Source organism: Plectropomus leopardus, chromosome 21, assembly GCF_008729295.1.
Source record: "Plectropomus leopardus isolate mb chromosome 21, YSFRI_Pleo_2.0, whole genome shotgun sequence".
Lineage (NCBI taxonomy): Eukaryota > Metazoa > Chordata > Actinopteri > Perciformes > Serranidae > Plectropomus > Plectropomus leopardus.
In genome coordinates, this window is record NC_056483.1 from 13,172,831 (window position 1) to 13,244,919 (window position 72,089).

Here is a 72,089-nt window from a genome sequence, read left to right on the forward strand (position 1 = left end):
ACAGTGGGTTTAATCTTTATCTTGTTAGGTTCACTCTCATTGCTTTGATAAAGTCCTTTTCTGAAAAAGCCATCAGATTTCAGCAAAAAAATGGAAATAAAATAGCCAATGTTAAAAAAAATACTAGGCAATAACATAAAAAAGGAAAGACATGCTGGAAATAAAATAAGATAAGCTTTGATAGCAAGTTAGCTAAAGGCTCTTGTTCAAAATCTTTTCTTAGGTTCAGTTTACAGTGTACCTGGCCAAACTGTGCACGTCGCATTTCAAGCAGAATTGCTAATAAGACTTTAACCGAGGGGACAAAATATGCTGAAATTTCTGTTGATTTTGTCAAGAGTTTTTTTCCTCGTATCATTTTAATGTTTGCTGAAACAGCAACAGATTTGACACTTTGTCACCTGAAAGCTTCCCTTCAAAGACAAGCGAAGCACTCTGAGTAAGTAGGCAACATCCTGGGTACGAGGTGGCAAAGTGAGCCGGCTGCTTATCACAATGTTTGCAAATTCAAACCTGCTGAGATGCCGTGTCACGTCATGACAAGTTGCACTTTCCAAGCAAAAGTAAAATCTTTCGCACTAAATTCCAAGTATAAACAGTTTGAAAAGCTGCAAATTAAAAAAAAAATAACAGTGGAAGGCAAGAGATGAGTCCTTTTATGACGGAGGCATCTCCATATGACATGCGACCACCAGTGTGTGCCATGAATAAATCATCCTGAACCGGGCAGAGAGTAAACACTTGTGTATCTTCACCTCAGATGCCTGGAGAGGCCTGTCAGACACAGTAGTTAACAAAGCCTACCTCCTCATCATCATGCAGACCGTGTTTCTGCAGATCCAAGTCCAAACCTGACACCATTACCCCCCCACCCCCCCCCCCCCCCATCTTCTCCTCCCCCGTCTACAAAGCGGAAACTCACTCTGTTTCTCCAGAGTCGACTTAAAGTGAAGTTAAAGCGTGGATGGTAGCGGTGCTGCTAATCTTTCCCCTGAGTCTCCGCTTTGCTCGGTTGTATTTAAAGACCGCCTGGATTGTCTTTGTAAATTAGGCAACTGGAGCTCTGGGATTAGCTGCCAATTTGTACCCACTGTGGAGAGAAACTCATCGAGACCTCCATGATTTTATCTATTAACACAACGGCAAGCATGATCAGGCTCTTGTGGAGCGCATCACTGGCTGCAAACTTTGGCATGATTCAAACTCCGTATGCAAGGTGCTTAACCGACTCTAAATGTGAGCGATGATGGTAATTCTCCTTTCACATGAGAGCATACAAAGATTTTTTTTTTTTTTAGAATATAGTTTTTTTATTTATAATTTATAATTGGCAGATACAAAAAACTCTTGAACTGTATCCAAAGTGTGCAATAAATCACTGTTGATTTTTTCCAAAAGAAAAATACAAAAAGACCATCTACTTTGGAAAGTTGACAACCAATGTAAACTGGAGTGAACTGGTTTCTCTACAGAGGGTTTACTAATCGCTACTAATGCTCTTTTAACTGACTACAGTTGTTAACAAATTGCAAATCTGCTTTGCTCTCCCAAGATGATAACCAAAGTCATTATGTGTACATACATCTACATTGGTGACATTCTATTTCCCCGTTGTTAAATACAAGAAAGGCAATCATATCCATAAGCAGCACAAATGTGTATAACACATTAAAATGAAATAAATGAGTTTTTAAATTGTACCAAGTTCATGTGAGAGAGGGTGAACAAAAAAGGAAGGGAGGGGCTTTTTTTGAAACATAGTGTTGTAAACAATCACCTTCACTCACGGAGATGCACAAAAAAAATACGTTGGAGCTTGTTAAGTGCTAAACAGCTGTTATGAATTCAAAATGCTTCAGCAGTCTGAACAAGCATCAACCTCTGGAATCAAACATTGAAGGCAATAATGCTTAATAATAAACTAAGTAAGTATTTAGAAAAGTCACAGCAGCGAAACCATATGAAACTGGTTCCTGCTTGTCAAAATCTGATGACAAATTGCAAATTAAAATGGAAAATACCATTAAAAGAACATTGTATTAAAAAGACTAACATTTTACTTTCACATTTCAACTGAAACACATACACACACATCCCAAAAAAAAAAAAAAAAGTCGAATTTACATCCACGTTCTTGCCATGATCCCATTTCTTGAGCATTAGCAGAGGCTTTGATATGATGCTGGTGCCTTACCCTTTATATCCCACACATATGACAAAAACAAAATTTTAATCTAAACAGTTATATGAACACATAAAGACAAATGTGTGACTTTAATGCTTTTTCTAAAAAAAAAAAACGCCATCTGAAGGACAACTCTAGGCAGGAGAGGATCCAAGCATGTCAATGGAGAATATTCAAGTGCAAAAAATGTGACAATGTTGTTCTTTTTTTTTTTTATGATTCTCATGCTTTCTGAAACTGGTCTGCAGGCAGATAAAACGGATACCTCAAACAAGCGTACATTCCTTTTGTACAGCCCAATCCCCCAGATGGCAAATGTCACAAAAAAACTCACACAAGGATTCTAAAAAGAAAAATACATTTCTTGTACACAGAATGTCCAGCCAATGTTTGTGACAGAAAAACATCCCTCTACACAGCCAAACACACAGCCTAGATCCTTCATTCCTATACAACTCAAAGCTTTAAAATGCTAAGTCTTTAAACATGCAACACCATTCAAAGTTCCTATCTAATTTCTGCTGTGCTAGATTCATGGTAACTTCCTCAGACACTGACATTTCCCAGCTAACTAAAACTAGAACTATACTCTAACGACCTACTGAAGTTGTCCGAGAGACCATTTTCCAAATACTTTTAAGGACACTGATGTCAAAAAAGATGCTCATTCATAGTGTGAAAACACAATTCCCTGTCAAAGTATCCATATAAAGCACTTGCGTAGCATACTGTGTGCTCTTCCCTTTACTCTGGCACAAACAGCCAAGTAGAGACAATCTGTGGGGTAATGCAGCTCTGTGGGCAATATGTAAATAAGCAATGGCAAAAACTGGATGCTTCTTTTTTTTTATGTCCTTGAAACCCATATGACACTAGTGATGCCATGCAGCTGTGGTGGAACTTTTGTCGTACGCTGAAACCCTGGCATCACTCCAGGATGGCGAGGAGGACTTAACCCTGGCTTTCCCAAATCCTTTAACCTAAGCTTGCACCATTTCTGGGATTCTTTTGATCTGGGTCCAGCTCATCGCTGGCATTACGAGACTAAGAACCAGCCATCATCACTTACAGATTCAGGTCAATTGACTAGAGGTCTGTTTATCAGTTGTAGGCTAACTGAGGGCAGTTTTCTTTACTTATTAACAGCCTAAGGTAAATGCAATTGCATTAAACAGCTTTTTACTCAGAGTTGCGCTTAAACAACACAGCAAAGCTCTTTCACCTTTTTACCGTGACTTCCTCTCACATTTAGTGTAACTCTACAGTGCCCTTAATTAACTGTCATAAAGCCTTTACATGCAGATACAAGCATAGTGACAATGTTGTTAGGGCTGAGCTGCAGTGCAGTTTTGTAACATTCCTAATGCAGAAAGATTTCAATTTAATGCTAACATATTTGAAAAGGTTTATACATCAACTTGATGCCGTTTCTACAAACAGCATGTTAAAATCCAGCATTGTCAGTACCTTCAGGCTTGCAGATTATATATAATGGCTACATGCAGCCATACAATTTAAAGTTACCTCTCTGAGTGACCAAACTGTTTAGAGCTTCTCACAGACTGGCACATTTTGGACATCTTTTGCAACAAAATGTTACTGCTATGGACCTGGTAAACCGTTGTCATTTATACAATGTTGTGAGTTTTGCTATTGATATGATGCTATTGTTAGTGTTTGAACTTTTGTTTGGGTGATAGGTATCCACATCTATAAAAGGTTGAAAATGAACTTTTATGTTCCCTTGCCACCGTGGCTGGTGGATTTCAAATTCTACCACACACTCAACAGAATCCTATTGTTTTTTGGCTTGTGGGTGAAGCAAATGAAGCAGCCACTTGCACATTTTATCAGCATTAAGCTGGTGCTAATTTCCATCCCTGATTAAAATCTGAAAGTAGGAAGCATGAACCACAAAAATAAAGCCTGCACCAGTGTCAGTGCAGTGAAGCACAGATGTATTTGTAGCTGCAACATGCCATGATAATACCTGAGGAAGAAAACTGCATCCACCAGACAAGTTGTTTAATTGTAAATTAGCAAAAATCTGATTAACATGAAAATCACGAGTCGGCCATCATCAGTTGTTATACAATGACGCCTAGCCTTGCCATTTTTTATCTATTTGCATAGTATAGATGCAGCAAGTTCTACTTCTCAGTCTGGTCATGCTGAAAAAGATTGTAACACTGCACAATCTGACAGGTAATAAAATGCAAAAGATGATCAAAATTGGTCAGTCTGCAGGAAGGTTAACATTTGATTTAAAAGCTTCATCGTAGCAACACTTATCCATTTTTGACATGTACAATTTGGAGGATAAAAATTAAACGTTTTATAAAATTCAAAGTGGAATTTTATTTTTCTACAGACCCAACTTTTAAACCTGCTCTACTTGCACAGCTGGATGTTACATTTAACCATACAATACATCCCAAAACATGTCTAATGTCTGCACTTATTGCATGCAACTAAGACAACTTGGTTGAATACCTCTTCTACAATTTTTGCAATAGATTATGTGCTGGACTACGTTTCCGGAAGTAGAGCCTCCTAAAATGAGCAGAAAAACCCAGAACAGTGGAATGGAGGACTAAACGGTGACAGAGTCACCTGGACACAAATCAAGAGCCACCAGAACCGATCATCTCAAAACTGTGGTTGTCTGTAAACCTTGTTTTAAATCTCTTAACTGAACACAAAAGTGCAAATTGCTACCACTGTCCTATCTCTGTGTCCTCAGTAGTGCTTCTCCTGCAGATAATCTTTCATCTTGTTAGGTAAGGGCAGTTTCTGGATCAGGTCTATCCTTGTGTATTGTCTGATGACAAAGCGACAAAGATACTGCAGGGAGCGCACTTGCATAAACCGAGATACTGGGTTGGTTAGTCTGACGGGGTAGGTTGCAGACCCTGGTAAGCGAGACCTGGAATAGCAAAAAGCTCCATTCTCAGAGTCTTTGATAGAGTGTTCAATTAAGTCAACGATGGACGTGTGTCCCTCCACATCAGGCTGCTCATAGAAGCTGAAGCGTCCATTGGAGTGTTCGATGCGAGTGTGGAGAGTTTTGCCCTGTGACCTGAAACTCAGGCTGAGCAGGTACCTGTCGTCCGAGCTGTCTCTCACCAGGAATGAGCCATCGGCTAAATTGACCAGCTTTTCCTCGGCCTCCCAGCGTGTGATGGGGCCCCAGTACCAGCCCTGCCTCGCCAGCTTCTTCAGCTCCTCTGTCAGACTGGTGACAACCATGGGCCCGCTGCTCTGGACTGAGTCGTACACCCGACTGACCCCGGGAGCAGAATTCGGGTCAAAGTTGAGGTGGTGTCTTACCCTCTCAGCTACCTGGCTGTCCGTTGAGCTGAACCCTGAAAAAGTCCTTGGAATATGTCCGTTACTCATCATGGGCGGCAGGAGTGGAGAGAGTGGAGGTGGGACCTCTACTCGAGAGCTTTGGAGCATCACACCAGCGGAACCGATAAGAAGACTATTAACTGAGGTTTCCATGAAGAGATCCGGAGGCATCCCACTAACCAGTTCATGTTCCTCCTGACCCTGGTCTGCGTGGAGGGACCGACTGTCTGCTTCAGTCACCACCTCCATGGGAGAGGAGCTGTCCAGGCAGAAGGAGTGGGACCCTTCTGGGTACATTCCCTCATCTAAAGGCATTGTGTACTGGATGTAGTCCTGGGGAGTCAACCCCAGCACCACAGGCACGTCATTGTCATCAATATTTAGATGCAGCTCCCCGTTTTGTGGCTGCTGGAGATTCTTTAAGGATTCTGCTTGGTCCTGAAAGAGCCCTTCCATTTGGAAATCATGAAATTCTTTCCGGACGCCGTTTAAGTTTGGACTAGGGCTGGGAGAGTGAACCATGGCCTTAACTTTTACCTCCATCTTGATACACGCCTCGTCAGAGTTTACTGACCGCAGAGGCCATGGCGAGGGGCTATAATGGTGACTCCGCAGGGATGCAGATCTGAGGGGTCTCTGGGCTTTCACCTCATTGAAGCTGATGGGCACAGACGAGGATGAGAAGGTGTCATCATCATCCACAGAGCCGATGGCAGAGGAGCTGCCTTTCACTTTCGCCTTCTGCTTGGCAGACAGTCTCCTCTTTAGCGATCCCATCAGGCTCTCGCTCTTTGAGCGGCCCTTATTCTGGCCTCCTTTGTCCTCCTCACCACCAAGGTCACAGCCAGAGAGCTCTTTGGTGTAGCAGCCCCCAAAAAGTGACTCTTCCTTAGAAAACTCTGTAGTCACCGAGGGCTGCTGGAGCATGACAAAGTCACCCTCCTCTTTGCCCTTTATGCTGAGGGACTTGCGGATGGTCTTAAGGCTTATCTTCTTCATTCTGACAGGCCCTCCAATGTGGGGGCATGGGTTGGCTCTCCTGGTATCCTGATGAAAGTACTATCCACAGTGTCCTCCCATCAGGCTGCACGAAACAAGTCATGCATACAGTGGAGCCATCAAACCCTGCAAAAAGAAAAACACAAAACATTATAGATATTATATCTTAACAATGTTTAGTCCAAAAAATGCTTCGCATTATTGTACATTATGTTCATAGCATGACATACACACGTACAAGAACATAAAGCAAGATTTAGAGAGAAACACACATATCACAACACAATGAAAACATTTAACAACGGTACAGAAAAATAAATAAAAAAGGGCAAAATATAATTTCCTGCAGACCAATGTAATGTCATCCAATATCTCATCAACAGCAAAAAACCTATAAACAACTTAAACAAATCAGAGCGGGAAAAATCCTCACAGCTGAGAAGAAGAAATCTGAAAAAAAAAATATCTCTATTAAAAAAATTGATTGTTTATCTATAGACTTAATAATCATTTCAGCTCTAAAATCTGTACACAATGAAGCACAATGGATTTGAATAAAACAATCACTGTAAGTGCTGACTTTCAGGTTTGATGTGGTGGGTTTATGCATTCATACAGGGCGAACTGGGTACAAATTGAAGCCCATATGTACATTGTCTCCCATTTAAACATATAGTATGCAGGACTGCCAGTGACTGTTTATAAATGTGCTTGCCAGCAAAACTGAAATAAAAGCCAATCCCAGATTCACTCTCATTTGGCGTTTCGCCTCGCTTTATTCTTGTTTTTTTGGCGCTGTGTCTCTTGGATTCTTGCTGCTTGCGGTTTGGCACCTGCTTGCTATAATTTTATAAAACCCCGACCTCACCTGAGCGCTGTGGGGATACACACCTAAAAACTTCCCAAGAATAAAAAATAAGAAGAAAATACTAATACGGGCAGAGGGCAGAGTCTGCAGAAATATACACCACCTCACACTGTGAGTGGGTCAAATGTGATGATTGAGAGTAATTACTTCTGTACCAGTCTATATATATATATATCTTTGTTTTTGGGAAAATCCTACATATTAAATAATTAGTTGAATCAGTGAAATTACAGAAAAAGGAACAAATTAAGTTTAATATCTAGTTGTGAGAAACATTGTGTCATTGGCTGCTGGAAGTCTATAATACACATTAAAGATGCCTGGTGTTTTCCCTTGTCATACTCTGCTAGGCTCATGCTGCTGCCATGGTTTAGTCCTTAAAATGTCTTGGTTGTGTTGGCTCTGTGTTTAGGGTCACTGCCCCACCACATTGTTTAACAATGGACCATACAATATGGGCTTAAGCTTTCCTAATAGTTGTTAATAACTTCAATTAGCCTTAAAACTGACAGCCAGCACTTATATTTCACAGTCAATAATTCATTTTAAATCTAATGTGCAAAGATGCAATGCCAAAACATAGGAAATGTATCACTATCCAAATACTCACTGACCAAATTGCATTATGGTCAGGACTTTATGAAAAGCATAGCAATCTTTGCCTTGTCATCTGTCAAAAGAAGCCATGACAGCTCTGGCAAGCCAAGATTAAAGCATTATCTAGAGACATGTGCCACCGAAAGCACCTAAATAAAGCTGCTTGATAATCAAGGCGGCTGCAATCTGATTACTCACCATTATGTGCAGGAAAATGGTGACTCAGTTGGATGGGTCAAGTTCCACTTCCACCACCTTTCATTTGATGCTGCGAAAAACAAAAACAGCTTGTTTGAAAAGTTCTACACGGCTGATTTACACCCGATTTCATCAGAGAATAATAAGACGATACGTACCCACAAAATCACATAACATAAAACGGCGTGTATAAATAAAGTCAACGTTAGCAAGGTTTGTCCTGACCTGGCAGGGCCTACGGACATAACAGCATGCCTTTAGCTTAGCCTCGCTGGTTAGTTTTTTAATGTAACGGGAATAGTCTGAAACTGTCTGCTATAACTGTGATATAATTGATACACTTTAAAAGTTGAGACTGTAAAAAAAAAAGGGTAATTCGATCTAGCTTACCAAGTTAGCAGATATCGCCTTGCTTGTATGCTAACATTAAAGAGCTAACAACCACTTACTTTGTTAGCATGTGCACTTTCTAAATAAATAAACATTTAAAAGCATGTTCGCGTTATATTGTCTCTTACCGGTTCACTTTTGCTGGTCTCACTAGGCAAAATAACCCAGAGGTGTTGGCATTTGTCCTGAACAACACGCTCATGAGAGGTTCGCTCCTTCACGATTGTTGGCTAATGTTAGCTTTGCTAATGCTAGCTTCCTACCTAAGTCAATCAGCTAGCTTTGTTAACGTTTGCTGTCGAAAAACATCACCGTTACCTTCCCTTTAGTCGGCTTCTGCGCCAAAACGAAACTATAACGCGTTTATGTGGGCGAATTTGTTTCTTCCCTAAACGTGCGGGCTTACATTTCCGACCAGAAAGCCACAATAAGGTGACATCTCTCTGTCTGGGTTGGCTAACACTTTGTAGCTCACGGCCTCTTCCTTTCTTCCTTTGTTGCCTGTTGAATTGTGGGAGCAGATTCAGATGCAGCGAATGAGACGCACACAGCAGCCACTGCAAGTTTTCACATCACAGAGGCAAAGGCAATGTGCATCATTTTACAAAATAAGCAAAGAAAAAATGAAAACAAAGAAAACATTCAATTATAATTCTTTTCTCAACACGACAAGGTAATATCATGTAACACTGTTGTTTTTATATGCATACTGTGTAACATGCCTTGCAATTTTCTACTGTGCAATATTTTAACACTTACTGTGCAATACTTATAAGTTATATTTTTGCAGTAAATACACTACACGCCATGTGGTATTTGAGTTATCCTGTGCAACTATCAATCATGAACATACAGTATCTATATAAGTAAAAGGTGTGTATAGTATATATAGATTTTATATTATTTTTTTTCAGATTTTTATTTTATCTAATTTGTATTTTGAAATATTTTATCCTTTGTTTGCACTCAAAACACTTTTGGGGGGTATTTTTCTCTTGCTTCTGACTCTTGAGCTGTTGTATTTTGTGAATTTCTCCAGTGTAGGAATAATAAAGTCTTATCTTATCTTAATTTTTACCCAGTGTGCAAAATATGATACAACAAAATAGACAAATAAAAAGAAATTCTTCTGCGCCTGCAAATAAGTAAACTGATATTGTAATAAAACTTTTTATTAATGTTATTATTTGGAGATGTGTGTGGTTGTAATTTTTTTCATACCTAATAAATTAAGGTCTTAAAGGGCATTTGTAATCAGATCACTGCAGCACAATATTTTGCTTTAATGAAGTGATTCTCGCACTTCCCTGAATAACCCACCACTGAACACAATTTTTTCCATAACTACACTAATGTGGTGGCTGAGTTGCCAAAAGCAGAAGGAAGTGGTTCTTCAGGGCAGCTCCCAGGAATGGAGCAAGGTGTTGCAAAAGCCATGAATGCTCTGTAAAACATATATTCTGACTAAAAAGATACTGAGAAAAGAAATAAATGAGATATAAAGACAAATGTTCAGTGGCACTGTTACAGTATTAATTGTCTTTCTTAGGTGTCAGAGGATGTAAAGATGTCCTGCTGAATACCAATGTAAAATAATGACACAGTGGTGTTGAAACACGAGTCTGTTTGCACAATTAAAGGCTGCAAATTAAAAGCGTGCTTCAGTCCTTCCGTTTTCCTTGGATGTCCTCTGTCCTTGAGTTAAGAGGCACCTGATTTAGCTGCATGCTGCTGGAAGATGTGCGGGGAACCCAGTTTCATGGAAATTAATGTGTTGCACCACGAAAAAGAAAAAAAATAAAGACTGAACAAGAGAAAAAGCAAAACTTGGAACAGGGAGTAGTTACTGCAGAAAGTTGCAGCTTACTTATAATAGCAGAGAAATACAGCAAACCAGCTCCCAGTGCCTCCTGAAATTATTTGCTATGCAGCGCCTAAATTAATTTGCATGACTGAAGATTATTTTTATTAAGGTGCTGCTACACTCCCACAGATAGTGATTTTAAAAAAGCATAATGCAAGTATATTGGACCGTAGCATGGGGAGACTTAGTGTGACATGGGTTGAATGCAAAATAAAATGCCCATTTTTTTTAATTGTTTTTATCTCACACATATTTATTCTAGTCTCCCATCCAAAATGTAAGGTCTTGAATGCTTTTTGTGACACTGAATGTAACACAGTGTAACACTGAAACCACAGATTTCAATGCTCTGTTTATTTTGTTTGATAAGTTGTGTATAGCTTAGTTGTGTATAGTCTTTTATCTTGCAGTGGCAATGTATGTACAAAGCAGCTGCATAATTAACCTTTGAACCCTAAGCATATTGTTTTTTTTGCTCAAAAACATAAGGAAAAAACCAAATAAAAACAATTTATTCAGATTTATTACTACTATTATTATTATGTTTTATAAAAATGATTTAAAGATAATTTCCTATTTGTTGTTTTTTCTTCACTTGCTGCTGTTTTTTTTTGTTGATTTTCTTTTTTGTTCGTTTGTTTTTTGCTAATTTTCAGGTAATTTTCTTGTACTTTTTACTAATTTTTTTGTTCATTTACAGTGTAATTTCTTCTTAAATTCCCCATTGCCTCCCTCCTGTGTTTCTTAAAAATCAAACTAATTTGTCTAGGTTTTAAAGGGTCAAAGCTAATGAGTAAAACACTTTTTTTATTATAGATTTCTGTTGTGGCAAAGAATTCAAGGTTTTCTATTACACTGTGTTGTGCTTGTTTTCTTGCTATTACACTGCACAGTTTAAACACAGCATACAACTTTCCCCAGTACAATATTCAGGATTTCATTTTCCACTATCAGATAACTGTGAGAAATATCAACCACTACACTTTTCCCCCTGAAGCCGGCTGTGCTTAGCCTTTACGCAGGAAGGTCTTTCTAATTTGTATTCCAGAAACATCAAGTTGGCTCTCCAAGTATTTTCAAGTATTTGATACCGCAACTAAAACTTGAACTCTGAAATGATACATTGGTTGCCTAATTAGTGTCAGTATTGTTCTAAAGTAGATTGTGTTTACCACTGCCAGGCTAATTTGGTCTATATACTGAACATTACATTGTTTTTTCCACACTGTCAAGTGTATGGCAGTCCTTCCCCAACCTGCTTAGGCTAGCTGTGTGCAGACAGGCTCTATGCAAAGACTCTAATTACCAGGCCCTATTAGGGTTGATCAGACTGCCTTCACTTGATGTGTTGGCACAGGAGGGGAGGGCTGGCGTAGGGGGAGGAAGGAGGGCTGGCAGCTTTTAGATATAGCACCAAGGACATTGGGAAGCAAGGATGCAATGTTTCTACGAGCTAAATTAGACCTGACAAACAAACTTTAGTCTGGTTGATATTTGTTGCCAGACAGGAAAAAACAAGTATTTAGCTGTGGGTATAACCCAAGACTGTTTTGTTGGGATGGGATAAACAGATCAAATAGTTGCTAATAGCAGGCTGTTTAGATTATACATGCATTAAATCTGAATAGTTTGATAGGAGTTAAGTGTGTGCATGTAAGGGCCTCGCTCTCTCAAGATCAATATTTCCAAAAGAATATAAATTAACAGGACTGTACAAAGCTACATATATATATATATATATATATATATATATATATATATATATATATATATATATATATATATATATATATGTATGTATATAAATTCTGCAAATACAGCAAAGGTTAGTAAAGATCTTATATTGTTTGCCCAACAAGAGAGTTCAAGGCATGCTGTGGAAAGGGAAGTCAGAGTAGACCTATATCCTTGCAACTTTAGCCTGTTGAGGTTTTATTCTGTAACATTTCCATTTGTAATACTGTGTACATACTTCCTGTATGCTCTGTCTACTGAGAAATAAATATGTATGATCATTAGAACATTGATAAAATAACAGTTTAAGGTGGCATAAGACTTTTGCACACTAGGTATGCATAAGCACAACTCAAAATACTGAACATTGTACACAGTGAGTCGGCCGCACTGTTTAATGAGTTAACTCTGCATGTGGGAAAGCTCCTCGCATTTCATCTTGATTTCAAATGAACGCTGTATCAGCCATAAATTATTTGCACAATATGTCTGCACCGGCTTCAGTTCGACTCAGTCCTTTGACTTGACTCCTTTGCCGATGGGAGAGTGTCGGGGGGCCCCTCGGTGCCCACGCTCATATCCTCAACACTTGCAGTGGAGCGGAAGACGGGTACAGCAGGCATGTCAAACAGTGACAGGGCCAGTGGGACCATTTGGGTTTTGTATCGGGGATGACTGTGGAATAACACAGAAAGCTTGGAAAATACAGTCTGATCATTTACGGTAGGGATGATGTCCACACTGTTTCATTGTTTTGGTGTCTCACTGCGATTTCCGTGAATTCATTTATTAAATTTTCTTCTATTTGCTGCAGCAATATTCAAAAATCAATGAGTGCCCCCTGGCTGAATCAGTCCATCATCTCACTTTTCGCCTCAGGTAAAAGAGATCTTCAAATATAGTGCATTAATTACTGTTACACCAGCTGCATCCACATGCAATGTAATGACTCAGCTATAGAGATTTGAGCTCGGTTCATATGGCTGCCTGGTTAAAATAGTGAATTAACTGCATGTGCTTTCTTATGTTCTTCAGGTCTGTTATCACATTATTAATTCTCAAGGTAACTCCTTGTATTATGTCGACATATGGGGTGCTGAATTTTGGACATCTACAATAATGATATGATTAATTATCTGATTTGACCTTGTTTTATGCATGAAATGTTTAGAAGGGCAATCCTTGGGCCCAGCAGGCCTTGTGAAACACTTGATGAAAGACTCTCTGTACATGGCTTTCAGCTTCCTTACATTTCAGTTTATTTCAGCTATTTTTTCAGTCCTTGAATGTGCGGATTCAGAAAAGAAGGAGGGCTATGTATTTTTTTTTATAAAGGAGACTCAACTGTTTGAGGGCTTTTCCCTCCACAGTCAGCTAACTAATAGGGCAAATATGTCAGTTATGAGAAACACAGAATACTATTTTTTACAAATATGAGTGATCAGATTTTATTGTTGCTCCTTCCTTCACATTAGTCTGCATCATAACAAATTTGAAGAAGTTAAATGTGTTATAAAGTTGGTAAACACTGTAATATTAAAAGTCAACTTAAGCAATTTATTCAGTATCTTGAATATACATAATTGCTGAGTTTGCCATAAAGTTAGAAATTGCAAATTTTTCTACTGATGTAAATATCGAGAATTAATCTTTTTCCACTCTTATATTAAGGTTTAAATGATATTACCCAAACTTAAATGGTTTATAATTACATCTTCTGTAGTTCTTAATGTCCAGTATATAGGATTTAGGGGTATAGCTTGTCAGAAATTGAATATAATATTCATAACTATGTTTTCATCAATCACATTAAACTAAGAACTCTATAGGTTTTGTGACCTCGCATTTTTTAATAAACCGTGGATTTATAAAGAGACCTGAATACAGCAGTGGAGGCGGGTCTCCATTCCTATGAAAGCTGCTCAGTGGGCATGAAGCCAGAAAAGATCTATTTCCGCAGTATAACATTATACCTGCATTTTCAGCATTGCTGAGCCTATAGAGCAAGTACACTTGACACTTATATAGCCAAGCACAGCTGGGTGGCTAACTTCTGATTTAGTACTCCTCTAACTTGAATGGAGATAGTTATTTGATCATGTAACTCTTCTAGACTTTCAACGTGTTATCGGACCAAATGGACCAAATCTTGATTGTGAAACAAATCTTTTTGGGGAGTTATGTTTAAAAAATGTGTCCACTGATTTGCGTCTTTTTCGCAATGTAAGTCAATGGGAAAAAGTCTTTTTGGGCCACTTGGCATCACGTGACAGACCTGGGTGTTGTAATTCCACTTTTGGCCACAATGTAATTGGCTTCAAAGCTTGATGCTGGTCTTGACAAACATATTGAGTGGGTCCTCTCAACCCTAGCCCCTCATGTCATTTCTGCACTAGCCCAGAATGGACAAACTAAAAACTGGCTCTTGACAGAGACATTCGCATTTTTGTGTCAGCCACCATAGTTCTCTACATGCTTGGCCTAGACCTTTTGATAGTAAAACAGGTTATACTTGTGAAGAAGGTTACAAAGAAAATATTAATAATGCTAACAGTTGCTTTTTCAAAAAGTATCTGTGGAAGAACTATAAATGTATACTATTTTTTACACTATGTCATAAACATAGTGTAATCTCTACCAGTTATCTCCAAAATGAAACGCACATAAGCAGTACAGCACTACATGACTTCTGCCCAGGTTGGTCAATGTGGTCAGTTACAGCTGATCATGACTCATGATCAGCTTAAACCATGGTGTGGGTCCAGAGACTGAGATGCTGGGAGAGTAAATCTGGCTTCAAAGTATTTAAATTGGCATGATTTCCACTCAGAGATCAGGCCTACATTCATTAACAGCCAGAGGTGCTTTCTGGCATATGAGTAATATAGCCTCATGTAAAAAACAGATTTTGCAAATGATTAAAAATGATATGAATCCTTACATATATATAGATTAGAGTCACAAAAAGATTTGCATTGTATATAAATAAAGGAATAATTTCAGTTTTTAGGACATGTCAAAAATACAGGCCCCATGTTTTTATTTCATTATTTAAAGTGAAGATTTGCTTCCTGTCTGCAGCCTATGCTAACAAATGATCCAAGACACACAGCGGTTGTCAAACCAACATGATGGGATGTAGTGTTTGAAGCAGACTCCACAGCTATTGAGACCTCCTAGTCTGACCTAGGGCGATGTATTTTTCCACCAGGCAAAGAAGACCTCAGCTGTTTGGATGTCAGAAGTCTCACTCTGTATTCTCATTGTACAACTGTAGAATGTCAAAAAACATTCATAAAAACTGAGGCCTGTATACTGTATCAGAGCTTGGGCGAACTGGAATACATTTTTTAACTGCTTCAGGTCAATGGACCCTTTGGCAGGTCCATCAATATGACTCATGCTGTGCAGACAAGCTCTGTTCCAACCCACAAAACTTTGTTTTAAATTCTGGTCAAGGTGTAAAGATTTCCAAACATAGCAAATACCAGCCAAAATTACAAGGATGTGTGTTTAATATAATTTTCCATTCATACAAGCATCTTGGATTTCAATATTTGGCTCAGTGTGCAATAAATATATGAAGCTTTTGAATGAGAAAAGATATACAGTATGTGATGTGAAGTGAGTTACTTAATAATATGTTCTTTGTAAAATGTACCTATGTGCCAAAGTAAAGCAGTCATGAATTATGAAAACACAAATTATCAATTTTCCTTCTACCCCCTCAAACTCCTCTAGGTGACAGTAGAATATACTACAGTGTGCAGCCAAATTAATTACAGGCTTAAATCCCTCTGGAATTCTCGAAAGCTGTGCCATTATATTATTATCATAGCAAATTATCATTCGCTAAGTTTGTTAATTATCACCCTGTCGGCTGATCATATCCACATCACATCTCAAGTGTGAGATCTTGTGCAATTGGATCAACTTACACGCAGAGTATGAAAAGAATTTATGCCTGCACTCGTGTTAAGAGGCGATGCACACAAACTTTGATTTTTGAGAACATCAGTGTTTGAGAAGATTAATTTAATGACAGGATAATGTGGCGGCTGTCAAAACTTCTTTCAATATTTAAGCAATGCAGAAAGCTGTCAGTTATTTTGAAACATGCCGTGAAACACTGATGATCCTGGCAAGAAAAATTGCTTCAGCGTGTTTACAGAACATTTCAAAAGATCTGATGAGAGTTTGTGCAGCAGATTGGCACATGAGCTCAGTCAAGTCACAAACACTATTAGAGGAAACGCCCACCTACAGACAGGGTTTCTTCAGACATAATCTGATCAGTTGTGATCTACTGCACATGATAGAGGGTCCTTGCCAATAAGATATTAAATTACTGCACAACAAAAAATGTTTGAAATAACCAAAGTACAGCTGAAACAATCAGTCAATTAATCAATTAGCTGTCTGGCAAAATAAATAAATAAATAAAAGAATAAAAAACGCAACTATATTTGATAAACATTAATGCTGTTTTTAAATTATGTTGACAATTTTTTAGTTGTTGGAGTGTTTTTTTTTCTCTGGATTGAGTACTTTTTACTACTTTTAATAGGCTACTTTTAATACCTGCATGTAAATAAAGTTTTCTATCTATCTATCTATCTATCTATCTATCTATCTATCTATCTATCTATCTATCTATCTATCTATCTATCTATCTATCTAGAGCACACTTAAGTAACATATTAAATGCAGGACTTTTACTTGAGTATTTTTACAGATTTTAAAAGACTGGAATACTGCTTTCACCACTGTAAATAGAGTACAGTCCCTTACACAACTCTTACAGTATAACCCAGCCATATGCCCAGTGCCCCCCAAACACATGCATTTATGATAAAAGAAAAAACAATTTAGTATTTAAAACTGAACTGAAGGTGAAACTTATATGTGCTCTTTTCATAGCGGATACCCAGATTGTAGTTTGTCCAACACAGTTGCAGCTCTTGAACGCACCCTGGTCCTCTACAGGAAGTGGACTGACGCTGGCGCGTTTGTTGAAAACAGTCGTTGTTGACATGACACTGGTGGACAACCACACAGTAAACTAAAACTAACAAGCCTCGGTCGCCTTGATGAAGCCTTTTTAATCTGTTTTGACAGAGGGGGACGCAATACATTGAACATGGAGTTATCTCAACTTATAAAGAAAATAGGTAGGCTAACTAACGAGCTAAGCAAATGTTAACGTTAGCTTCGGAGGCTGACTTAATCTAAAGTGATGTTAAAACCCACTTAATATTAGCCGCTTGTTTGCTAACGTTAGCTAATATACAGTAGAAACTGTGTCTAGGTGTTTTTCTAACTGTAGGTTACTTTAACTGTATGCAGAGTTGTAATTAATGTTAACGCTAAAGTTAGCTTGGTAACCCAAGTTATTGAAACTTTGAACCTGCACACAAAGTTAGCTAGCTATTTACTAGCTTAAACACAACGTCGCTAACTGTGCTATAATGTCTCTTCTCGCCTTAATACTGTTTTTCTGCACACCTTAGGCCACTCTTTGGCGGAGATAAGAGTCCGAGCATTAAAGAACATCATGTGTAAGCTGGACCATTCCCTGATTTCCGTCTCTGATATCGTCCAAGAAAAGATGCTGTTTGTGTATCTCCTTGAATGGTTCAATTTCCCCGAGGTGCCGATGCAGGAGGAAGTTCTTGAGTTGCTCCTAACTTTATCAAAGGTAAGTACATTTCTGGTTAGATGATCGATACATTACCAGCTGAGTCCTCTGGTGCACAGTGGCTAGAGAGCAGCAGTCTGCAAACTGCCAAAATACAATGATGCACTTTAAATGTTATTGTGGCTTTGGATTTTGGATTTGATTAAGCTTCATGGCACCTCATGCATACATAGTGTACTTAGTGGTCCAAAATGCATGATTTAGGGGACAAATTTGTTTTAATATGATATAATATCATGTATTATCATCATATAATGTAATAAGTGTCATTTAGAACAGGGGTGTCCAAACCTTTTTCAATGGGGGGACGGTTTAGATAATATGAAAATACCCTGGGTATGAATGTGTATGAATGTCCTGCCATCATGAAGGGAATGAAAAGAAATACAAAGTATTACTTGCTTGATTAACCAGTTTTGGGTATCATGCAAGAAACTACATGTACATATTTTCTCATATTTTTGCTTATAACCAGGATTTGTTCTTATTTTATTAGTACCCTTTGATTTTTGGGATTCACCAATGTTTTCTAATTTAGCTTGTAAGAAAAAAAAGTTTGTGGTCCAGAGCACTCGTACCAGGATAGGAGAAAAACATCTTGCTTTCACATTTCACTAATTGTTGTCCAACATAAGGGAAAAAAATATGTTTTATATTTGAGAAACATTTAAAAAAATGCATTTATATTTACATTAACATTTAATGACATTTAGATGGGGTTTAAGGGGTATTATAATGACTGGAATATTACATTTCAGGGGTAAATGGATACTACTATATTTGGTCTATTGATTCCAATTACTGTAATTTCAGTGACTGTGTGTCCCTCTGCTGACCAGAGCTGAACTGTGATTAAGTACATTTACTCAAATGTAGTACTTAAGTACAAATCTGAGGTTCATTTTACATTACTTGATTATCGTAATCTCATTCCACTTTCCATTTCTACCTCACCACACTTCATAGGGAAATGCTGTACTTATTACTCCACTACTATTATTAGATAACTACTTCATAAATTAATATTTTTTAACGCAAACCAAAAATTAACAACAGCTGTGCAGCTGAAACAATGAGTCAGTTAATTAGAAAATTAATTGGCAACTATTTCTTTCGTGTTAGTCATTTTTCATGCAAAAAAACATTTTGTGGTTACAGATCTCATATATATTGTATGTATAAGGAATTGCTGCTGCTGCTGTTAATTATTTCAATTATTGCCATTTAAAATCAATCTGAGGGTCTTTGTGTCAGACACCATAGTTAACAGCTCTTTCAGGAAAACACTGATTTTTTTTAACGTGAAACTCCTTTTTTCTGTTTAACTGGTTTAAATCAAAGATTCTGTTTGTTTGTAGACCACTGCGTACAATTTTGTTCCCGATAAAAAAAAATCTCTTGAACATCTTAAGTTATCAGGGAAAAAAAGGTAAGCACACATCAGCAGGTGGTGGGCTAGCAACCTGTCTGCGACATGCCGAAAAAACTAGGAGAAATACTGATTTATAATGTGAAACTGCTTTATTCAGTGTTTTAATCAGTTGTGATCAGGTCTGTTTGTCCTGTGGAGTAAGAGAACTCTGCAGATTAATTTAGCTCCCTGTAAAAACCTCCTGAACAATGAACACTAACCAGTCCTAACTAGGAGAAGTTTCGGCTAGTTGCAATCTGCAGTCTTCACTGCTAGATACCACTAACCCCCCTTAAACTCACACACTGGACCTTTAAATATGAGCAGGGGTATAAATGCAGCAACCTTTTGAAAGCAACACTCAGTGTGCTGCACCTAACATTAAACTGAACAACAGATTTTTCACTTCATGCCTTTTTATTTTGTTATTTCGTCTTCCAAGCATCCAAGTGCAGCCCAGATGCTGAGAGACGTTGGGGCGGTGGACTTCCTCACTCAACTGTCTCCTAATGTGGAACCCAGACTGCGAGCTGTCATCGATGGAACCCTGGACCAGCTGTTCCAGCTACCGGAGCTACTCCCCAGTCATGTAATGGTCTACGCCCATGGACAGCATGCTACAGCTCCAACAGGTGGTGCAAGTTGAAGCCAAATGATTGTTTGTTTTGATTCTGTCTTCTGCAAATGTTTATAATGTTATGTCAGAGAGTGGTGGGAGAGGATGGTGTGGGTTATCAAGTAGTTGCAGTATGTGAAGGAATATTTTAACAGATCTGGTGTCTCTGCTGTAGCACTGACAGTTGTTCCACCTGAGGAGCATGCTCCTAAAATGGGCTTTTTCCACAAGAGCATGCCGAGCCATACAGATGTACCACCTCAGAAGATAGCAGGTACCAGTATTTTAAATCCTTAGATTTCTTAGTGTTGGGTATTATCTTGATTTTTGCTCATACTTTTGTCTAAAGCGCACACTACCTTTTTTTCTATAAATGACTCCTCTGACATGTTTTATCCCTCTGTCTTGTGCAGTACACGAGTCTGTGAGGTGTCTCAAGTTTTCTGTGTTTCCATGGCTTATTTTGACAAACACGGACAGGCACATACTTTCATCCAATGAGAGGTGAGAGACAATAAATGATCAAATAAATAATTTATGCCCAGTTGAAATGCAGTGTTAAATTAACAAAATAATGACTGAAAAATGAGATATTCTCTGCCAATTTTTGGTAATTGACAGTTTATGAGTCCCACAAAGAAACAGGATAGATTTTTTTTTCATTTAGCTGTTTTTTAAACTTCACAGCAATGCACAGTAATGTTACATTACTGAGTATCTAACAGTAAAATAACATATCTCCGCTTAACTTCTATAACAGTTCTCTAAGGAGCATTAACCCCAACTTGGTGCGGACCGCATGTGAACTTCTGTGTGATGTCATAATGCAAGACTTTCCAGCTGAGATCTTCCTGCAAAGGCCCAGCATTATAAAGGTATCATATATGTTCATATATGGATGGAATATATGTATAGTATTGTAAAAGAGCATTTGTTTATGCTTGCCTATGCTGGTATATTTTAGAAATATGAAAGAAAGAAAAGATCAAACCTAAGATTATATCATACAGAAGGCACAATGTTTGCAGCTCCCATTATTTGCAGTCACAGGTTTGATCCCACGCTATAACAGGTATTGTTAGAATGACTGACATTTCTTTTCATCTTCAGGCACAATGGGTTTCCTCTAAATGTTTTAACGTCAACTTTAAAGGGATACCTTGCTGATATTCATCCAGCTTTGTAACATAACAACATAGGCAATATGTGTAAATGAACTGTGGTAAACATACATCTAGCTTACCAGCTCCAAGATCTCACTGCTCAGCTCCCAGCTTGAATATGGGCTTAATTTTTTGCTGTCTCTGGGGGTGTTGCTTGAACAAGACATTACTCTTTTGCATTTTTGTACACTTGCCACCACAAACAGAAAGAGAGGAGAAAACAGATCGAGAGAGAAAGAGAGACCTGCCCCTCTTTCTCTATTAAACACAGATCGAACTCAAAACAAACTGTAAAACTAGGAAGTGCTGATCAAGTATGAACCAATATTCTGTCACTGTATTCACCTAAAATTTCTTCTGAAACATTTTATTGCACTGTTTGGCTGCACCGTGACAATTTGTGAACAGGAAGGGGGCACCATATTGTTTTCTGAATTGTGAAAATGGAGGCTGAAAATACCGAGACAACAGTAGAACTAGGCAGCGCTGATCAAATATGAACCAAGATTGTCTTTCTGCTGTTACTGTGATACTGTGTATTTCTCACCTCAAATATCTCAGAAACATATTTTAGCTTACTGTGTAACTCTAAATCGAAATTGCTTGTTATAAGCTGGCCACCATATTGTTTCCTGTGTCAAAACGGCCATGCTGGCATTGTATAATGTGGGAGTGTTTATCATCAGGTATGGCGCAGTGCATTCTGGTAGTTGCAGGTTTTCTACCTCTTTGACAAAAGCAAATGCCAACACCCTTTTATCATTTTTTTTCTGGTTATATAGTACCAATTTCAAAAGTTTGTGCATCTGTCTACTGCATATACAGCCTAGTCAAATGAAATAATCATCTCTCCAGCTATGAAATACTTCTTCAAGGGTACACTGAGCTCAAGTTAAGTATGTCGTTAAAAACAAATATGTCATTAAGTTGAGTTTTTAGTAGTTTCAGCGCCTTGAAGCAGGACATTAACTGTGGCTTTCAGTGCCATCATTTTAACTCAACAGGATGTATGAACTTAGTCAGTCTCAATGCTTGTGTGCAAGGCAAAATCCTGTATTTGATTAGCACTGTCTCGTTTTAAAAAAGGCTGGCTTGTTTCTGACTCTAAATTTTCTTAATGCTTGATTTAACTTGGGTGTCCAAGGAGACAAAATTAAAGATGCTACTGAAGAATTTCAATGCTTGTTTATTTTCTGCTGGTTCTCATCTTGCTCCTCATAATGTTTGGTATTGTTTATTCACATTAATTAGTTTATGGGTGTTGTTTTGAGTGGCCTCTGCGGCCAACAGAATGGAATTTACCACCATAATGGAATTTATGGGATGGTCACTCAAGCCACTGTCAAAATAATAACCTGTCAAATGGTGTCCTTGAACAAAACACCAATTTATAATTCTGTGTCCCTGATCTTGGAGGAGGTTGTGGAGGCCTCTGGAGGCGCACTTTGCTTGAGCAGGCACTAGATTGCTGTGAGGATATTGTTTGGTCATGATGTACCTCTTGAAGGGTTTGAAAGTCCTTGATGGGATGTTTTGCTTCTTTCCTCTGAAGGTCTCTTTGGATAGCAGAGATTCTGTAAAAGAGGTCTGCAGGTTCTCAGACTGGCCTCATCCTGGCCTTGTTTGCTTTGGAGGAATCTAAACTGTCCTATGAATTCATTTTGGGGCTGACTGATGCAAATCAACAGTGAACTCCATCTTTTTTTTTTACATTCAACAGATATGCTCTCCTTCCGTCTTTGTAAAAAATCCCCACATTTTTATTCATCTATTCGTATCGTGTCAGCAACAAAGTGCATCTGTTGTCTGAGCTCCTCATTTCATTGGCATAGACGAAGTGTTGGAGGAGACATCATTTTGCCCCAATGAGCCACTGTGAGCATTACTATTTTGTTAATAAAGTGGTGCATTATGTAACATTGGTCTCAAGGCAGTATTAGCATACTGTCACCCAGCAGTCTCATCATCAAAAAGAAATTATTATGGGAGAGCGCTTGTCTTCTTGTGGCTTTACTTGGCCCTCCTTTGAGTTACTAGAGCTATTAAGCTAAATTAAAAAGACTTGGATTTAGAGACATGACATCATTAGCAGCAGAGGGCAGGGAATGTGAACTTGGAACAAATTGTTGCTTCAATAATTCAATTCCACTTGCCCTTTTATTTGGTGAACTTTATTACAACTTTTCTATCACTGTCCTATTTTAGGCTCTGTTTTGACATGGTCTTTGTGCTTTGTTTGTCTCAGCTCGGGCTCTGTTTCTTTTCTGTTTGTAAAGAGAAGCATAAACCAATATATTTACACGATCACAATATTATCGTAATTGTTATTGGTCATTATGTATGCCTTCAGTGAACCTTTCTATATGTCAGCTTCATTGTTATACTAATTCTTTGATATCCCTTCTGTTTTCAGAACCTCTTGTCCCTCTTGAGGCTGGGTTCAGGCAAATGTGAGGCAAGCTACCTCCACTTGCAGGCTCTTTCCTGTCTGCGGCAGCTTTGTGTGGGGCTAAGGAGGAGACTACGCTTTCATCAAGATCCAAGCTTCTACTCTACAAAGCAAGGTAGCACGCCTTCTGAGTTGCAGATGGTGATTAGTATTTTTCCAATGCTTATTCTGTTAGTGTACATGTGTTCCCTCATTGTGAAGTACACTTTTAAACAAATGAAATTATTATTTGGATGCAACGACGCACTCAGATTGAAATCATAGACATGACGCAACCAATTCCTAAAGCATACCAAATAAGACCAACACTACTTTACACTCTTTCATTTCAAATCATTGTAATTAAAGTAGATGTAACAGCTACTGCTAACTAATCCCAGTGATTAACTTCTTGCAATAGTGAATTTGTAAACACCACTATCATAATGGAAAACCCCAGTAATGAGTCCTTAAACCTGCAAATGAATTAGCATTTTAGCACCTCCTGTTCCCTCCTCTCAAACTTATTGGGTTCTTTGAATGGATTTTTGGTTAGAAGCCTTAAATAAGATCTGTAGTTAACACAAGCTGAAGAGACTTTCACATTTTGTTCTACAACAAATTTTGGCAGTAACTACCCCATTTGTAAACTTTAAAGTTTTTATGTGTCTTAGAAAAGACCTAAAAAGTGGCCAACTGAGACTACAAGTTTAGTAGTTAGTGTTGTAGTTAGTTTTAACCTAATATTACGTTTTTACTTTTAGCGATTGCATTTAGGCTTCCAGAGTCCTCAAGTGGTGTTCATTTGTCAAGATTATCTATCTGAAGAAAAATGTGTAAATATCATAAATGTTTGTTTACCACAGAGCTTATTTACTGCAATGATCCAAAATCCAATGGAAAAATCCCACAGGCTTTTTGATGAGGTAACCAGAGCGACATTAGCTTCTGGGTTGGCCTACAGATAAAAGTCATCACTGGGACACTCTATATTCTTTTTGCTTTATCAAGCAGATTTATGTGTATCTAATATGCAAAGATGTCCTCTTTTTTTGTTTTTTTTGTCCAGATCCAGTTTCCCAGAACTCGTCCTTTTCCCACTCCCAGGAGGTGCGAGGCACCCAGCGCTCCCAGGCCTCATCTCCAGGAGCAGAGTGCTCTCCTCGTCCCTCTGTGGTGGGGCGCACAGGCCAGAGAGCCAGGGGAGATGGCCAAGATGGAGATGCAGCTTCCAGCAGGTATGTATATTGTGCATTTTTAACAAAAGTAGTAGTAGATTGTAGAAGACACTGCATCATTTTTGGTACATCAGTTCTTGCTGTTCTTACTGTCTGAGGTATTGTTTCTTTGCATGTCTCTAGTTATGTTGGCAGGGAGCGCTGAGATTCCCTCAGTTTGGCTTTTGTGGTATTATGTTAGACTGGCTGCTTTGCTTGTAGAAATATCTTTTTGATATGATGCAGTATCGTTGTCAATTCTGTTCATCAGACCTTACACTTAACAAGAGTCTTATACTTTTTAGGAATTTGTGCACAGTAGGATTTTTTGTGGCTTTGATAATGACAAAATTGCTGGTGACACCAGCAACCCGCACACCAAGATAAAACGATGTGTAAAAGACTGTGGAGGACTTTAATATTCCGTTTAAATATGAAAAACTCCAGGAGCCCTCTAGTGGCTGATCTACAGTGTTTAAAAATCACTTCTGATTCCCGTGATGGCAGTTTTTATGATCCATCCCTATACAGCTCATACGTCACTTCTTGTGTATGAGTGGTCCGAGTACAGATCATGAATTTACAGTTGTCTTCCTCTCCTTGTCTGTGATTCATCCAGTGGCAGCTCGCAGAGAGGTGGAGCAGCAGTCCAGGCCCCCAGGCAGACGGCCCAGTCACCTGCAGACGTGGCCCACTTGGAGCTTCCCGACTTGGGGGTGGAAGATGTCCTTGAGCTGCAGTTACAGCAGCTCACTTTGGCTCAGTTTATAGTTGCCACCATGGAACATGCCATACCTCTGCTTAAAACAGGTAGGCATCATTATGCTCTTTTATGTAAAGCAGGGGAGATTTTAATAAATTATCTAAATCAGTCGCCACTTTCATTTTTTTTCCGGAGTAAAGATCAAGTATTGCAAATATCCCCTCACCTGTTTCCCTACATTGACTGTATCCTCTCATTATTTGATCCCGTCGAAAAAAAAAATCTCCCTCGCTCTTGCTCAGTTTCTCTCCTCCTCTCTTCTTTCTCAGAGGGTTCGCATGTGTTCCATCGTGTTCTGGAGCTGCTGTGTGACGCCGTCCTCCTGCTCGGGGACAGTGTTTGTGAGCTGGTCTGGGACGATCGCAGCCTGGTGGGGATGGAGCTGGCAAGTCAAAACACAACTCATGACAGCCTCTTATGTAGATGAATGGATACACTTCACTGAAAGGGGGAACTGGGTTGGCCACCAGACAATTTGCCACAGACACACAGGCATACGGTGCTCGGCTGTCAAGGAGAACTGTAGGCATGTGATTGAGCTGAATGAATTATATACAGTTACAAAGGCTTACCACTGGTTACAAAGAGCTTCTCACACATACATGCACATGTCTTGTGTGTACCCCTGGGTTTATCCAAGAACAGAATTGTTGGGTCTGTAAATGTCTCCATTTACCATGTGTATTAAGTCCACACAATGGATTGCGATAAACTGGTGAGTTTTATTTCTTACCACGCCGAGTCATTTGTTATCCTCCCTGACTGTTTAAAGAGTATGTTCTTATGCAGGAGGACTTATACACTTGTCAAGCCCAGGCCCCTCTGGCCCTCTGCTGTTTAATACATGCCCTGAGCCGTGCAGCCTGAGAACTGTTTTGTCATCTTTATGTGGAGAGCAGCTTTTGTGTGCCAGACCTCTAGGTTTTTCCTATGGGAATGGGCTGAACTGTTCATGCCAGTCGCAGCAATGCACAGGGCATCTACTGCCCCCTGCTGGTTCAATTCTTCTATTGTTCAATTTCTCCTCCCCTAGAACAAAGTGGCTGAGAATAGATTGTTCCAATTTATTCATACTGAGATAGGGTGGATCTGTATCTCGTCCCAAAATAACCCTGAAATCTGATTACATTCAATTCCTAACCCCTGGAACGAGCAATTTTTCTCCTGGCCCCCAGCCAAGCCACACAGCGCGTCGGTGTGTGTCTGTGTCTGCGAACATGCACGTGATGTGAGTGCATGCACGTGTGTTGCTGTGTTTGTGCGGCATGTGCGCTTTTGTCTACATTTCTGTCTGCGTGTGTGTTTTTAGAAGGGAAAGCTGCAAGGCTGCATGGAACTGTTGGGGGACATCCTGAGCTACCATCAGAGCTTTTCAGCAGACGTTCCCCACAACTGTCAGGTTCATCACAGAATGGCCTACACTGGCACTGCTATATTTACCATTAAACTCCTACGGACCATCCTCCCTCCTGAGAAGGTGTGTGTGTGTGTGTGTGTGTGTGTGTTCTTGTGATAAATCACAATACTTTCTTCATATTTTTCTGTCATTATTTAACTTAGCTCCTCTTCGTTACCTCGCATAGGCTAGTGACAATCTCCCAGAAAACACGGCAACAGCTATTTTTCACCTGTGCTTGGACACATCATTGGGAAGTTTATTACCCAGCATGCAAGAGACAGCAGTGGCCTACTTGGAGCAGGTGAACTCAGACAGCCATGACCTCTACAGGAGGGTGACCCGCGCCGCCCTCTGGATGGAATCTACTTGCAACTTCCTCAAGGAAGCACAAGCTGAGGTATGAGCTGCATGTCACATATTTACAGTGAGCACAAGTAGCGTTGCAGGCTACAGAAGTAGGGCAGACATCTTTTACAAATAAACAACCTACAGTTCTTAAATTATGAAACACTTTGACAAAACTGTAGCTAGCTGATGCCCCTTTAGGTTAAAGCAAAACCTGTGTAGCCCGTCACTCATATCTGCATTTTTGTGGTCATTCATTGTTTATTATTCCTTAAAGGGGGAAAAGAACTGGTTGGAGTTACTGGAGCTGGCAGACCAAGCCATAGACGGCCTCCCATTTCACCATCACTTACCCATCATCAAGGAATGTGTTCACATCTGCTCTTACCTGTATGTTAAAAATCTATATCTATAAAAATCTATAAGTCTATCACTTTTTTCCTGCATTTAAATATTTTTCGCTGTGCTCAACTGGGACACTTGGGAGTACGAGAGGAATTAAGTATTTATCTGATATAATTATGCACAATAGGGTCCAATCTTTTAAGGAACTGCAGGAAAAATTCATATTGACAAACCAAGATTTTTTTTTTAGATATTTACAGCTAAGACACGGGATTACTAAACATTTTGATTTACACTATAATTTGACACCAGGACCCTTTGAGGATATTCTGTTTAATGACAGAAGTAAGAAAAAAAATCTAAACAGTACTTGTTGCAAAAGTAGTATGATAAATGGAATATAGATCTTTATCTTTAAGAAGCAAACTCAAAATGGTACAAGTGTTTAAATCTCACCTACAGCATTAAAACAAGTGAACATTTAGAGTTAATATAATACAAACTAATGATGAGAACTTATTATACTAGAGACAAAATTAATGTTTTTTTATGCTAAATTCTTTTGGTCATCCATCACTAGGTGGAAGTTCGACCAGCCCAGCCCCCTCCTCCAAACAGAGAGCCAGAAACTTCTCCTCAAGCTGCTGTCCCATCCCTTACTGCCTGTCAGGACGGAAACATACGAAAGCACTTTAAACCTGGTCAAGGTCAGAGCGAGCCATCTAATCCAGACACTCAGTGTTTAAGTCAGACTTTGTAGGTTCATGGCTAAAATTATGGCTACTAAAGCCATAATGTGCGTCTGTTTGGTGGGGGAGCCATATGTAAATAAGTAGTATGAAGATGGATGAATGACAGATCTTTGACAGCATGCTATAAAAAACCCCACTTGACATTTGAAATCAGACTTCCTTTTCATTTTACTAACTGTCGTCTAGAGTACATGGCTACATTTAATGTGAACTGGAAACTCTTATAAGCAAGTGAGAGGATAGCGATAATTTATGATGTGCTTTGGTGTGATTACATACACCCCTAGGACTGCCTTGGCATCCAGAATGTGTCACGACAGGAAGGAGCAGCCTGCGGTGGAGTCAACTTCCTTATCCACCACAGGGTGCTCTATGAAATAAGTGCTTTTGGACTCCAGGATTCTGCAGAGAAGGTAGGCATGTGTGTGCTTCCTGTATTTTTATAGAACCAATTTGACTTATTGTACTCATCTCATCTATCTATCTATACTGTATAGTAATATTGTAGTGTAATGCACATGTTTTTATATTTGTACATACTTCCTGTTTTCTATTTACTTATGATTCTCTTAGCTTATGTAGATAAAGCAACTTTAAGATATCCTGATTTCCCCCTGGGGTATTTCTGATCCTCATTCAGATTTTTACACCTTTGCAGTAAATTCATTTTGGCTACTTCTTTAAAGTGTTGTTTAGGTCAGGATTGAAATCAAAAAACGAGAAATGCATGATGTTGGATTTTTTGCCAATATCTGATATGTTGGTATATAACAACTTATTTGATACCAGTACCAATACTGAAATTTCCACATTTTTGGAAAATTATGCATCTTTCTTCCCTGAATGCCCTGACTCAATATACCCTTTTATCTGTATGATTATACCCTGGTTTGCATTAATTTTTATAGGTATTTCTATTTAGTGAATTATTTTTCATCATCTGTTGATCTGCCTGTTTAATTTTTGTCATTTAGATTCTTCTTACATACTTGTAAATCTTTCAGATATGTTGTTTTTTTCTCCTGTGCTGTATCAATCATATCTGATTTTTTCCCTACATATTCACAGTCAATTAAAAAAAGTCGCTTAATCATATTTTATTATGATATTTTTCATAATCAGAACATTGGCTGATTCCAATATTTCATTTTAAAGTAAACATCGGCCAATAGCGATGAAGTGCCGACATGATTGTGCATCACTTCAAACAATGTGATCAATCACAGGTACTGAAGAGAGGAAATGTACACAAATTTCTCTCATCTTTTTTGAAGTTATTGTACATTACTTAAAGGTCATGCTAACTTGTCAGGCTTCAACAGTGTAATGTAATTCAGATGTTTGAAAATCTGTCACTTACAGTACTTGCTAGTAAACATTTTGTCAGCGGTGCCTTTGTGAATTCAGCAGTTTACCTGTGATCTATAGGTGAACGTCGCTGCCAAGGATATCCTGCTATTCCTGCTCAAAGGACGATTGATGATGACAGCGTCCACCTGGGACAGATTCAATGAGGCACTTTACCCGGTCATGCCCATACTACAGGTGTTGTGCTCTCTACAGAGGCTGTGTTGTATTTGTACCGCAAAGCTCGTAAAGCGGCATCATCTTTGGAGCTTATTATATTACTTTCATGGAGCGGAGGGGAAGTGGTGTTACTCTATGTTCTCTACAATCAAAAACAACTATGATCAAAAGTTCAATTTTAGCGCTCTTGGACCACAAAGACTGCATATTGAGCTGCCAGTGAGAAAAAAAATGTAGTTATTCTCTCATTTACATATTCTGTGTTATACTGTTTCCTTTTCTGGGGAAAAAAACAAGCTTTTATTAATTGTTCAGTTTCAGGCAACAGAAAGCCTGGAAATTCTTCATGAATATACATGAGATTTTGACTAGGCTGTCAACAGTGATTTAATTCAAGGAGGCCATTTAGAGATGGGCCCCGCCATGTCAACAAGAGACGGAATGAAACCACCCATAATCAAAGCAATGCATATTTTATTTACTGTTGTGCTGCTTAGCTGGAATTCCCCATTGTCTGCTCCATTGTCTGCAGAGGCAGTCTGAGAATTGTGTGTGTGTTTGGGTTTCCGTGTGTGTGGCAGGGTTATGCCTGCACTGAAGATTCACTTGGAAACTGTGTCCTGCTGATAAGTGATGTGTCGGACGTGGCAAGAGACGATGCGTCTCCAATCACAACCAAGCTAAAAGCAGCGCTCCGACTCCTTTTCACCAAACAACCCACGTGAGTTTTGTCTTTGTCAATGTTTGTATTTGTTTCACTCTGTTTGTTTGGGTGTTACATGCCTGCCCAGATGTGTTTGCATATCAGCGATGAGTGTTTGTGTGATCGCATGTTTCTTCTGTGCCTTTGAGTCTGTCAAAGTCTTTGATTAGTTTGACGTTGGGTCTCAGGGTTTTTTGTGAAGCAGACAAACTCCTGAGGGTCTAAATATTCTGCTTTGCAGCACGTAATGTGATGGACATATTACCACTGTCTGTCCCTGTCAGCTGATGTTCTCATCAACTTGTCTGAGTGCTCTGTGAGGCCTGTGTAAAACAGCTATCCAGTCCCAGCCTATGAATATTGATAGAGATAGAAATTAACACCAGGCAGACACTGGGCAGGAGACAAGCTCTGGCAAATTTTGGCAACCGCTAATAAATTTGTCTGCCCTGCCAGCCATTTTTTTTAACAATCAATCACCATTTGGATGCCATCTAAAAAAACCTCCTCCAAAAACGCAAGTAACATTTTAAACCCTGTATTAGTATTTTAATGCAGACAGGAGGTGTGTTTTTCCTTGAATAGAGCTCTTTTATGGTGTTTTTAATCTGTACTTAAAACAGTGTGATTTTGAATTATTTAACTCCAAGTTTTGCATAAATTCTGCTCATTATTAACAGTGTGAGAGTAGCAGCAGTGCAACAAATCCTGCCCCACTTAACCAGCCATGATGATGCGAACACAGCCAGACCAGAGCTGGATCAACCAGTGATCTCTTCGCTTCCAAATCTCTTCTGCCTCAGACACCCTTTGGACATCACACTGGACACCAGCAGCAAGTCTGTCTTAAAGGTATACATTCACACACACTGAAAGAACAACACACTTGCATACAATTCTGAACAGGCAGATTTATGTGCTCTCTCAATATATTTAATGGTGGGTAGGCGGAGTCGGTTGAGAAGCTGTTTTGTATCCTGAACTCAGACACTGTTGACATCTCCCTGAGAAGATCAGCTGCAGAGCAGCTGTCTGTCGTGCTACAAGGTGAGCTGTCCTTAAAATACTAACTTTAATGTACAGTATTTCTCATAAACTCATCTATGATATTACTTTTATACATTTCCATGATGGATCTTGTCTCTGACAGGATAATACCTCTAAACCATCCCTAAGTCTACCTCTGTGCATTTTTCTGTAATAGCTGGGTCGTTTCAGATCGAAGTGTTCATGTAGAGGAATATTTTAACGAGAAAACACTGACTACTCATACTTTGGGCCCATTCTGTACCCTACAAGTACTTGCAACTCTGTAAAGCGGATAGTATTATTGCAAAGTATGCAAGCAGAATGTTGTCACTAACAATTCACATCCCCCTAACAGTTGATATGAGAATGATTTTGAGTTTGATATTCCAAAGTGAAGTATGGTGCCTGAATTTTCAACCACATTAAAAGAGGTTTTAAAGGCCTGAACAGGGTGCTAGATGCAATTTTATGGACTTGATAAAAATTTAAAAAAAAACAACTATAAAAGTTTGTGTGATACGTGAGAGGTCTTTCCTTGTGAAAACTACAATTTGCAATGAGTGCGGCAGAGTGTGTGCCCTCCCACCGCCATATGTTTTAGGCAAGCGGGAAAAGCAAATAGTTTATGATTATGCAAATGTTTATTGTCAGCACATTGAATTGTTCTCTTACTTCCCTGCAGACACAACAATGCACCCAGTGCTGAAGAATCTTGGAATAACAGACAAAGTCATTTCTTTCATTATGGGGAGTGTGAACGGCAACAAGGTAAAAAACAAACCTGTTTTGGTAAATTGATGAATGGATGTGTACTGAAGGAATTGCTGTTGAAGCCAAATAAAACAAACCCCCAATCTCATAAATGCAGTTCCATGCACTCTCGTTTGCGCACATGTCCTCGTTGATGTGTGCTCATGTGAGTACATGAGTCGCCAGCGGATGTGGAGGAAGCCCACCGAGGCGTGCATGATAGAAGGATGAAATGGCCTGTATTAATGGTGTCAGACAGGCCCTGGTCAGCAGTGATTTTTGCCCTCTAGTTACTGCAGTCTGCTGATCATTCCCAGGCCTTGAATCAGAAGCTGCTAACAGGGGTAATCGTCCAACATGTCCGGCTACATGGAGGTGAAGGGACAGGGCCACAGACTTGTCTCAGCTAACAAGTGTGTATAAGAGGGATGCCTGCAGGTTGTATTTGTCCCAACCGTCCACCGCCTGCAACCTGCGCAATCACAGAATTTGGGCTCAGCTTATTTGAAGAGACAGTAAAGAGACCCCGTGCATTTGTATGTGAGAGACACAAAGCAAGAGGAGACAGAAAGAGAATATGTGTGTTTGTTTGTGTTTTCGCTGCAATTAAACACTGCATGCGTATGTTGCTGTTCTCCCCAGAGCTTCGATTGCCTGCTGGAGCCTTGTGTATGTATCCTGAGGAAGCTGGTGTATGCTGATCCATCTCTGAGGCACAGTCTGGCACATCGCAACCTCCTGCTCCTCACACTGCTCAGGGGTACGTTCACAAGACAACTCATTAAGTAACAGCTCTACACGTCGCGTTGTGTAGCTCAGGGGCACATCCTCAAAAAAAGAACCCCAAAAAAGATGACAAGTCATCCATTGATGCATAGCTTTTAACCATGTTGTCACACTGCGGTAAGTGGCATATTAGTATGATGCAACTTGTCGTCATGGAGCTTATCTCAGCGTGATTTGGAGCTAAATTATCGCTCATTACGCATTAGGAGACATTTAATTAAAATTATAACATCTTGATTGTGACAACCTGAATATTTGTAGGTTGTTACTGCACAATGTCTGATTTAGACAGAAATAAATGTTATTGGGAGGTTTTATGCATAAAATATGTGCCAGGTGTTTGTTGTTTATTGTTTATGTTATGTATGCACAGCTCAGTTTAAATCACTCACTTGTTGCGTAAGACGCCAAATTTCAGTGTTATAAAGCTAATGTGCCGTGGAAGTCTAATTGAGGGTTTCCAAACTACACTTTTGAAATGAGTCTTTTAAGTGTTGAGGCTTCCCACAGTCATGAAATTCCTGGAAAAGTCTCATTTAGCCACTTGTTAGCAGCCATCTTTTTTAAGACACATAAAAGTTTCAAAGGTCAAAAGTGGGGTGGGCCTATTTCCTGACATATTTTATGTCGTAGAACAAAACGTGAAAGTCTCTGAAACTTGTGTTAACCACAGACCTAATTTAAGGCGTTTAACCAAAACCCTTTCAGAAAACCAGTTGACTTTGAGACAAGGCAAGTTTCATTATTGGACCCTGTAATCGCTGTATTATCCTAAAGTCTCAAAATTAAAACTACTTAAATAAAGTCATTGAAATGGGGTGGAATATTATGAAAAAGTTCATAAAACACATAGGAACCATAGGAACCTCTAATGGCAATTCAAAGTTTATCATATAGGTCTACTCATGAGGTTGAGTGATAAATTTAGGGTTTTGGTTGTTCTCTAAATTGTCCATGTTGTGTTTTCGTTATAGCATCCTTGATAGTGAAGGAGAACAGAGGCAATGGAAGTGAGATTGCTGTCCTGATGAGTTTACTGCTGTTTGATGAGACTGCCAGCATTGAAATATGGTGAGTTTATTTCTTCTCTTTGAGCTTCCCACGCCTCTAAAAAAAGGTGCATCTATTCAGCATTTTGTTGCACTCCCTGTATTTTTGTATCATATCAGGTCAGACAAATCCAACCTAGATGTGGCCCTCACACCTTTCTCCCTGCCGCTGACAGTAATACGCAGGTAAACGGAGCTGTAAAGCTGTAAAGTTCAACAGTTCAACAACCTAATTTGGGTCATGCTTTCTTTTAAAGGTCAACAGCACTTCATAAGCAATATAAGACTGTTTACTCCTCTCCAAATTTTCTACCAGGTTTAACATCCCATTTCAAGCAGCGATGCATCACGCTGTCAGCCCATATTGCTGTGTCCTGCCCCCTTCCTCTGACCTCCTGACCCTGGCTCCCGCCCGCCAAGCCCTGCAGGTGGCCTGGAATACTGCATGGCATTCTGGGATAGACAGCCTCCTTGAAGAGCTGCTTGATCAAGCACCCAAGGATCCTGAGTAAGAAGCTTAATGTTTGTCACTCTTATTCATGCAGTCAGGTTGTTAGCATGGTCTCTATCTCTAGAGTCTAATGCTGCGTTCCACTCAATGTTAGAGGTCAGAATATTCCAGTTAAAATTTACGACTCGCGACTTCCAAGTGTTCCAGCTGCACATAACCAAACATAAAGACAGAACATGACAGACAGTGATGAACCGGTGTTTGTGTGGCTAGTACATGGACAATTGCACCATCAGCAGGGCCGCCTCCTTATATTTTTATAATATATTAATACTTAATAGTGATATTATAAATAAATACTAATATTATAATACAAAATACTAATATTTTAACATCAATTAACATGCAGAGCAGGTTTTACCATATGACAGTGGATGTATTTTTTAAATCAAATACATGAACATATACTTTACGTTGCCTTTTAGTTGATTTTTTAACATTTACAATGTGTGTCCCGTGCGCCTCGGTGGCCTCTGTGGCCTCTGTGGATGCTGCCATTCTTGTGTGACGTCAGACTGCTGAAATTGGGGTACATGGTTTTGCCCTGAGTTCACAAGTAGGAACTCTGACTTTGAGTGACGTTACATTGTACTTTTTCCAGTAGGTCAGAATATCTCGACTTCCAACTTTGTATGGAATGCAGCATTAATTGTAGTTTGTCTGTGTAAAAAAAAAAAAAGTTATAGACCAAGTTTGACTCTGCAGTATTTTACCAGATAGGCCTTAGGGGGTAGAGTGGGGCTGGTTACGTCAGAGGTTTCATCACTATTTTGTTTTTATTATTGATTTAATTGACTCCACAAAGACATATGGAACATTGATTTACACTGAGAATATATATACTTTTCCAGATTTTTGTATTTAACTAAATTAATATCAGTCTTGTAGATTTAGGAGGAGAGTGTCCTCTCTGACAGCCAAGATGGGTTACAGTTTGTCTGTCTGTGCTTGTTGGGGGCTGCAGCTGCATCAGCAGGAAAGCTGCGAGTGATCTGTCCTGGACAAGCTTCCATCAGCAGAGGAGCTGCTAGCATCCTTACTGCTGTTGCCAGATTCCGTTTATGCGTTGCATCAAGAAATGCAACTATTTTGGATTGATTTTCACATTTGGAGCCATTTTTGTTTTAAGGGAACTTGCTTTTATTGCACGTTAATGACAGCAAAACACAGCAAAAACACTGAGCTTAAATGAAACAAGTGCACATACATTTGTCCAAACGGATATTAGGTGTTCATTTTGGAATTTGTAAAAAAATATATATTTTTTGTCCTGGTGGCCTGCAAAGCCTGCACAAAATGGAGACACTATTCTATCGAAGTTGTCTTTCACTGTTGAATGAGATAGGTTAACTACTTTTTGGATAAACTGAACAAAACAATAATTTCATAGCAGGATATTTTACTCAAAGAAAGTTGTGCTACCTATCACTACTGTACAATGTTCCACCTTGTGGAGATTTTAGCAAAGAATTCGTGTGAGAGGCTTAGCATCTTGTGTTTCATCTGTCTTCATTTACCTCTAATATGACCTAATGCAAAAAGATGAGAATGTCTCTCAAACAGTTTTAACCAGCTTGATTAAAGCAAGGATTTCTAAAGCACACTACGAATTTATCAATCCAGTCAGTTTCATAAAGTGTTATAATTGGGAGAAGAGAACTTGTTTGATATGTATTAGTCGGTGAAAATTGAGAGGTATCTTCCTTTTTGTGTAAAGTCCAACTTTGTGATTAAACACAATAGAGATAAGAACATGTGCACAGTTTTTCATCATTTTTTTACATCACTTTTTGTCAGTTTTCTTGCATATGTTGGTTTTGAGCTGATATGATGCATGTCTCTACAAAATTCAGTTACAAGTAATTCTCAGAAAACATCCTTTTGGATGTTCTCATAAATGTCTCATCCCTCCAGATTGGTGATCAAATATGTTTGTTAATGCAGTCATCAGTATGCCTCTGAGGGTGCTAGTTATTCAACCCCTTTTTTTCGCACATCAGTAGTCATGTAGTCTGATCTGGAATATATCTTCTTTTAACCATTTACATTTTGTTCCCCGCAGATTTCATCCTGACTTAAAGCTGTCAGACGCACAGGTTCTGTCTCTGCAGGCGGTGCACCTTCCCACTGCGCTGCAGGACTGCATCAAGGCCATCGTCACGGCAGCAGGACACAGCTCAGTGACCTCTGCCCTCTCAAGGCTCAGCCTGTATTTACTGATTGACCGACTGGCCCTCCCTCACAGCCCCACCCACAGCTGCAGAGACACCCTGCAGTCCCTCAGTTGGCAGGCAGCAGTCACCAGGTATACTGCAAACACATTCAGTTAAAGATTCATGTAATTAGCTTTACATGCCAATACCCAGTCAGTATGTCTTGTTAGGGTTTATGAAATGATGGGAGGTTTTATTTAATGACAACAACAGTATGTCACTATTATTACTGCTGCTGCTGCTGAGCAAAACAGTGCTTCTTGCTGCGAACTTAATGTTTTTCCATGGCTCAGTGAGCTCAGTATGGCTTTGTGTTTTTGTATTATTTTGAAGAATTAACATGAATTATTAACCTTAAATACCTTTTCTAAATACCCTTTCTTTCTTTCTTCCTTTCTGAGGTAGGTAAGGTAGGTTAGGTAAGGCATTAACATAGCAGTAAGCCACTTTGTGATGTAAAGAGTTGAGTAATTGTGTCCTTAAAATGAACTCACACTCTATCTTTGTTTTCTTGGAGCGTCTATGCCTGTTTTTGTGGTAGACGGTCCGGTCGTGCACACATGTTCGTACATGTCAGTCGCTGTGAATCACCACTGCCCTTCACTGCACTCATATGGCGGTTACCGCTGATATCGGGATGATGCTGTTGCTGCAGCATAGCGCTCACTTTCCGGTGTCCCCCTGGTTAACATTGTTTGCTCAGTCATGACTGTGTTAACCTTGTTAGCGCTGTTTATTGAATAAGCATCAGTAGCTGCTAACCTCTGGCTCAGAGGACTAAGTGCAGAGTATGCTACGCTAGACTCTGAGCCATTGATATGCAGTGAATGTCACATACAGCTCCTTTAAAGGTTCCCAGAGGAAATATAAAGAACGTGATGATATGTGTGAGAAATAGATTGAGCAAATTTAATTTTAGATCCTTGATAAGTGTGTACATATTGTTTTTTTGCCTCATCTTGGTATTACCCTTAAGTTTTTTTTTTCGCTAGACATTTTATTAATAATTATATTTCTGTTTTTCAAAACACTTTAATAAAATTCTCACAGGACAAATGTAATTATTTTAAAATTACACTATGCAGGATTTTCAGTTACTCTGTGTGAACATCGTCAGCAAAAGTGGAAATAAAAGCCAACCCCAGATCCAGAATTGGCAGTTCACCTTTTTTCATAGCTGTGTCTCTTAGGGGCGTGCTGCTTATGGTCTGACACCTGCTTGTTACTTGTATTTTAGTTTTTTATAAAGCCCTGACCTCAAAGCACTGTAGGGGTATACACCCATATACACCCATAAATGTCCCAAATACAAAAAAATAAGAAAATCAGGCAGAGACTCCGCAGAAAAAAATGCCACAAACTTCTGGCGGGTTTTAAGTGATAATTGTGAGGGGTTACTTCTGTATGAATCTATTCTTGTTTTTTGTTTGGTTTTTTTGCACATAGTATACATTTACACAAATGCACATAGTATACATTTAAATTACAATAATGGTTTTGAACCTCTTTTTTTAAAATTTCCTCTAACTTCTGTATTCCTAAAGCTATGCAAAAAGGAAAAATTATTAAAATGTCTGACATCAGTAATAATAAAGAAAACGAGAGAAAGCCTCCAATAAAGCACATTGAAGAAGGTCAATTATTTGACCTGATCCCATCAGTTAATCACCACCCCTCTGCCAAAGTCTAGGTTCCCATCTTTTGTAATAGCATAATGTGTGTGTAATACTTTTAATTTGTATATATTACGTTAATATTCCCACTGCACAGTGATTCACAACAGAATTAGAATAAGACAAAGAAGAAAGAGATGAATGGATAGAACTTTACTCATAAATAATCTAGACATATAATAAATATGAAGTTATTACAGAGTATTTTCCTTTCTGCCACGCTTGCTTCCTTTTGTCGTCACGGTCTCTGTTTCTTCCTCCCTACAGGTTTCTCCAGGTGCGTCCAGCTTGTGTTGAGGATGAGAGGTTGCTGGTGGGCATTGTTGCATTTCTGAATGCCTACTTCAAACAGATGCACACTGAGTCTGAATCTGACCCCGAAGACAAGGACCTGCGCTGGATACTGAAACTGCTTCTCAATCAGGTACAAATATTTTACACTTTATGCTCGTGCATGAAAGAAAAACCTCCCTACTGTAGTCCTGAATTTCTTTTTTTTAGGTTTTGGCTTAAAGGGTCCATTAAATCCAAATTGATATCTAAGCTATTGTGGTAAAGATAAAAATCTTGTGTTCTACTGTACTGTAGTTTGCCTTTGGTGTGTGTTTGTGCTTGTAAAATATGAGTGTGAGCATCTCTGTTAGCTAGTAATCTGGTTAGACTCTCTCCTCTCCAACACAGAGGGTATATACCTGTAATCAAAGCTTGAATAAATCACACGCCGTCAGACAAGCCAAACATATTACTCTTTACGACAGAAAAATAGTATCACAGCGTAGCACCTCAGACCTGCGGCAGAGATTTTTTCTTGAGCTCTTAAAACAAAGTTGGATTCATATTTTTTGCCCGAGGAGAAGAATCACCACCACACTGTTTTAGCAGTGAGAGCTACTTTTAGGATTTAATCAGTCTCACCTTGGCTTTCTCATTAATGTGTGTGTAAACAATAAGCCCTCCCCTGGCAACTAAAGCAGACTCAGATTGAATGCCTAGTAGGGGTGAGCAGCTCTGCTCTGCTCAGACTTTTCTGTAATTACTGAGCTGTTTCAGGAACATCTGTCGCTCTCTACACTTATAATAACTGTGTGCTGCATGTGCAACAAGAAATTCTGCATGTTTAGTGCTGCTAGAAATGGGTTTTGCAGGGAGAGATGGTTGCTCGTAAGAAGGAGGTGCTTGTTCAGATATTTATGCCTATTCTTCATCTTCCCTTCATGGGTCAGTTTGTTTGTATTTAGAAAGTTCAGCACATAAAATTCATTTTGCAATTAAAGGGACTAAAGAAATATGAGAAGGCATAAAAAAAAAGCAAAACAACCAACCTAACCAAAAACAAACCAATAAAAAATGTTGCTGTCAATACATCCATCAATCATCCAGGAGACCGCATCCCTTCTTAATCTGCTGCTTGGTGTGGAGACACAAACTTCAGCTCAGAGCCCAGGGGAGCTGGAGGAATTGAAGAACCATGTCAGCCAGCGACTGCAGAGAGAACTCACCAGCTTCTTTAACATCTTACTCCTCCGGCTTGCACACACCACTGACAGGTAGAGTGATTTTACCCATAAAATGTGTGACACAGCAGGAAGTCACAAGACGGGCAATACACACAGTTCTTTATTTCTTTCTGTCTTTTATACAATCTAAATATTAGTTGTAAATGTCATTTTACATTCATTATTTCATTTTTTTTCACATTATAATACTAGAATGTGCAGGGATTTGTTTTTATCTGCTCAATAAAGTAGTAAATTCTGTATGAACAGGAACAGCTCAGGGCCACAGAGGCACAGTTGATCTTCAAAGAGTATTTCTGCTCATTATATACCACAATATATTCTCGAAAAAGTGAAAACATAAATAGAGCTGTAATTGTGACTATGTTAGTGTAAGGGAAAGGTGAATTCACTCAGATGTAATGTTATTCACCCTTTCTGTGGGGTCAGAAAATTGATTAATATCATCAGGAGGAAAGAAGATAGTGGAGTGTTCTTTCACTGCAGGGGTAGGGCTTATTGAAGTTCATTTGCGATGGAAATCCAACTAGCTTAGTCATTTAGAACATGAAAATGAATGCCAAACACATAAAAAACCCAGAGGCTTACGAAAAAGAATTGGAATGCTAATTGTCAGCGTTATCTTGTCTTTCTTCCTTTCCCCTCTTGACTAGCCTCCTGTCTGTGTGTGGTTGCTTGTGTCTTGCTCTTTCTCACTCTGTCCTTCCCTGTGTGTGCAGGCTCTGTCTGGCATTAGCAGGGCCCTTCAAGAGCCAGCTGGCAGTCCGTTTGCTTCAGAGCCTGCGGGTGTCTGATGCCCCACGTTTCTATGGCCTTCCCAGCCTGGAGAGGACACTGCAGGGCATGGTCAGCCTGACTGCACAGCCTGGCTGGAGCTCCCACTGCTCCGACCTGGAGCCCATCTCGCTCTGCTCCAAGTATCTCAGTGGGCTATTAGAGGTGTGTGTGTGTGTGTGAGAGAGACGTGTGAAGTCCTGTGTCTTTATAGTATGTGTGCATATGTTCATGTGTTGCACGGGCATATGCAAACCTCCTACCCTCTCATCAGAGGTGAGACTGCCTACAGAAACCAATAAAAGGAAAAAGCACATTACTTTCTGAGGAATTAATTAAAATTAAGCAAAATGCAGTTACGGGACATGAATTGCAATAGGTAAAAAATCTCATTGATTAGATATGCCACACTGTGAAGATGCTGATGAGATTAATCAACCTTGCCTATTCCATCTGTTCGGTTGTTCAACAGCCCATAAAACAATAGCGTAACACGATGTAGACCAGCTTGCGCAGCAGTCCTCAGCACAGAGGTGTCCAAACTTTTATTTTTGATTGGGAATGAAGACCCCGATGGAATAGACTATTCTGTTTACACAGTACATCCTTGTTCATTTGGTTTGTTTTAATGGGCAGCTTTCATGGGCATAAATTAAGATTGCATGAAGATTGAAGGTTAATTTCCTTTTCAGTCAAGATCTCTGGTGGCTACTTTGATCTCAGTGATAACAATCAGATACCTGAGCATTTCACCCCTGTCCTCTCAACCCTCTGACCCACCTCTCACCTGATTCTCCTGGCACTCTTGGCCCCCTAAAGCTCAGCAGGCCTTGGGCTTCTCTTTCTTCATCTGCTCTTCAGTGCAGTCCCACATCCTGATGGCACATCAAAGCAAAATAATTAGTCTCAGCTGTATTTAGCTTTCCTTTGTATGCATGCAGCGGGGTGCATGACAAGCATACAGTAATCGCTTACTCAGAGACAAGTGCTTATTTAGTGCAGTCATCTTTGCCAGAAACAGGCAATCACCACAGACTGTATTAAAATGATGGTTGTAGCTGCAGTGACGTCACCCATTGATTTGAAGCCTTGAATTTGGCAATGCAGCTGTCACCATCTCAGGTTTTTGGTTTTTTTTTGAGCCAGACGTGAGTATTTGGACAAGAGGGTAGAACTGTGGAGCAAGGAGTGGATCTGACTCAGACACTGTCGTGTCGCTCGCAGACAGTTTTTACTCAGAGTGGCCTTCCCTTAAATATGCGTACCTTAAAGTGTTAATAATATGTAAATGGGTGATTTATAGAAAAATTCAACACACATACAGTGGGGATATCAGATAAATTAGGCTGTATACATGTATAATTCAGCTGTAAATTTGGGCATTTTAGCATTTAAATTTGTGGGGATTGATTAACTTCTGGAGCCAGCCTCAAGTGACCATTCAAAGAACTGCATCTTTTGGCTCTGCCTTGACTTTATTTATCAGCCTATGAAGTTTCCCTTTGGTGATAACGTATGAAGCTCTATCCTGCAACAAAGACAATGTTGTTTGTAAATGAAAATAATTAACGAACGAATGCATTTTGTTTTGCGAATACAAAACATGCTCATCAAACAAATACACAACATATTTCTATTTCCATCTTTTGAGAAATAAAAATTCTTTTTATCCAGAAAAAACAGTAGCCTTTAAATAAACCTAATACTGCCATATATATATATATGTGTGTATGTGTGTGTGTGTGTGTGTGTGTGTGTGTGTGTGTGTGTATATATATATATATATATACATATTTGTACTTGTAATGCATGTTGTGTTAGTCTCTGAAGCATGATCGGTACATTTTGTATTTGTGAAACATAATACATTAGTTTGTTAATTACATTTTTCATTTGCTAAATACATTTTGTTTGTTAGTAAATCGTAGGGCAAGTTTTGGCTTCATAATAATCCCACTTATTGTACCATATCCAAATAATGCGCAGTTCTGTCAGCTATGTCTTTGCAGAATAAGAGTGGATGTAAAACAATAAAACATGCACAATTGCGCTGCAGTTCTCTTTAATTCAGTATTCCAAATATGTCCTTTATACAGGTGATCTCCTCATTTTATGTTGAGTGGGGAGGCAACTCCATGTCTTTTATGGGGAAAGGTGTGACCAAGAATGCTGTCATCTGCTTGCTTCATCTGTCCCATGAGATGATGGTCGAAAACGAGGACAAGGCAAGTGTCAACAGTGTTATGGTGCTGTGAGGGCGCTGATTAAAAAGAAATGAAAAAAATAGATGTAAGCAGTGAAAGTCTGTGCCCCTGACAGCCAGAAACTAGACTACTTAGTATTAAAACATTTTGTAATGTGACTGAAACAATGTTTTTCTCTCTCTCTATTTTGTCTGCATCAGGACTTTATATCCCAGTGGTCTTTGGGGAATGAGGCAGCTGCAGAGGAGGCGAGTGCCTCTCAGCTTGGTTTAGCCTGGCTCATCCCGCTGTGGGTCGATCGTGATCAAGAGGTAAGGAAGTCATAATTGCATTTAACGTGTTTGTAAACTATATACAGTAACAGACACTCATATTTAGCTGTTCACTATTCATGCTTCAGCTCAAACTTCATAAACTCTTACTGTCATAGAATGAAGTTTCTAGATGCTTGACTTGTGGGACAAATGAAACCCATAAGAGTTGCACAAGAACTCACAGACAAAAAGAAACACATGACAGCTAGTCATACCAAATTCTCTGTCTGTCTCCGAAAATAAGTTCTCACACAAGTCGGTCTAAGAGGCTCCCTTGACAAGGTAGATTCTGTCTTTGCCATCATCAATTTAAATGCTAGTCTAGTGTTATGAATAGGCAGCACGGCCAAATTCACACTTAATATTGCTACACGTAGGTGTCCTATAACTTTAACACCATCCACATCTTTGTGGAGAGTCAGTCCATGGATGTACATACAATATCATATTTTTTCTTTTCCTCTTTCTTTGCTCAAATCCATTCAATTTGTGTCTCCCCTCTCATGTCAGGTGAGGTTTGCCAGTTTGGGTTTAGGCGCGGCTCTGTCCTCGGTGCCCAGCGGGTGTCAGGCTCTCTGTGCCAGCTGTCAAAACATCAGCGGAGGTCTGTGGGGCACGCTGCTCAACATCCTTCTGGATCAGCAGGAAAGCAGCATGGTCCGCAGAGAGGTATGATGCTGGAACTGCAACTCTTCTTTACTCTATGTGCAACCCCAAAACACTTTTTCCTTATTGATACATAAAAGAAATAAATAACTTTCTCTGAGGAGTCCTCAGCCAAAATATAAAACAGCAGAATATTAAAATATTTAGACATGATCGACAAAAGCTAACTCTATCTATTATAAATTATTTAAAACTCACCGACTGTTGTTGCTGTGTCCACATGCCTATCAAAATTAGTCAGGAAGAAGCTAATTTCACTTTTATTTGGTCTATGGTCAGAAAATGTGGCTGGACTTTTATGTATTACCAGCCAAATACAGGCAGATGGCACTGTTGCTGATGCAGTCTTACTTGACCCAGTGTGTGCACATATCTCTTTTTTTTTGTTTTGTGTGTCCAGGCTGCATTTATCCTGCATAACTTGCTGGTGATGCCCATGCCTGCCAACGCAGAGGAGGCCAAGGACTCCCACTGGCAGGTCAGCAGCTCTGCCAACCAGTTAAAAAGCTTTTATAGACCGTGAACTGTTTTTTTCTCTCCCTCTCTCTCTCTCTCTTTTTCGATCCCCTCTCTGTTCTTCCCTCCCATTCCTAACTCCCCCTCTTGTTGAGCCCTGCAGGGTTCAGGCTGAAGCTGTTGCTAGAATTGAAGCTCTTCTGGGGTGCAGGCCTCCAGCACTCATGTCCCAAATAATTAAGTTTAAATCTCTATCAAAACACTAACAACATCTTAATTTGGCACGTCATTACTCGTAAAGTGAGCTGCATATCAGAGGTGAAAGAACATCAACATTTGTTCTTATCTTTCAATTCCACGGCTTGTCTACAAAGTCTGATGAAGTTGCATTTGCCAGCAAGAGTTATTTAAGATACATATACAAAGTGCAGATCAGGCTCAAATTAAAACAAACTAAAATTGAAGGAATCTTTTTCTGTCTGTCTGTATTTCTGTTTATCTGATGGACTTCACACTAAGTGGGGGTATTTCTGAGGACACAAGGAAGTGCAGTATCCATGGGACATCTTAATTAGTGGTGCGTTTCTACCGCCAGAAGTACACATTGTGCAGTCTCAGAAATCCATTGGGTGAAGCAAGCGGATATCCAGGCCAAGGCTTCTTCTTCTGTATGCAAGCAATTTAGATTCATTTCTATAAACTGTTATCTGCAAATGAATACTGATAAATGAATAAAAAAGCTAAATTATCATTAGACAATAGCTGATGGGTTCCAAGATTGCATTTTGGCCAGTTTGTTCCACCTCTTTTGCTCTCCACGCAGACTGTTTACCTGCCACTCAGACATTGATTGGTCAATACTACTCTGACTACAAACGGAAACCTGAAAGTTTACGATTCCAAAATCTTGTGCTTAGATACTGTATCTGCTTGTGTTCACACACTGTGTATTAGAAGAGATCCCTGTTAACTGTTACACCACCGAACAGCCTGCTGGGAACAGCTCACTCTCTGCCGCTCACTGCAATGCATTCAACAACAGATGAAGAATGACAGTTTATTTATGCTACATTCTATCAAATTCAAACATTTCAAGCATAATCAACCTAAATTTAGGAATAAACACTTGTGTTCTGAGAGAGAGCCGAGTGACGACTTGTATACGCTAGCATTGCTAGGGGACACCACTATGACATGGCTGGGTTTTGCTCAGGACCCAAGGAGGTGCCATGTCAAGTCTGAGGTTGTTTGGATGAGTGGTTCTGCACTAGCACAAAAAAATTAAACTGTAGGACGTGTGATTTTCATGCAGGGGGCAAATAATGTTTATAATCACAGTCACAACTATAGTTGGCATAGTAGATTTCAGTTTTACAGTGGATGTTAAAAATATAGTCCTTTTTTTCCACTTCTGTTCCTTTTGCTGTGTTCTCATCAGTAAAATGTCATATAACAACTTGATGTGACCTAATTTCTTTGAATGTTCCCCTGTATTAAATCTATCCTCTTTCAGCATCCATGTGTCCATGACGAGGTGTCCGGTGTGTCTTTGGTGGGTCTTCCGGCGCTCCAGGCTCTGCTTTACCACTGTCAGTACTTTCAACACGTGGCTATCTCTGCCTCCAAATGTTACCAAGGCAGGTACACTTTCCATCTGCAACCTCCTGCTGGTGCTTACAGCGGGCCCAGTCCTCAGGAAAGCAATTCACTGGGTAGGTTTTGTTCTCATTTTCGTTATTTATCAACGGTTTTTCCAGTACAGGTCGATGTGTCACTGTCTGCGTATGCTTATCTAGATTCTGTGAACTCTCTGTGGTTTTGGAGATGCGATCCACCAGCACCCACTGTCGACTCCAGCAGACCTTCAAGCTCCCTCTCTACGTCCAGCACTGTGGTCAGCAATGCTCTTGTATCTTCAGACGTGCACACACACTGAAAGCCTTTTTTTATTTAGTTTTTAAATTTGTCATACAAAGAAACAAAAAAGGTAACCACCGAAACCTGAGTCCAATGTGTTGCTTTTATTCTCCTCATTGTGAAAATTCAGTGAAAAAAACAGACCCAGTGTGAAAAGGCCTTTACACATTGGAAATAAATAGCATTAAAGGAATACTTCAACCCCAAAATTACCTTTTTATAATACTCATCCTCTGTTATGATGGATTTGTGAAGAAAACTTTCATGATGACTTGAAGTTATGGGGTTATCTATTTAAAAAACTCTCACAACTCATGCAGTATAATCCAAGTCTCATTTATCCAGTTGTATGCTTAGTACTTCCCAAACAGACAGCCCTTTCTGACAGGGACATGAACAAAAAGTGAAAAAGTGAATGTCATTTTACCTCACTGGACATGAGAGCTGTTGGTCTCGCACTACCTTAACCAGGAGTTTGTTTGTGTTATTGCAAAACTGTGCTGAATCTTAACAAATAATTTGCAACACCAAATTCACAAAATACCACAAACAAACTAACTGATCATTGCAGCAGTAGACCAGTTGCTCCTATGTTCAGCCACGTAAAATTACTGTTTTGTCAGTGGAATCTGGCTTTAAGGAGAGAACCAATACATTTAGATGTCAGTTCAGTTGCCTGTGAGAAAGGACTATCTCTTTTTCTTCACAAACTCAAGGTAACATGGCGTGAGTATATGTAGTATACAAATGATCATTTGAAGGGTGGTTTATTCCTGTAAGCCAAGTGGATCATCACAACTTTATGTCATCTATTACAGGTTCGTGGCTCAGGGCCTCACACACCCAAGGGAACCTCTCCCTTGAACATGACAGAAGATACCCCTGCCAGCAGACTGATGGCTCAAGGTACTAAAGAGAGGGAGTGTGTCTGTGTGCACACGTGCATTCACAGCAACACGTCATGGTTCTTCACACTGTTTAATCCTTTAGATTATTTTCATTTAAAAGCAGTGAACCTCATTGTGGTCAGAGATGATGGTAAACAAAAACCCCACATTTGCGTATTTATGTTTCTTTCTTACATATACAATTTAAAAAGCAGAACGTCGCTCTCTGTATTTTCCCTCAGTTGGAGGTTTTTGATTGTGCAGTCACAGTATCTACAGTCACAGACAGAAGCAGTGTGTGGACCAATGGGGGAGCCGTCTCTATTAGCTGTCTATTGATGTGTCTCACAGGCCAGAGTGACACAGACACCAGCGACTCAGCGACCTCCCAAGACTCCCGACAGGGCGAGCCCCTGGCCACAGAACCAGTTGTCATGGTAACTCCTGACCTCATGACGGCCCACTGTGGCCTGCTGACTAACCTGCTGGCCATCCTGCCAGACTTCACCCTCACTGCCATCCGACACAACCAGCTCCTCCAAGCGCTGGCCAGGTAAGAGGCCACATGCTCAGACCACATGAACACACACTCCTCCAATGTGTTAATCATGAATATAACTCAGAATGGTTTTTCTGTAATCTCAGTATGAAAGTTGTACTTATTCTGTTTGGTACTGAAATATTTAGCGTTTAGCTGATTAATCGAATAGGTGATTGATGGAAAAGTTATTATTTGTAGTTTTGATTAGTTCTGGTTGCAGAGAGGTTTCTCAGTGTAAATAAAAGTTGTAAAATCAACACTGAGCTCTGGTAACATATTTTTGTCATTTCTTATAATGATTAAAGATGATATGAATAAATATGTGTATATTTTATTCAGTGGAGACTTCATGTTAGGTGTAGCCTTAATACCCTCCAGCTAGTTTTATACAAACACATTTTCCATCATCTTTCTCTTCCTCCTCAGTCTGGTGGATATTGGGCCCATTGAGAAATGTCTGACTGAGCTGAAGACACCCAGCATCCTACCAGGAGAGAGAGAAGATATCAAGATCCAGGTGAGGAACAGTGTGATAGACAGTTCTGAGGAGTTTCTCAACTTTTTTGTTATTATGACTTACCACAAAAAAACGTGGGTTGGTACAGTACAGTGCTTCAGTGCAGTACTAGGTTGTCTAAGGGCACCTGCAGATTTTGGTGTGGGTGGAATACTCAACAAGCTTAAATTCAAAGCGTACTATTGTTCTAGTAGCTTGGAAAATTAGCTTTCAGAATTGAATAACTTATTCTTAGTCTACATCAATTTTCATATTTTTTCTGTAACCGTAGCTGCTCAGTAAATTTGTGCAACGTGTTTGCTTGCATGTGTGCTTAATCAGTAAAAATATCCTTCCTGTGTATGTGCTTGTGCGTTTCTAGTTTGTCACACTACTGCAATTCCTGTCCAGCTTTTGCAAACTGCTGCAGTCATGTGTCACGGTGAGCTGGGAGCTGATTGGCCAGATGGACTTCCTGAAACAGCTGTTGACTACTCTGGTGGCAGTGCTCATGCTGGACACCAAAGGATTAGGTCAGAACCTTATGTTACGGGAACAGTGTGTAAAATGTAGGGGCTTAGTGGCATCAAGTGGTGAGGATTGCAGATTACAACCAGCTGAAACTTTTCCTGGTTATATTTCCGTCAGTGTTGATTGATCAGGAGGTTATTACCAAGAGCTAAATTATCCACAGAGGTCTCTTCCTCTCCAAAACAAATGGAGCAGGTGATTAAAATCATCAAAAACACTGAATAAAGCAGTTTTATGTTACAAATCAAGGTTTCTCCGACACTGTACCAGTGCCGCTACACCAGAACCTGATTATACACTAAAGAAGACATACTCACTTATTACATTCCATTTCTTTCAATATATCCCCCTAAATCCTACACACTGGGCCTTTAAATTAAAATCATGTCATCATTTTTAGTCCAAAAATAGTGGCCCAAAAACGTATCAAAATGTTTTCCATATTCTGTTGTCTATGTCTCTATTGTTGATTTGAAAAAAAAAACAACAACTGCCCTCTTAATGTGAGTCCTGTACTTTTATCCAACTCTCCCTGCAGTATGTTCCACAGTGTGATCTCTGTGTGTCTTTGTGGCTGTCCCGTGTCATAAAATTTGTGACTCACTCTTTCCCTCTTCAGATGCAGGTACCCGAGATGCGGTTTGCGTGTGCTGGGCAGACGTGTTTATGCTCCTGGCTACTCTGGTGAGGAGGGACAGCTCAGCAGCGTACCCATCTGTCTCTGCTGCGCTGGGGAGACGCTGGCGGACATTTGCAGGTACACAGACTCTCTTCTCTGTTTGTGTGTGTGTGGGTGTGTTACAGTGAAGCGAGTGAACGAGACAAAATTAATTATTCTTGTTTAGGCTGCAGAATTAGTTTATAATCATCTATTGTGGATCATTTCTCACAAATTATAATAAAAGATTATTGTCCATTTCGGAAATATTTCGGTGTTTGATTAAATTTGAACAGCCCACTGTGGTTTAAGAATCAAGATCTTGATACATGATGAAATCAGGCTGTAAAACAATTTTTCTCCTCAAATCACAAAGACTGATAATCATCATTAAGGTAATTATGCTGATTGCAGTAACTCACTAAATAACCAAGATTATCATTTTATGTATAATTGTGCAGCTTTATTTCTGCTACAAAAAAAATAAATAAATTCTATCATATTAACACATTGGTTGCACCATTACTGTGTGTATTAACTTCCCTGAGCAGATGCTGGGATGGGATAATTGCATCCTGTCCTTATAGTACCTCCACTCCTCCCACTCATCTTCCTCTGTGATTAATGGCGCAGCAGGGAAATGTGATGAGTCCAGTAAAAGATGAATGCTGAGCCTTTGTGCTTGTATTTATGCCTTTGTGTACTTGTTCATGGTATCTGGGTGTCTGCATACACATTCAAATGATTAGTGTGTTCTCCATCAGTGCATACTGCCGCAGTCATGGACAAATATCTGTCAGGGGATTTAAACAATGGGTTTGCCATTTTGTCTCTTGCTGTGATTCAGTATGTTTTGCTGTGTCATTCATTAAAAGAGCAGCTCTCTCTTTTTTTATTTTCCCCTGCAGGAACATTATCGGTGTGTGTGAATGCGACGTTTGCAGACCCTCATCTCCACACAGTGGCTCTGCAGTTTCTTTGTACAGTTTTCACAGAGGAGACAAAGGTTGCGGAGGTCACAACTTCAAATCCTAAACATGTTACTGCTTTAACTGACATAGTGAATGGTCCCTCAGCCAGCCAGCTGTGTGAACTGTTACTGCAGGTATGTGGAGGTGATGGGGAATCGTTATCTGTCTAGACCTCGGCACACAGTGGGAATTCGCATCAAATAAACTTGATTACTTTTTATTTCCAATAATGTATGTGCTCATGGCAAAGCTTGAAGAATTTAAAAAACTTTGATGCAATCTTTTGAGAGTCTGTAATTATTTTGAATGATCACTGTGTCTCTCCTTTTCTGTGTCTGCCAGAGTTTTGATAAGAGGACCGTTCAGGACCCTTTGAAGAAGCTGACAGCCAGAGCTCTGATGACACTGCTCGCCTGTAGTCCCATGGCTCAAAATCACGCAGCCAAAGGTAATTCCCCAAATGTCAGACTAGAGCTGGGTTGCCACCTGTTAGTTAGTTAGTTAGTTAGGTGGTTGCCCAAAAGACATATGTATGTGGTTTCGTCATGCTGTATCTATTTTACAAAACAACTACCGTTACGGTGATTACAGTGAACTGCTTTTATGACTGCACCCGACCACTGCCTAAAGAAGTTGGTTTCTGTATACCACTGTGGTTTATGTCTTTTTATTGGCTGTCGAAATCACGTACACCACTGTACATTGTATGCTGCTTTTAGATTGCCATCTTCATTTGTCCACATACATTCACGCCGGTTGGTTTATGTATAAATCTCTCCTTGGGCTGTGTAAATACATGTGTTAAAATCACTATGGCCTACACTCTCTCAATATTCTACAGATGTTGATCTCTAAGGTCAGAAAAGGACTAGCCACAAAAGCTTGTAAAGGCCAAGTGTGTAGAATTTAGGGTCATCTCAGAGTTTTCCACACATTCATTTATTTGTAGCGGGCTGCCACAACTAAATCATGCACCGCCACAAATAGATTTTTGGAGCTGGACTGGTTATTAGGGATGCTATTGGAATATACAGTTGGGCTATATATAGCACACTTGAGCAGAAACAGCACTGCATAATGATAGGCTCTCTGAAAGTGAAACTCAACCGTCCATTGTGCTAGGTTTAAAAGTTTACTTTCACTTACAAACTGCTCCTCCCTTGCATCCATGTGATCTGATCTGATCAATTATCCACCCGCAAGTGACAAACTGCTGCTGAGGAAAAAACAGAACTCATGAAGAGCTCCGCCTGCTGTGCTGCGTTCATGGACCCACAAAAACATATTAATTTACAAAGACATTATACAAAGGGACACGTAGGCATTCAAAAGATGCCAAAAAATTCAAAACAGAACGAGCTGATTACTGTGGGAGGAATGTAGGTCGATTTTAAAGGATTGAGAAAATAGTAGTCTTGGTCAATTTTGCTTCTAAATTTTTCCTAAAATTGTGTTGGAAAGTTTTACCAGATTACACTTCTTAAATGCGTATTTATGGGATATTTTGTTCAATCATGTTGTATTTGTCTATTTGTATTGTTGAAGACTTTTTACCTGGTTAAGTAAAGAATACATATATAGCTGTCTTTCAGCCTAGTTCTCCATTTAAGACATTGAAAGCTATTTTTTGTCAGTTATGGTTGATCTGTTGTTATAATGCAGAACTCTGACTATCTGTTTTTTTCCCCCAGCTGGTCTAATTGACAGCTGTGCGGAACAAATGAAGCAAACTTACTCCCAGCTCCACCTGGAGTCTGTCCGACCTGGCAAAGCTTCCCACCGTAAAAAGGTGAGCAGTGAAGGGAAATTTCCAGTCTCAGCACTTCTTTGCCGTCTGTGTTTTCTTCCACTGGTTATAATAACAGTCTGAATTCAACATGAATGAGTTTTTGGGTAAATATTATGAATATCCATGATAAGTCTCAGCAGTTATTCCCCTTGCTGTTGTGAAGCAGTGTTTTGAACATTAAAACATATTGGTCTTTGTTTTGTTTTTCTATATTATCAGGAAGAAGGCTATTTAAAGGAAGTCAAGCTGACTGTGGATATCCTGCGGAGTGCTCTTTACCGCAACGATGAATGCAAAGTGAGCCTCTGTGTCTGCTTTTTAATTCCCCGCTGCTAATTGGTTTTTAATGGAACCTCAGAGTACCGATGCTGCGCCTGTAAATGAGATTCACCTAAATGTGCATGGGCCTACTAACATCTCAGCAAGTTTAGCTTCTTAAACCCTGTAATGGCATTACTTATGGAGCATATTAGCTGGTTTTTCATTTTATAAGTGGCCTCTCAGTCACTGGTGGTTACCTAGGACTAAATAGCCAGGGAGGCTCTATTGCAGTGTTTACCCAGCCATTATTCTCCTCCCTGCGTGTTTTCCTGCACACTTACGGAGATATTGAGGTATTTTATGTTGATTACTGCCATCTGTGTTTGAGCTGTTTTATAAATCAGAGTTTCTCAAATTTTTGCATCTGTAATACATGCCTGTATGTGGGCTTTTACATATGCAAGTGCATGTGTGTGTGTAATCTGTTTGTATTTTTGTGTGTAGGTGGTGGCCACAGATGCTCGCCTAACACTGGCAGTCTATGCTCTTTGGCCCTGGCTCCTATTGGACGACCCCACCATGGAGGCGGTGCTGGAGCTTCTGTGTGTCTATACAGCCAACTGCACCCCAGGTCTGTTTGTGTGTGTCTGTTTTGTCTGTCTGCATGTCTTATGTGTTTGTGTAGGCACTGTGCCTGGCCCGTGCCTGCCCATCGCCTCTGTCTGTGGTTAGCAATCTGACTGAGTCACACACACTTCACACTAAGAGTTCCATTGTCCTCACCAGTGACGGATGAACAACATTGTGTCTCACTGTATAAGACCAGCGCCTGCCCGCCTGCCAGTCACAATGGGCACAGTGTCAGGATGCAGGGATCAGGCTGCATGGCTTTTGCGCTGAATGTATGGCAGCGGGTTTCAGACCAGTTGGAGACGATGTGGGGGAGCACAGAGCGTCTCTGTGCTGCCTGAGATATTCTATCATGCAAATGTAAGAGCTGTATATGTGGAAATCAGAACAGCAAAAGACGTGTAGAAAAAGGCTTTTTGAGGAGAGGAAAGGCAAGATGCATGGGGAGGAAACAGTGGGGAAATTTTACTTTGATAAACGGCTCGTGGTCGCTTTGATCTGTTTGTGTGTGATGTAGTTGTGCAATGGAAATCAGTTTCATCAGTGAAGGAAAGGAAGTTTCAACGCTTATGAACGTTTCTGAGTGTATGTGTGCGTGTGTGTGTGTGTATCTTTGTTTGATTGGCACCGGTTCCTCAGTGGGTGCCTGTGCTCTGATCTAAACTCACTCGCTTTAGACCCCTCATAAGCTCAAGCTGTGAAGCACCAGAAATCAGTGAAGTCGGGCACAGTATTTCCCTAAAGGTTAACTGAACAGCAGGTTGTGTTCAGGCTGCATGCAGCCAGGCTTAGTATTACACCATCCACCCTCAGGCTACCATTTCTTCTCCTGAGACTGCCACATTTCGACTGACTGTTTCATCTCCAGTCTACCTCCTTCATCCAAGGCTTTGTTTGCACTGCTAGTTCAAGTCAGATTGTTGTTTTCATCTGTGCCACACATATTTTCACAGATATTTTTGTAGCAGCCCCAAAACTCCCACAGACAGGCAGAAACTAAAAAAAAAGTAAAATGAAACAACACTTCTATGAAATGATCATAAAAAAATTGAGATTTGTAGCAGCAGTGGGAACGCCTTTGACTCACATCAGTGGAGTAGATCCATTATAAAGCACACCTCCCTCGTCAATTCTGTGATAGACCAGCTTTCTTGACAGGTATTGAGATAACCTCGGGCTAACATCAGCATACGCCTGTTGCTGTATGTTACCGTTCTAGGATTAGCATAACCAACAAGCTGTCATGTTCTCCATTAAGAAACATCAATCACCGTATGACATGTCAATGCTCTCCATCTTAAGCTTGTTAATATCTGTATGTTATCTACAGCAGCAGCAATTAGTGGTGCCAGTTATACTGATATGAGTGTGGTGCCAAAAGAGATATTTTTATTTGCTTCCCTTATTTGTGTATTTTACATTTGTGTTTATTTCTGACTGGCTTAAATTGTAAATAAATTGTAGCCACAGCCTCGGGCTAAATCATTTCCCTCCCTCTCAGAGTCAGACGAGCGTAGTTTTCATCATCAATCAGAGTGTGTTCATGGTGAATGAAGATTAAAAGGCAGTTAGAAGATAAAAACACTGTTTTAGCAGCTAAATCTGATTCTTCATGCGAGACTTCATCGCTTAAAAACTCTTTTCGGTGCGAACACCAGGGTTTCCTGCACATTTATTTATTTGTGCTGGCCCACCATAAAATCAACATCTAGCACCATTTTTGGAGTTGGACTATTTATTAGGTGCACTATTTGAACATATTTACCGTTGGGTTATTCATTGCAACACATTCACAGAGCATACTCTGGGCACAGACGCAGCAGGGAACATGCAGGCAAGGTAATACATCCATTTATGCGCTGGGTCTAACCATGTGCTTTCTCTCACATCTGCATCAGCTGCTCCTCCTCCATCCTTCAATCTGATCAGCTCTGATCAGATCAACTCAGATTAAGATGCACTTTTGTTGCATCTTATCATATTAAAAATACAAAAAGAGTAAAATTCTTGCCCTGTGGACCAGCACAATGATGTCCCAACCAATACAATGTTATTGTGGACACAATAGAAAGTTCACAGTATAAAGTGCTTTACCAAAGTGTGTTAAACTGCATTGTAGTTACACTAAAAGCAATATTAGAGTAAATAATGTTCCATAAAATGCTCAATTATCAGCATCGTGACTCAAACTCCACAAAGTGCTGCTGAGGAAAGAAAAACTCATGAAGAGTTGTGCCTGTGCTGCGTTCACACCCGCAAAAAAACTCCAAATTTAGAGAGGGGACACAGAATGATACAGGGGGACAAACAAAAAATTCTGTGGGAAACACTAGACATTGTTTTAAGATGTCCGAGTGTTTGTTAGCTACAACTGGTCTCTTAGCATCTGTGTTGTTCCCACTAAGGTGAAGTTAATTCTCTTTGTGCAAGAGTTCCTCTCCTCTTCATCATTTTTGTATCATGTGGTTGGACAGCTTTTACAGCAAACAAGCTGTGCATGCAGCCATGCAGAGATGTTTTGGTATGCTGAGCAGACAGCCGTGCAGCCTGACAGTTCAGTCTTTATTTTAGCTTGCTGGCTTTAAGATAAACAGTAAGAAGCAACCATTTCCAAAAAGAAGAAGGAGAGAGCATTTTGCTGAGTGTTAGATTTTGTTTGTATCGGACTTTTCTTGATGATGACAGTGACAACGAAAACAACTTAATGTACATTCAACTAAAGTACAATACAGTTACCAGAGAATGTTTGCTGTTTTGATTGACACTTTCTAACTAAACAACTAACTAAACTATTGTGTTTGCACATTTGTCAGGAGGGAGGAATTGGCCCCATATAAACATTAATATTAAATTATTAGGTTGGAAGTCATGTTTGCTACAACACAATCAACTGCACTGGATATGACCTGGGAGAAAGAGGACTGAATAGTTGTTATTTCAGCACAGCCATGTCAATCAGCAGTGCTTTTGATTGGCTGCCTCGGGACAGAGAGCGTGTATGTGGCCTTCATGCATTGATTGCTGCCGTAACCATTAAAGAGACAGGGTTAAGGTTGGAAAATAGTGGAGAATTCCATTAAAATGACCTCCAGTCCAGGTCTGCTGTGCTTTTCTAATTTCTGTGGATAATGTGCACTTGTCCACACACATTTTAAAGTGCATGGCATGTTCTGTATGTGTGTGACAAACGAAGACGGTGACTTGCACACATCTACGGCATTATCTACGGATTTGCTATCTTAAATTTTGATCTTTTGAATGAAAACCTGGATAATCACAGAAGTACCTGTGGTTGTTTGTTCTTTTTTCCTTTCAGCGTGCAGTTGTGTTTGTGGCGGTGGCCCCGGGGTTGCACCAGGATCTAAAGGCACCCCGAGTAACTCTTTAATGCACTGTGTCATGAAGCTGGCCTCAGGGGTCGCCCCAGATAACAGCCCTGTCCAGAAGCTAGCCTTCTGTCTCTTGGCGAACCTCGCCATGTCCCGCGACTGTAGAGGCCTCCTGCAAAAGGTACAAGCAGCTACCCAGCATGCACACTGTGGACAGATTTACATAGACTCAGTGGACAAGATAGTGTTTGATCTCTTATTATTAGTATATATATTGTATTGAATAACCAGCATCAGTTTTTCCCTAATTTTGGGATAAACTTCTCGAGTTTCAGGTTCAGTTTAGCAGTTTGCTTGAATTCACTGTTACCGGTTAAAAAAACAAGCATTGCACTTCTTGCTATAAATAAACATGCTCTTCTTTCACACTCAGCCTGTCTAAAATCTCGCCCTCACACTTACACTACGCTGGCTGGGGAATATTTTCTAAACTAGGGAGCGGCACTTGATGTTCACATGGTGCTACAACTCAGTATGCTTTTCTCTAATTCTCAGAATAATTTCCTGCAAGCCTTCCTGTCAGTGCCAGTACCCAAGGCGGGTGGTGTGAAAGCCACCTCTGTAGGTTGTGGTGGTGGGAGCCTGCTGGGCCTGTGGCTGAGGCTGCTGGTCAGTCTCTCGTCCGCGGAAGATGGCCAACAGAGTATCCTTAGGGTGACTGGAGCCCTGGAGCTGCTGGCGGACCTGGCACCGCAGCGGCGTCACGCACTTCTCACCCTTCACAATCTCTGCTTCTGCCCTGCCAACAAGCCACACGTCATCGCCAGTGGTATGGAAGGGAAGCAGGGATTAAATGTGTTGATTTCACACAGGGATATCAAAGTGTTGAAACAGCGGAATTAAAAAAAAAAAGAAAAAGGTTTTGGATATATCAGCGTTTTATGTGTGGCAAAACTCTGTGAAGTTGAATCTCGCCACTTTCATTTTGTTTCTGTGAGAGCAACAGACCACAGTGGGAGTTAAGATGCACCAAGTGTGAGGCCGTATTTTCAGTTGAAAGTCCAAACAAATTATTGGCATTAGAACCCACTCAATTTCTGGCTGGCAGTCTTTTCATTTATAAAATGTTATCTTTTTGTTATCTGATTGCTCAAGCTGCACTGTGATCACTCAGAATGAAGGCAGAAAAAGAAAATCACAGCATTTGACTTTAAATAAAGAGTTCAGCATTTTTGGAAGAATGTAGATCAAGAAAGGAGAGGAGTTGCAGAGACTATGAGTCAGATGCGTGTCCCTCTCACGCACTGCAACCTGCAGGTGGAAGTTGTAGGACCAGATGGGTGGAACTTGTTGTGTAGCATGATTTTTGTTTCCTGTGGAAAGATCACATTTCCTGTGTATGTTGTGCAGACAGTATGATCTCAATCAATCAATCATCTCACAGGAGATGAGTTATATGACCACATTACCATTGTCAAATTTCCACATGAATGGGTACAAATGAAACTATGTAGCTGCGATGGATGAGGAAATGACCCATATAATAACAGTGCAGTGAAGCTAGTGTTTCAGTTTACACCTAAAAATATCATTAAGTTGTGTTTACCAGGTCAACAGTTTTCGATATGCTGGTCTATCTAGCTTTTGATAGCTAGAATACTTTTAAAAAGTGCTGTTTTTGTCATTTTGAATTGGAAAAAAAACAACTTTCTCCCCAGCAGATTCATGTTTATTATTATCTGTATATCTTTCTTTCAGACAAGGCCATGAAAGTGTTGCTCTGCTGTCTAAACAGTAAAGTGATGGAAACTCGCTCTATGGGAGCTTCTGCACTTTGGGCATTGCTCCATAACAATCAGAGGGTACACACACGCACAAACACACACATGCATCCAAACACTAAAACTTTATTTTACTGGCTAGTACTGGAGTTTATTGGTGATATATGTCAAATAAAATCTTGGGGTGTCTTCACTCTGTCTGCTCCTAAAATCTGCTTGAAAGAGTCCTCTCACATTTAGATAGAATGACCAGCTTTTTTATATCTCCTGATTATATTCCAGAGAAAAGATCTCTCCTGGTTTCAGCCTCATCAACTCATCCTAATCTGTCTTTCTAATTTCCCCTCAAAGGCTAAGACCACTTTGAAGTGTCCCTCTGTTCGATTGAGAATTGAGGAGGCACGTACCATCTCTAAGAAGGGTATGCATATATTCTCTTTGATGAAGACGTATCAGTACCTGCCGTGATGCTGAATATGAACACTAGATTTTGCATGTCCTGTTGTTTACAATTGTGCCTTTTTTTCCCCCCATCAACCACAGATGCAGAAAACAAGCAGGATCCCACAAGTGCCTACCTGTTGAAGTGCCTTGAAAACCTTTCCCAGCTGCTAAATAACTGATTATATTTATGTCGTTTTTATCATGTTTTATACTTAGTAGATATTAATAGTTTTGATATTAAAGTGCCAAGTGGCAAATTTTAGATTCTGTCTTGTACTGTCTGGTTTCACTGGAACAAAGTGCTCACATTGGCATCATACTTTGTTGTAAACAGTGTCATTTTTTCAGGAAGTACCTCAGCTGAGGCTTTAAATACAGCTATTGTGGTCTCAGTGGTGTACTGTTGTTCACATCATACCACCTTGGGTTAGTTGGTGATAAACCAAGAGAAGTGTGACACATAGCTTTTCACAGACTCTGAAAACCTTGTATTTACAGGAAAAAACTATGTTCAAAGTCTACAGCAATGCCAGCAGCTCTGTAAAGGATGTACTGACTCAAAGTGCTGCTTTAATTTAATGGCTAACATCAGCATGCTAACATACTTGATAAAAAATGCTAGCATGTTGATGTTTACCAGGTGTTTACTGCATTCAGTTCCCATTTTAATGAGTTAGTGTGCTAACATTAGCTCCTGTATTAGCACTAAACACAAAGTACAGTCATGTGTTTTTCATTACGTTTTGCAGGCCATCATGCATAAACAGAAATTTTGTCCTGATGATGGTGCTAGATCGACCTTTCCCAAACCTCTAGCACCACTAGTCCTGAATGTTATAGATCTCTTCCTGCTCAGCTGATTCAAATGATCAACTCATTATGAACTCCCAAAGCTGCTTGATGACAAGCTAATGGTTTGAATTCAGCTGTGTTGCAGCAGGGAGACATCTAAAACATGCAGGACAAGTGGTCCTCCAGGAGAGGTTTGGGAAATGCTGTGCTAGATGTAAGTAAAGTGAATCAAAGAGATTCAAAGTGAATCTATTTGTAAATCATCACCTGGGAACCATTAAAGTCTACAGTTACCATGGCAGTCTGTACTTGAGATATTAAAATAAAGAACACAAATGTGAACCTCATGGCTGCGCTTTAGGAAAGGTCAGGGTATCACCAGAGTCATTAGGATTTCTCTTCAAGGGGCATTAAATATCTGTAGCAAATTCCTTTAATCCGTTGAATTGCTGTTGAGATATTTTACTAGTTTAATGACGACGTGACATTACAGAAAAAGTTGGAGGATATCCAAAGTCAGAAGAAATCATCTTCTGGGATCCCTGAATGTCTAAAGAAATTCATGTTTATTCTGACATTGCCAATCTCAAAACCCTCACCAAGATTTGCACCTTTTACTTATCAATTATTTTATGAAATGCCAAAAAGTATAGGAAGGAATACTTCAACCACAAAGTAACCATTTGTATATCAATAACTCAACCACTGTTTTGTTGAATTTGTAAAAAAAAAAAAAAAAACCTCTCATTGCATCCTTCTAGTGAAGAAACTTCTCGATGAATTAAAAAAAAAGTTTTAAAAGCAAAACTATTTATTGCGCATATTACATTTTTTGTTTTTACAACACAAATGCACACATGTACACATATCACAGCATTGTTCCTGTAATATGTTTGTTTTATTTGTACTGTTTGTGCATTTGTTCTGAACATGTGACTGGATAACTGAGACTTGTATAATACTGCATGAGCTTTTTGTGAGTTTGCAAGTGAATGTTTTAACTAGTCTTGCTGTTGTTGTACATGGTCCCCCTTTACTTCAATTCATCGAAAATGTTTGCTGTGGATTGGATTCTCTGTTAACTGTGGAGGCATGCGAGAAAAACAAAATTTTTCTCACAAATTCAACGCAACACAGGATGAGTGATTGATTTACAAATTGTTATTTTGAAGGTGAAGTGTCCCTTTAAAAAGTAATGATTTGATTTTTTAAAAAGAATTCAGCTGTCTGAGGTCAACATCTTTACAATTTAAAAATTTTTAGGATGGATTCCACCGTGCCACATTATGCCATAAGCTTGCCTCCCATTCTCAGCCCGAGGGATAAAGTGCCCCTCTGTGCGGAATGAGCTAACAGTGGGCTACCATGAAGTGTGCCCCAGAAGCTCAAGTGCTTCTCTGTAGCCAGAGAGCTAGCAGGAAGTGCAGCTCGGGTGCCTCTCCACTCGTCTCATCAATGCAGCTTTCATTCTCCCTCGGTGGGGCAAGATGGGAGCTGTACAAAAGGACCACTGGTACTTCGTGGTACTCATCTTTCTTCCTTTTCTCAAAGGTATGGAGTTCTATTTATTTTTAAATGTTACAGATTGTTTTTCGTGAATGGCAAAATGTTAAATGACAACACTTTTATTGACTGTCGAAAGTGTCACTCACTGTTCCGTCAGGGTACTCTGAAAATTGAGTGTAATTAACTTGATGCTTTTGATGGAGTTTCATCAGTTTTTAATCTAATCTGAAATTAAAACTAAACATTGCTTTTCTCCACAATTTCTTTTGATTTTAACTCTTTGGGGAGATGGTCGAAAAGCTTGTTATTGTAAGTTTTGCAAGACATTATTATTCTAAACCTGCCAGATCTCTCCCAAGGACATCATTGGACTTGAAATCATTTGTCATTCAGCTCGGATAAGAGGCTTTGAAAACTTGGAAGCTCGATCACTAACTATTGTCAGTTGTGTTTATGTGTACTGGCTCAAATTAGCCTAATTACCATTAACCCGGGGATGGCCTCCAAGCTGTGAATGGCTGTGTTCATCTTAAGTAGAGGAGATTTCAGGGAAAAAACATGGCCTTTTTTTTTACTGTGTTGCATAGACGTAAACACAATTTCTTATTTGATGCTGTACTGATACATTGAAAGTCTATATTAAACAACTGGTTTTTCTTGAATGTTATTGATATTTACCGGCTTTTACATTTATCAGTTTGCATCTTTATAGAAATAATGATTTCTAGATTCTGAATGAATAAAGAAATGCACTCTGTCCAGTTGCTGTCCAGCAGATAGAGGCGGCTACAGTCCGTCTGGAGGAGGGGATGGTTCTCGACTGTTTGTGCCCCTGGGACGGCAACCTCAGCATGGTGTCCTGGACCAAAGTACCAGACAAGAATCCGGTAGCTGTTTTCCATCCAGAGTTTGGAGTGGCCTTTTCTCACCATTACCGGGAGAGGATAGAGTTCCTGAGGACCACACCTATGGATGGAAGTATTTCTATGAGGAACGTCACACACCAGGATATTGGGGTTTACCACTGCTCTGTTCAGACCTTCCCACAAGGCCCTTGGACAAGGACCATTCAGGTGGAAGATTTAGGTAAACGACACGGCAGAAAATACTGAGGTGGAAATTTTGAGCTGTATTAAATCAGGGCACCCCCACTAATTGACTAAAGAAAAAAATTGATGTTGAAAATGAAACTTTACAGAGTCTTTCATTTTCCATTGTGTACTTCATTGACAAAGCTATTTCCTGACTCATTTCCTGTGTTTACAGATGAGCCCCCAGAAGAAGACAACAGCACAGAGCCCCCCACCCCAGAGGTGATCAAGACGGACACAGAGTTGTCGGCAGAGCAGGACAACAACCAGACCATCAGCTGTAACCACGAACACAATGGCACCGTCTACCAGGTCATTTTGGAGAAGATGCCACATGGCCAGCCCTGGGGCATTATCGGAGTGTGTAAAAAGGTGGAGGGGGGTCTGGTGAGTGAGGACTACAGCGACAGAGGCCGGGTGAGCTGTGCAGACAGCCTGGATGTCACTCTGCATCTGACAGGTGTGGTGCCGGAAGACGGTGGTTTCTACCGCTGTACCTTCAGCACAGATGCAGGGGTACGGACGACCACTGTGCTACTTACTGTGCCCCCTCCAGGTACAAAGACAGACATCATGAAGTTGTTAACATACACATATTCATATGGCCTTCATGGCTGGATGATGAATTATTTCTTGTATTTAAAATGATTTGTGGATGCAAATTCAACATGTCACATCATTTAGGCCTGTAGCGATTGATGAAACCTAATGAATACGATAAAGAAATGTTTCCAATGTTAATCTCAAGGAAAGTACTAGCAGACTCACACCTGCAGAAACCACAACATCCTGTGCCGCATCTCTGAGTACTGTGAGATGTGTGTGTCTGCACGCTATGTATATGCTTTATTGTAATGTATCTGTGAGTCATGAGTGTGAGTCTGAAATGTTTCTCATTCACCACAAATAAATCATTGTTTATTATCTGTCCTTTTCAGGTGGAATCAGTTTATCTGTGTACATGATGTACATTTACATTGGTGCTGGAGCTGCTGCACTTATTTTACTCATTGTCATCATCATAGTAGCAGTGAAGCACAGGTAAGATCCAACACTGTTTTCTTGTATCTTTAGCAAACAAAACTCCAAAACTAATTGACATAAAGTGCTTGGATCTTTGCAGTTTGAAACAAAGGGCTGAGAGACATAATCAAATAGACTATATTTGAGTGAGTACCTTAGTACCTACAGTCTACAACACTAACAGCCATGCTAGCTTTCTGCTTTTAACTGAATGCTAACGCCAGCATGCTAACATGCTGATGTTAAGTAAGCAGTCATTGTTTACCATGTTTACCGTCATAGCAACAACACAATGTACAGCTGAGGCTGATTTGAATGTGATAAGTTTTGCAGTTATTTGGTCATGAACTAAAGTATTTGGCAAAATTGAATTCTGACTAAAGGATGGTGCTCGATTAAAAAGGTGGAGAAATGACCAAAGTCGTCAGGATATCTGAACCAAATTGGATGGCAGTGTATCCAATAGTTGTCGCGATATTTCACTAAAAAAATCGACAATGTCAACTTCATGTTGGTGCGTCAGCACTGGTCCTCTTAAAATGAAGCCACAGTCAGTGGTTGCATATGTCTACTGATTTTGACTACCTTTACTGAAGAGCAGTTTTTGTTTTTCTTGTTGTATTTAAATTATTTCAGTACACATAAAGAGATAAAAAATCTTGACGATTTCAAGAGAAAAATGCCAACAAAGGGCAGTATGAACTAAATAAGCATATTTTTTTCTATGTATTTCTTTCCATGTTTTCTGTTCTGTTAAACACATTTTGATTTTGACAAATTTTTCTTGTAATCTCCTGTAGGGGTTTGGAACCACTGCACTAGCTAAAAAGAGAATAACTAAAGTGATTCATCTTCTGGGGACCATGAATGTTTGTACACTTCTGTGCAATAGCTGGTGAAATATTTCAGTCTGGACCAAAGTGGTGCACTGACAAATAATAGACGTAGCTACCATGACATCACATTTTTGGTTTTTGAACTCTTGTTCTGAAGTCCCGGATTTGGCATTTCAGCTGTTACCATCTTGATTTTTTGGGAGCCAAAGGTGACCATATTTGGACAAGAGGTTGGAGCTGTGGAGAAGCGAATGGTTAATCTGACTCATAGACTGTAGCAACGCCTCGCCTGTCCACAAATCAGTCCACCCCCAATTATGCATAACTTTAAGCTTTAATAAAATGTAAATAAGTGAGCTATAGAAAAATCCCCCTGTACTGGTGTCATGAATGTGGAAATTAGCTATAGAAACAAAAACATTTTTTTGTATCAGGCTGTAAATATAAGTATTTCTGCTTTAAAGCTGGGCATTTTAACAGGGGGACGGACTGTGTTATAGAGCTAACCTCAAGCAGCCATCTAAGGGACTGCAGTTCTGGCACTTTGCATTGGCTTTATTTTTTTCCAGCCCCGCAGGTCGCCGCTTTGCACTGACCAACAGATCAATACAGCCATCCTTAGAGCAACAAGCTGCTAGCATGGTTAAAAATGTGACTGTTCTTTTATTATTGGTGCTTTCAGAAGACTCATTAGAAATTATCAGAAAAATGTGATGTTGCATCCAAAATTTTGTTGTTTTGTTGCACCTCCAGTTTTTACTTTTGTCTCATAATTGCCACAGGAAGAAGAACAGGAGAAAGGAGTACAGAGTCAAACTGCACCCGTCTCAGAGACAGGTGAGCCTCACATTAGTTATCATATCTACTCTTGTCTTTGCACTTGACACTTTTAAGGCCCTCCCTTACCTGCTCTTTAGACATGCACTTTATTATAAATCCATTGAAGTTTACTATTAGTCATGTTTGGTACAGCACGGCCCTGTAATCATGTAACCTAATACCCTGCATTTATGCTTGTAACTTAACTAATGCTGCCTAACAATAACTGACCGTGTGATTGCTTTTTTGATAATGATCAGAGCAGCATGTCAAGATGTAGCCAATATATCAAATTGTTTGAAAAGATCAAAGATAAAGAATATTTAATCTTATGAATTAACACTTCTTTTATGTCAAGTCATATTATTGTACTCTTCGTGTAACTTAATTGAATAAATGTGTCACATCTTTTTTTAAAAAAAATGTAATTAAAGCCGTGTAATGTGATAAGGTAATTTAATTGTCATCATCAAAAGCATATTTCAGCCCATTTAGAGGTGTCTTTCTTTTTGCGATTCTTTCTTTTTGCCAAGCTCAGTCATTACCATCTGCCACATTGTCCTTGTCTAATACCTCATATACTAATCAAATCTACCTCATATTCACAGCCAAACTTCTATGAGAACGTCTCTGTGTGTCCCAGGATGGCAACGAAGTCCAGGCAGATAAAAAATTGCCCGGTCTATGCCAACCTACAGACTGTGCGATCACACAAAACCAAACGTTATAAATGAACATATATAAATATGACGTACTGCATAATGTGTAGTTTTTCACAAACACAGATGATGCATGTACAGTGGCATCAGAAAGTATTCAGACTCTTTCACTTTATGCATTATTTTTGTTGATGTCATTTTAGATGTATACATTTCCATTTTTGCCCATTAATCTGCACCAGTAATGACCAAGTTAAAACATGTTTTTAAGAAATTTTTGCAAATTATTAAAGATTAGTGGTGTTTTTTGTTTGTTTGTTTGTTTTTTTTTGTCCTGACATGCAGTGTCAATTTTGGGACCAGCTTAAAAACACAGCAGTGTGCCTTTCTAAACTGCACGCATATTCAATCAATTCAATTTGCCACTGATGGACTCCAATCCAGCTCTAGACATATTTCAAGGATGATTAGGATGCACCTGACTGCAACTTGGAGAGCACAGCACATGGTCTAATTGTAAATCTGAGATTACCATTTCTTTATTTTTATTTAATTTACAAAAAATTCTAAAAACATGTTTTCACTTTGACATTATGGGTTATTGAGTGTAGATGGGCAAAAATTGTATTTTTTTTCTATTTATAATTAAGTCTACAATACAATAAAGTGTCCAGTGACGGATTCTGAATATTTTCTGAAGCCAGCGCTAATATGAGCTAAAATAAAACATATATTGATACGTGCTGATTATAATTATTTTTTAATAAGATGCAGGGATCACACTGGCAGTGATTAATATTCATCCTGTGGTTTGAAATGAGTTAACAAGCTGCTGCTCATGTAAGTCTCAGAGAGCTGACGAGTTTGTTTGTGTCCAACCCTGCTCCCATTAATTAAATGTAGTATGTACTTCATAATTACTGTTGAGGAAATATTTGTTTTGGGCAAAACAATATTTGACAGTAAGCGTCATGCAGAAAGAGCAGACAAAGGCCTGTATAATCATTCTTTTCACTTCCATAACCCCTGAGTAAAACGATTGACAAAAGCCTGTGTAATTGCTCTCCTTTTACTTTCATCCCTCCTGGTTTCCATTCAAAAGCTTGACAATGGTGTCTAATCATCTAACGGAAAAGAAAAGCAGTCACTCAGCACTGTACCATCACTTGAGACTGTTGCTTTCCCCAAAGGGCTTTCTGTCTGGGATGGCTGCATTCTAGTTACAGCGCGCTCTTATTATGAAAGCTAAACTCTAATTAGATAATCCTGTGCTTCTGTTTATATCTCCTTATACTTTGTCTTTCCACTGTTTGTTGATGAATGTGTTGGTTCTTTTTTTTTTTTTTTTTAACTCTGCGTTTTATGTAATTAAAAAAAAAAAAGAAGTCATTTTTATGATAAGCTGTCACAAGTTTTCCAAGTTGTATTATATTATTTTTATGATTTCTAAGATTGCCTGTGTGCCTCTGCAAATCAATATTTAAGTTTTATGGTCCTACTCTCAAGCTGTGTGTTGTTTATGTTTAATGTGATTCATTTATCTCCATAGAAATGGAGGCAGTGGCTGAGGCACTAATGGATATGCAGGCTAGAAAACAAGACAAATGTGGACAAGCTAGAAATGTGGAACATAAATGGACAATATAGTTTGGAATCACACGGTTTTTTTTTTGCCTTCATTTTCTCATCTTGCTGTTCCCCGGCAAAACAGTAGAAGCTGCAACATTTGACTGTGATACTTGTGATGCTGTGTGTGTGACCAGCAATACTGAAACTGATGTGTGACTGTAAATGACTTAATGTGGTATAAATAAAACAATGCCATAGCCTTTTTGCTGTGATTTCCTGTGAAGTGGGAATGTGAAAAGAACAATACCACAGAGAGACTTCATTGAGAAGAAACCAAATTATTTCCTGTAAACCTGAAAACCCTCTATCTTCATGTCTGTGCTTGTATTATTTAGGGAGTAGTTCAACATTTGGGGAAATATGCTTATTTGCTTTTTTGCCAAGAGTTGGATGAGAAGATTGTTGGTGCGTTCATTTGGGGTCGTGTTTACCATGTTCGCAGCAGAAATCCATTTGAACACCTCATAAGTGGAAAGTGGAAATGTTCTAGAATCTCCGAGTTCACAAGTTGTGACGTGTTTGCTGATGTTTTCAGAAATGGAGCAGGCCATGGACTCTAATTTTTTAGTGGTTGGTACACTAATATATTGCCGTTCTAGTTGTGTAGAGCTGTACTTCGTAATTTTATCATATGTCTGAACAGAAATGCTGATATTCCCAACGGCCTCATCTTTTTCCTGCGACACTATGCCTTTGTATTACCTGCATTACGTGACTCACTCACTGACTGGCTTATTGATAACCTCAGATGCTTCTAGGCACCTACAGTAGCATCAATGTTGCAGCTGTGATCTCATGACTTAATCATTTGAACACCAAGCATGTTTTTTACATGACTTCTTATGATGTAGCTGCGAGCTCAGAGGTTCCTGTGTTTTGAACACAGCATAATACTACCGACATGTCCTGTAAATAAGAAGGTAGTGCTTGCAGTCTGTTCGCTTCGCACAAAGACTGGGAAACTGGTAGCTAGGTCTCTGTCCATGCAACCTTCATGTTACAATGAACTTTGATGAACTGAACATTCAATGATGAAAACACAGGCGGCACCCAATAACACAGGTTCAGGGCTCAGCCTATATGTCACCGTGGAAGCGACTTGTTAAACACAATGAAGTCACACACTAAAACATAACTCTTTTTACTACTGTTTCATGCCAGACATAATGAAGATCATGGTTCATTAAAGAAGACTTGAAACTAGCTATTGAGCCCATAAATTAATTCATAAAATGTTTACTAAGTTAATGAATTAAGTGAGAAATAGGGTCATTTTGTCATTAATGTCTATACTGTCTGTAACTAATGTAGTCGCCCCCTGTTGGCCATTAGAAAGAATGCAGGTTTAAGGCACTAATGCGTTGGTTTCACTTTTCAGGCCGAGGCTTTGTCCACTTATTTTATGCAGTCTGTGATTTTGGAGAGTTATTTTAGAGGTGCTTATGGGCAGACTTTGTTATCGGTGAAAAGATCCAGGCAAGCTGTTTACCCTGTTTTTTTACACTTTTAAGCCGCTGGCCTGGCCCATTACTTTGTACTTACATAAGAGTGGTATCAATCCTCTTATGTAACTCAGTGAGAAAGTGAATAAGCGGGTTTCCCCAAATGTTGAACAAATCCTTCAACTGACTGTTACTTACCTTTTCATTCACCACTCCAGTTGGCATAAAAAAGGCTGATACGTGATAGAACATTCAATTTATTACCTTTTTATCATCAAAAACATTACATATGTACATTTAGTGAAAACTGTAGTCCTACACTCAATGTATTCAAAGTGCTATTAACATATAATCTGACAGTAACAGAACACAAAACGTGGTGGACACAAACACAATCATATACTGTAGTAACAATAACAGAAATCATGATGACACGTCATACCTACAAAGAAGTGAATGGCTACAATAAACAACAAAATCTGCAAATGATAAACACAGTCAACTAGAACTTTCTCCAGTAGTCTCAGTTAGTACTGCTCTAATGCTCCAGATGTAGTGGAACTATTATACATACACTGATAAACCACACTTGAACTAAGACTCCAGACAACTAGGGCAAAAACATGACCGGATATGTCATAAAGTGTCTGTCTACGTACTGTTACTATGGGCTCTGTGATGCAGACACATCTGGAAATGGGCACTTTGTTTGAGGCTCAAATTGATATGAAGGCTGAGTTCTTTTAAATACAATATACAAAATAAAGTGACTTACTTAACTTAGTAAGTTAATTTCAGCACAAAATGTATGTATCTTCTGCAGGGATCTTTTAACAATAAAAAACACATTCAAATTAGGTTTGACATTAAAGGTCTGCTTTGCTGCCTCAAACTGATTGTCACTGGAATCGTTTTCAGAGCTGTTGCTGCGACTTCTGTATTCGTACTTTTTCTTTAACAAAACATGACACAACAAAAAGCCACTCTTACCACAGATATTTAGAGAAATGAAATAAGTCTACTGACAGCCACCAACAGGCAACAAGTGTCATTCTCAACTTTCTAAAAGAGCTCTAGAGTTAGGGTTCGTGTTTCAGATGTGACATGGCATCTCACAGCTGGATTGAAAGTATTTAAGAGGAACTTAAGACTTTTGAAAATGTTTTGAAGGTTCAGAGCTAATGTTTGTCCACAATGGTAAACTCAAAGCCCAAAGACGATGCTTTGGTTAGGTCTCACACTCTGCGGTCTGTGTCGGAAGGCACTTCTTACTCGAGGAGGACAATGCAGTGAGCATTATCGTCACAGCGGTCATGTACTCAGTGACAAATGTCACTAACGTGCTATGGAAAGGATTTACTGAAAGTAGTTGATAGGTTTTCTTCTAATTTTGGCTATTTTAGTGACAAACACTACCAATATCCTATGGTGTTGCTAATGGATGTAAAACAAAATGATACAAGTATCTTTGGACACTCATGGACATATACTTTTGTTTTCTTGACAAGAGTTAGATGAGAAGATTGATACCATTAATGTTAACAGGCTGGGACACATTCTGCGTCTTTAGCCGCTTGGAAATCGTGAGGCCGAGCGCTGAGTGCAACTCTAACTGTAAGGTGACCATAACAAGCATCGTATCATAGCCTACTGATCTTGCTGACCTTCTTCCAGGTGTTTTATTATGTGGGTTTTAGGTTTAAAATGTTGTCTGTGGGACTGATGTAAATTTCTGGTTAGCCCTGCACTAAAATAAGTAATTTTGTCTGTCATTAAACACTGATATTTACAATAGAAAGAGAAGATATCTGACGGGTGAGATTGACTGCTCTGAGTTACTTGACCTGCATTGCGCATTTCTATTCTAGAAGTTGATCTTTGTTTATCTCAGGAAACAGTCATTGCACCATCAAAATTTGGTGTTTACAAATGCTTGCATTCTGCAACAATGTCTCTCTCACTTTTGAGAAAGCCTTTTGTGCATCTACACCGAAAACAATGTATTTAAGGGCGCAAAAAATGCTGCATGTGTACAGACCCTAGGCTGCCATCAACAAGCGTTTAGCTTTGTTTGCACTAAGAATAAGGAGAAACAGCTAACCTAAATATCCGTTTACCAGCACCTCTAAAGCACACCAACATGTTATATCCCATTTATTTAAATCGTACAAAACCCAAGTGTATAAAACGTGGTTTTACAGGTTCAGGTAGACAAAGTTTGTTAGCTTTGGAAAGAGTCAGGTTAGCTGTTTTCAATATGCTAAGCTAAGCTAACCAGCTGCTGGCTGTGGCTTCAGATTTAACGTACAAACACAAGAATGGCATCAATTTTGTCTCTGAAGGTCTAGTGTGTAAGATTTCTTCAGTATTCATTGGTCAGTAGGTTTTTAACCACGAGCCGAAATATCTGCAGGGGTCTTCCCCTCTCCAAAATAAACAGGCCAGGTGATTAAAACAGTAAAAATCACTGAATAAAGCAGCTTCATGTTATAAATCAGTGTTTTTCTAATACTGTTTGGCTTGTTGCTGACAGGCTGCTCGCCCAGCACCTGCTAATGTGCACTTCTTTTCTCTGATAACCTAAGATCCAAACATTGAGGAAGGTTTCACCCGGAGCCAAATTATCCAGAGACGTCTCTACCTCCCTAAATCAAGCAGTCAAGTAGTTTCACATTATAAAGTCTTTTGATTCTGCTCATTACAAATGGACTTCAAGCTACATTGGCCAACGTAGAAATGCAAATTGCCCTAGAGCCAGTGTTTAGCTTGTTCTTTCTGGGATACCATAGAAACATTGCAGTGAATATGGCGATCTCCATAAACAAGGGCAGATATAACTGGCTCTGGGGGAGAAGTAGGTGTGCCATTTTTGTGCCTTTTTTCCTGTGTGTTTCTTGTGTGCCTCTCCATGTTCCACCCTCCCCTCCTTCTCACGTGTAGAGGGTGATTGAGTACATCTGATAGAGCACACCTGTGCTCAATCTGCTGATCGGGAGCATGCAGTATAAAGACTGAGGAAGCCAGGCGTTAGAGTGAGTGAGCCCTGGGCCAGTGTGGCAACGACTGCCAGACTGAAGAAATTAGTTGTAGTGATCCTGGACTCTGTGATTGTTACTTTTGTTTTGGGCATGTGGGGGAACCTATTTGTGTGTTTATGGATTAATTTGTTTATTAATAAGCTTTAGTTTTGCTTTCTTTGCTTTTAAAGAAAGTAGTGTTTTGTAAGCCTTTTGAATATTTCTTATAGACATTTACTGCTTTGTTTTTGAAAATAAGTCAGTTTTTGGTAACACCTAATCTGCTTTTTTTGTGTGTGTGTGCCTTTTCCCCGGGTTAAGTATTTATTGTTACTTCCCTCATTCTCTGAGCCTAACAGCAGAATGTAACAGGTTCTATGGTAACAAAAACACAACAATCCTTATTTTCAGATAATTAAACACCTACTTATTATATTATATACAATTTATGTCAATACATTGCCCTAAATCCAACACACTGGACCTTTAACCTTGATAAGAAAGCAAATTTCTCAAAATGTCAATATTCCTTTTAAGACTATGCT

General features: G+C 39.5%; 3 protein-coding genes across 4 annotated transcripts; 2 read left to right on the top strand and 1 right to left on the bottom strand.

The window, feature by feature from the left end:
• Positions 1 to 1,282: 1,282 nt before the first annotated feature.
• On the bottom strand, positions 1,283 to 8,885 carry LOC121960672 (suppressor of cytokine signaling 6). Its single transcript, XM_042510481.1, is given in 4 exon segments — positions 1,283 to 6,569; positions 6,571 to 6,661; positions 8,199 to 8,268; positions 8,717 to 8,885. Coding segments are annotated over 2 exon segments (1,713 nt in total). The 5' UTR covers positions 6,639 to 6,661; positions 8,199 to 8,268; positions 8,717 to 8,885; the 3' UTR covers positions 1,283 to 4,924.
• An 8,306-nt stretch (positions 8,886 to 17,191) lies between these two features.
• On the top strand, positions 17,192 to 58,992 carry rttn (rotatin). The gene is made up of 49 exons (XM_042510440.1): positions 17,192 to 17,357; positions 17,697 to 17,884; positions 19,738 to 19,927; positions 20,087 to 20,185; positions 20,325 to 20,415; positions 20,672 to 20,786; positions 23,488 to 23,638; positions 24,572 to 24,740; positions 25,339 to 25,529; positions 25,752 to 25,867; positions 26,792 to 26,959; positions 27,066 to 27,278; positions 27,504 to 27,616; positions 28,152 to 28,278; positions 28,611 to 28,736; positions 29,752 to 29,868; positions 30,432 to 30,571; positions 31,234 to 31,405; positions 31,501 to 31,600; positions 32,265 to 32,350; positions 32,975 to 33,092; positions 34,093 to 34,189; positions 34,288 to 34,353; positions 34,484 to 34,675; positions 36,741 to 36,983; positions 38,832 to 38,988; positions 39,945 to 40,111; positions 40,801 to 41,020; positions 42,952 to 43,080; positions 43,260 to 43,370; positions 43,884 to 44,042; positions 44,440 to 44,517; positions 46,009 to 46,207; positions 46,292 to 46,389; positions 47,231 to 47,318; positions 47,651 to 47,852; positions 48,267 to 48,357; positions 48,719 to 48,869; positions 49,487 to 49,624; positions 50,434 to 50,630; positions 50,839 to 50,944; positions 52,188 to 52,285; positions 52,505 to 52,582; positions 53,051 to 53,177; positions 56,493 to 56,686; positions 57,061 to 57,334; positions 58,264 to 58,367; positions 58,638 to 58,707; positions 58,830 to 58,992. The coding sequence occupies exons 1-49, from the start codon at positions 17,327 to 17,329 to the stop codon at positions 58,907 to 58,909; spliced, it is 6,735 nt and encodes a 2,244-aa protein (XP_042366374.1). The 5' UTR covers positions 17,192 to 17,326; the 3' UTR covers positions 58,910 to 58,992.
• A 1,973-nt stretch (positions 58,993 to 60,965) lies between these two features.
• Positions 60,966 to 67,053, top strand: cd226 (CD226 molecule). Of its 2 annotated transcripts, none has more exons than XM_042510904.1 (6): positions 60,966 to 61,073; positions 61,791 to 62,114; positions 62,295 to 62,675; positions 63,058 to 63,160; positions 64,761 to 64,815; positions 65,406 to 67,053. In XM_042510904.1, the coding sequence occupies exons 1-6, from the start codon at positions 61,010 to 61,012 to the stop codon at positions 65,529 to 65,531; spliced, it is 1,053 nt and encodes a 350-aa protein (XP_042366838.1). In that variant the 5' UTR covers positions 60,966 to 61,009; the 3' UTR covers positions 65,532 to 67,053. The 2 variants fall into 2 exon arrangements, with proteins under 2 accessions (XP_042366838.1, XP_042366840.1); XM_042510906.1 differs by having other exon boundaries at positions 67,006 to 67,053.
• The last annotated feature ends 5,036 nt before the right edge of the window (positions 67,054 to 72,089 follow it).

Bases quoted from the DNA above. Each gene is read 5' to 3' on its own strand.
- rttn (XM_042510440.1), top strand. From the start codon at position 17,327: ATGGAGTTATCTCAACTTATAAAGAAAATAG. The intron at 20,416-20,671 runs GTGAGAGACAAT...CTTCTATAACAG, and splicing joins ATACTTTCATCCAATGAGAG to TTCTCTAAGGAGCATTAACC. The intron at 43,081-43,259 runs GCAAGTGTCAAC...TGTCTGCATCAG, and splicing joins TGGTCGAAAACGAGGACAAG to GACTTTATATCCCAGTGGTC.
- cd226 (XM_042510904.1), top strand. From the start codon at position 61,010: ATGGGAGCTGTACAAAAGGACCACTGGTACTTCGTGGTACTCATCTTT. The intron at 62,115-62,294 runs GTAAACGACACG...CTGTGTTTACAG, and splicing joins CATTCAGGTGGAAGATTTAG to ATGAGCCCCCAGAAGAAGAC. The intron at 63,161-64,760 runs GTAAGATCCAAC...TAATTGCCACAG, and splicing joins ATAGTAGCAGTGAAGCACAG to GAAGAAGAACAGGAGAAAGG.